At 40.2% G+C, this 72,089-nt stretch overlaps 3 protein-coding genes, 2 long non-coding RNA genes and 1 pseudogene across 8 annotated transcripts in view; 5 read left to right on the top strand and 1 right to left on the bottom strand.

Moving 5' to 3' along the window:
- Nucleotides 1–6,671, top strand: part of LOC146517491 (B-cell receptor CD22-like) — a gene marked incomplete at its 5' end in the record, with an annotated part of 7,991 nt that extends 1,320 nt beyond the window's left edge. The window contains 7 exons of the mRNA XM_085163842.1: nucleotides 1–49; nucleotides 152–379; nucleotides 513–773; nucleotides 4,103–4,363; nucleotides 5,006–5,096; nucleotides 5,213–5,270; nucleotides 5,396–6,671. The exon at nucleotides 1–49 is cut by the window's left edge and continues 302 nt beyond it. Coding sequence (XP_085019968.1) covers nucleotides 1–49; nucleotides 152–379; nucleotides 513–773; nucleotides 4,103–4,363; nucleotides 5,006–5,096; nucleotides 5,213–5,270; nucleotides 5,396–5,422 — 975 coding nt within the window. The remainder of the gene's footprint in view (nucleotides 50–151; nucleotides 380–512; nucleotides 774–4,102; nucleotides 4,364–5,005; nucleotides 5,097–5,212; nucleotides 5,271–5,395) is intronic.
- Nucleotides 6,672–17,802: 11,131 nt separating this feature from the next.
- Nucleotides 17,803–20,297, top strand: LOC146517492 (uncharacterized). Its single transcript, XR_014874780.1, has 2 exons — nucleotides 17,803–18,542; nucleotides 19,600–20,297. It is a non-coding gene; the product is annotated as an uncharacterized LOC146517492 (long non-coding RNA).
- Nucleotides 20,298–23,360: 3,063 nt separating this feature from the next.
- Nucleotides 23,361–26,921, top strand: LOC146517493 (uncharacterized). Of its 4 annotated transcripts, XM_085164380.1 has the most exons (6): nucleotides 23,361–23,902; nucleotides 24,403–24,457; nucleotides 25,225–26,191; nucleotides 26,282–26,308; nucleotides 26,400–26,566; nucleotides 26,789–26,921. In XM_085164380.1, exons 1-3 carry the CDS (start codon nucleotides 23,900–23,902, stop codon nucleotides 26,061–26,063), a joined length of 897 nt encoding a protein of 298 aa, XP_085020506.1. In that variant the 5' UTR covers nucleotides 23,361–23,899; the 3' UTR covers nucleotides 26,064–26,191; nucleotides 26,282–26,308; nucleotides 26,400–26,566; nucleotides 26,789–26,921. The 4 variants fall into 4 exon arrangements, with proteins under 4 accessions (XP_085020506.1, XP_085020504.1, XP_085020508.1 ...); XM_085164378.1 differs by having other exon boundaries at nucleotides 25,225–26,308; nucleotides 26,789–26,917; XM_085164382.1 differs by having other exon boundaries at nucleotides 23,361–23,681; nucleotides 25,225–26,308; nucleotides 26,789–26,917.
- Nucleotides 26,922–28,425: 1,504 nt separating this feature from the next.
- On the top strand, nucleotides 28,426–29,113 carry LOC146517494 (uncharacterized; annotated as a pseudogene).
- Nucleotides 29,114–39,255: 10,142 nt separating this feature from the next.
- Nucleotides 39,256–48,074, bottom strand: LOC146517495 (uncharacterized). The gene is made up of 3 exons (XR_014874784.1): nucleotides 47,838–48,074; nucleotides 43,235–43,270; nucleotides 39,256–40,481 (listed from the first exon to the last, which is right to left on the bottom strand). It is a non-coding gene; the product is annotated as an uncharacterized LOC146517495 (long non-coding RNA).
- Nucleotides 48,075–71,374: 23,300 nt separating this feature from the next.
- The window catches only part of LOC146517496 (B-cell receptor CD22-like), a 1,202-nt gene continuing 487 nt past the window's right edge, over nucleotides 71,375–72,089 (top strand). Inside the window, exons 1-2 of the mRNA XM_085163843.1 lie at nucleotides 71,375–71,378; nucleotides 71,916–72,047. Of these exons, the coding sequence (XP_085019969.1) occupies nucleotides 71,375–71,378; nucleotides 71,916–72,047 (136 nt within the window). The remainder of the gene's footprint in view (nucleotides 71,379–71,915; nucleotides 72,048–72,089) is intronic.

Consider the following 72,089-nt stretch of genomic DNA (forward strand, 5'->3'; position numbering starts at 1 on the left):
CCAGGAGGGAAATATACTGGATCACCTGGAGTCACTTTGACTGTCACAGGTAAAATAATTTTCACTGGAATCACTTTACACATTTATAAGCTTTGCAGCTGTCTGTATGTTGAGAGTTTGTTTTAATATAATATCTGTTGTTTGCTCCCAGATCCACAGCTCCAGGTACATGTGAGGAGATCAACAGTAAACTCTTATTCTAACTGGACAGAGCTGACATGTCACAACAACTGTCAGCTACCTGATCAATCTTCCTCCATCAGGAATGGACACAAAGTTTCATCAGAAAAACAATATTTACACCTGAATACATTTGATACTGCAGACAGTTTTTACTGTGCTGTGAAAGGATATGAGACATTTCCTTCTCCAACAGTGTGTGAGTTCACTTCTCTTACTCCTTTACTCCTCAAACAGAAGGTTATGATGTTTTTATTTTAGAAAACAAACTGTTAATCATGTAAAAATTAGTTGTTATGACCATGTTGTCATTCTCCTTATTTCTCCTCCAGATGCTCCAAAGCTTCCCTCTGTGTCAGTGAGTCCCTCTGCTGAGATAGTGGAGGGCAGTTCAGTCACTCTGACCTGTAGCAGTGATGCTAACCCAGCAGCTAGTTACACCTGGTACAAGGAGGATGTCATCAATCCTCTCAGTTACCAAAACCAACATGTTTTCAGCTCCATCCTGCCCTCTGACTCTGGAAAGTATTACTGTACAGCTGATAATAAGCTGGGACAAAAGAGATCTGAAAGCAGAACTATTGATGTGAAATGTGAGTAAAATACATTTATAAGCTGTAAAGACTTTTTCAAAAGTTGTGAGACTGCTGCAGGAAAAACTTGAGATACATATCATGAAGACCATGTTTGCAGTTGCTAGAAATGCTGTTATTCTTTTTATTTTCAATGGTTGTTTTATTTTCAATGGCTGAGTGTTTGAGCTGAACTATTTTATGCATTCAAATAGAAAAAAAAAAACAGAATTACATGATTAGAAAATGTCATAAACAAATTTTATATGTTTTCTATTCATAATAGAACATAGAAAACATATCAGCTGAGAAAATGTACAATTTAAAGAAAATAAATATTTGTTCATTCTGAGTTTGATGACAGTAACACAAGTCCAAAAATTTGGATGGTGCCAACAAAAGGCTGGAAAACTAAGAGTTACTAAAAACATCTGGAGGAACATGTTGCATCAAGTTAACTGGCAACAGTCTCGCAACATGTTTGGGTATAAAAATAAAATCTGAGAGTTTCTCAGAAGTAAAGACGAGCAAAGGTTCTTCAATCTGTAAAAACCTGTGACTACAAATTATGGAAATTTTACAAAATTATCATCCACGATGTAAAATTAAAGATTTTATGTTTTAAGACTGTGGATATCTGACCAGCTACATTACATGATGTCATCAAATATTAAGAGAATCTAGAGAAATCTGTGTGCATAAGGTGCATTGACTGAGATGAATACTGGATGCCTGTGATATTCAGACCCTCAAAAAGGTAAAAATGTCTCTGCTCCAAATTTTTTGAAAATGTGCTGCTGTCACTGAATTCAGAATATGCTTATTAGTTTGCAGAGTTTGGCTAATCTTAGCAGCACAGACAGAAGTAGCCTTGGTTTCTTCCAAGCTAGCATCCACTCCTTGCTGCCGAATGAGACTGCCTTTGCCAGTGGGCTGTCATTTGCTTCCTTTCCTGGTTCCTTCCCTCACTCCTTTACATCCTTCCTTCTTTTTGGATGCTCAGTCATCTGTCAAGGGTGCAGCCCAGGTTACTGGCCAGTGGGCTCTTCATCTTTGAACAAGTAACTGCCATTATATATTAATACAGTAAGAAGACCACAGACTAGTTTAAGGTGACTAGCAAGGGAAGAAATATTTCTAGTTGGTCATATCACTAATAAAAAAAGTGTGTAGGGTATGATTGCTGGATTTTCCATCCAGCCTAATGCAGAAATTAGTCAGCTTTATGCTTTTGAAATTTGGAGGAGAAATGGCAGGATGTGTTTTATAATCTAAGATACAGGGGCTTGCAAAAGTATTCAGCCCCCTTGAACTTTCCCACATTTTGTCACATTAGAGCCACAAACATGAATCAATTTCATTGGAATTCCACGTGAAAGACCAACACAAAGTGGTGAACACGTGAGAAGTGGAACGAAAATCAAACATGATTCCAAACATTTTTTACAAATAAATAACTGAAAGGTGGGGTGTGCGTAATTATTCAGCCCCTGAGTCAATACTTTGTAGAACCACCTTTTGCTGCAATTACAGCTGCCAGTCTTTTAGGGTTTGTCTCTACCAGCTTTGCACATCTAGAGACTGAAATCTTTGCCCATTCTTCTTTGCAAAACAGCTCCAGCTCAGTCAGATTAGATGGACAGCGTTTGTGAACAGCAGTTTTCAGATCTTGCCACAGATTCTCGATTGGATTTAGATCTGGACTTTGACTGGGCCATTCTAACACGTGGATATGTTTTGTTTTAAACCACTCCATTGTTGCCCTGGCTTTATGTTCAGGGTCGTTGTCCTGCTGGAAGGTGAACCTCCGCCCCAGTCTCAAGTCTTTTGCAGACGCAAAGAGGTTTTCTTCCAGGATTGCCCTGTATTTGGCTCCATCCATCTTCCCATCAACTCTGACCAGCTTCCCTGTCCCTGCTGAAGAGAAGCACCCCCAGAGCATGATGCTGCCACCACCATATTTGACAGTGGGGATGGTGTGTTCAGACTGATGTGCAGAGTTAGTTTTCCACCACACATAGCGTTTTGCATTTTGACCAAAAAGTTTCATTTTGGTCTCATCTGACCAGAGCAGCTTCTTCCACATGTTTGCTGTGTCCCCCACATGGCTTGTGGCAAACTGCAAACGGGACTTCTTATGGTTTTCTGTTAACAATGGCTTTCTTCTTGCCACTCTTCCATAAAGGTCAACTTTGTGCAGTGCACGACTAATAGTTGTCCTATGGACAGATTCCCCCACCTGAGCTGTAGATCTCTGCAGCTCGTCCAGAGTCACCATGGGCCTCTTGGCTGCATTTCTGATCAGCACTCTCCTTGTTCGGCCTGTGAGTTTAGGTGGACGGCCTTGTCTTGGTAAGTTTACAGTTGTGCCATACTCCTTCCATTTCTGAATGATGGCTTGAACAGTGCTCCGTGGGATGTTCAAGGCTTGGGAAATCTTTTTGTAGCCTAAGCCTGCTTTAAATTTCGCAATAACTTTATCCCTTCATGGTGTTGTTGCTCCCAATATTCTCTTAGACAACCTCCGAGGCCGTCACAGAGCAGCTGTATTTGTACTGACATTAGATCACACACAGGTGCTCTCTATTCAGTCATTAGCACTCATCAGGAAATGTCTATGGGCAACTGACTGCACTCAGACCAAAGGGGGCTGAATAATTACGCACACCCCACTTTGCAGTTATTTATTTGTAAAAAATGTTTGGAATCATGTATGATTTCCGTTCCACTTCTCACGTTTACACCACTTTGTGTTGGTCTTTCATGTGGAATTCCAATAAAATTGATTCATGTTTGTGGCTGTAATGTGACAAAATGTGGGAAAGTTCAAGGGGGCCGAATACTTTTGCAAGCCACTGTATATGAACACATGTAAGAAACATTACAAATGTCTACATCAAAATCTCAGTAAATAGTGATATAAAGTTTGATCCGATCATTTCCACTTTCAAAAGTGTGTTCATACAAATATTTGTGACATTTCTTTAAATAACAGACGACTTTATCCAACTGAGAACATCAACTGCAGCTTCTCATTATACACAAAGCAATTCTTCAAAGCAAAGCAGTTTCATTGAGTTTCCTCTAATATTGAAATCAAACAAGTTTTTAGCTGAAGAAAAACCTGCAGACAGTTTTCACTGTGCTGTGAAAGGATAAGAGCTTTTCCATTCTAACAGTGTGTGAGTTCACTTCTCTTACTCCTTTACTCCTCAATAAAGCTGATTTGTTTCTTATTGGGAAGTTTACAGTGTTTTCCTTTCAGAATATAAGCTATTAATATTTGAAAATTTGGTTCTAACTATATATTGTATATATTGTAATTATATGTTGTATGTTTCCTCCTCCAGATGCTCCAAAGCTTCCCTCTGTGTCAGTGAGTCCCTCTGCTGAGATAGTGGAGGGCAGTTCAGTCACTCTGACCTGTAGCAGTGATGCTAACCCAGCAGCTAGTTACACCTGGTACAAGGAGGATGAAGACTCACCTAAAACATCAGGACACAACTTCACCATCAGCAACATCAGACCTGAGCACAGTGGGAGTTATTACTGTGTGGCCCACAACAACAGAGGGACTCATAACTCCACCTTACAGCTGACTGTTGTCACAAGTAAATTTTACACTCCTTAAAATAACAAATGTAAAGTAAATACAGTACACACATTTATACAGTAATTAGTGTGGATGCTGATTAAGCATCGAAGAAAGAAAACAACAGTGTTTGATCTACAGCCATTGTTTTTACCTCAAAACAAAACCATCGTTGTTTTCTTTCAGACAGCGTGTCTTCCAAAGCTCAGAGATGCAGAATATGAACTTTTAATATTTATTCAGATGTTTTCTGACTCTAAATTTTCTTTTGTCATTACTCAGGTTTTTCTAATACACATTTTAAACATGTTCGGCTATTTTTCAACTTCTGTGTGAACTTCAGTTTTCAACCGTTCTGCACTTTTGTTTTCAAGTGAAAAATTCTTTATTTTTCTCTTAACATTCAGCAATTATTTCATTTCAGCTCAAAATATCAGTTATCAGCATTCACACTGCTGTTTCTTCAGAAAATGCATCTTCTGGTATATTAATATAATTGTTTTACTGTATACAATATTTAAAATACTTCTTTATTCATTCATTTTAAAGGAAAAACGTTTGTATGAGTGGATTATGACAATAAATAACTAATAGCATCACCTGGCAAACAATCTAATCTTACTGCTGAGAAATCTCTGCCATGTATTTGTCTCTGTTTTAGGGAAATCCGAAATAATAATCATGAATATCATCAGGCTGACTCTGGTGGTCCTGATCCTGATTCCTCTGCTTGTCTTGAGTCTGTTGACGAGGTAAAACAATACAAACACTTTACCCCTCTTTTATTTTCCCATTAGACCCTTAGTTTGAAAGTTGAAAGTTCATAACATTTATACTAAAGTTGTTGTTGTTTTTTTATTATATCCAGGAGGAAGAAGCGCATCATCTTAAAAACTGAACCAAATGAACCTGTAGAGATGACTGAGGTTTGTTTATTTGCATTATTGGAGTTGGAGCAAGTGACACTCAGCAAATGACTTATTATGAAATACATGCACATGTTTTATGAGTGAAGCTGTTTCAGTCTGAGCGTTTCATCTCTCTTCATTAGGTATACTCTCATCCTGATGAATCCTGATGAATCCTCAAAGGCTCTGACTGCAGCACAGACAGATGACAAGGAGGAGCAGGAACAGCTGGTGTAAAGTGCAGTCAGGTTACAGCAGGTGTTCAGTTCAAGTGTCACAAACAGCCCTTTTGTGTGTTAGACCATTAAAACTAAAAATGTTTGCTTCAAACTGTTATACAACTTATTCATCAATGCTATTTATTTTCTTGGTTAAGGATTTGATTATTTTTATGGGGGTAAGGGATAGGATAAGTATAAGCCATAAGGCTTCAGCCTATTCCTTTTTTGGTTACTGTTTGAGTACTTTTATGTAAAATTATAATCTGCTGTTGTTGACTGAAATAAAAATTTCAATTCAAAAAAATAAAAAAATAAAAAAAATAAAAAAATTCATTCAATAAATCAAAGACTGCCACAATTGTAAATTTCTTCTTCATGTATGAAACCTGCGCTGAGCAGCCTGTGGTGTTTTTCCACATTCAGCCAATCTAATGTCATTACAAAGAAATCTACTGAGCTTATACTCTAAATAAATATAAAAAATAAAATACAGAGACAGTACTGGGAGTTCTTTTTCTGTGCTTTGCTCCATAATCAAAATGATCAACAATTTCTATTAATTTACAGAAATGTTTTTGTGCCCACTATGAAAGACACAGAGATGCTTTTGTTTAATGGTGTCATTTATACAAAAAATAATGTCAATCTTCTGTTATTTATTTCAGCAGTTCATCCTTTAATGCTTTATCTGTTTCTTACTTCGGTGCAGTGTGGCAGACAGTGGGTAGAGTGAGCGACATGTTTGACACACCTGAGACTCAGGCTAAAGATATTTAGCCTGAAAGTTCCCACATCATCATATTTAGTCAAAACAAGTTAACATGTATTTGTTTTGTTATCAAAAGTGTTTTTATTCAAGATACATTTTAGAAAAAAATGATGATGGAAGGATCTGTAATTCTTGTACATAACTACTGTGAAATCCCTTAAAGTCATTCTCACTCTCAGCCTGATGAACCAAAAAGACATTTGTTTTTCTACCTTCTTTGTTATTTTGATCATTAAGTGGTGCTTAATGCTGGGAACCACTGTAAATTACGCCTTTGCATTTTTATGATGTCCTTGGTGAGGATTTAAAATTAAATGTAAAAATGTTGCTTTGTATGTAAGAATTTGCATGTAAGGCTGTAAACATAAATACAGAATTGGAAAGACTTCAGGTTTTATTCTCACACTGAAACATCTCTGGCTTATTTTGTTAAAAAGAGTTTGACAATGTTGTGGGTCTTCTCCTGTATGTGGTACGGGTCATATCACTGTCAGCTATTTTCACTGACTGAGTATTTTTAAAAAATTTTTACTTTCCTCTTTTGGACACAACTTTCTGACATTGTGGTTCAGGTCAGACACTTTAAGACTCACGTTAACTCACATCAATAACAGGGACTTTTAATAGTAAACATAGAATTTATATGGAAATGACAGAAAAAGCGAGGCAGTGCCTCAAAGGAATGAATGGCCACACCTGCCATTCACAGCGACTAGCTGCACAAGTTTATGTCGATCATGTTTGTTTGGAAAAAGCATGCAAATGTCAGGGAAAGATTCCCCTCTCTCTGCCATCTGTTACGATCATCTTCCACCCTCACTTATAATTGTGCAAAATATCATTTTGCACAATGTGCACGGGCACAGTGTGGTATGTGCCTGACATTATATCTGATATAATTGCTGAATATTTAAACTTAAACTCTCAAAGACGGAACCTTATACCATTTTAAAATGAAGATGAATATCCTCCCTCGTCTTTTATATATTTTTGAACACTGTCGGTAGAAGTAAGTGATAATGAGTTTAGAGAGTGGGACAAATAGATTTCCTAATTCATCTGGCAGGTTATGAAACCTAGAATCATTTCAGTGCTCTGCAGCAAGGATAAGAAAGAGGAGGGATGGCTCTACCATGCTTAAGAAACTACTACCATGCAGGACAATAAAGACTACAAGGATAATGGAAAAAATCTGTAAAAGCTGTTGGTCATGATGTCGGTTTGGTTATCTGGTGAGAGGGAAACATGAAGATGAAACCAGGAGATGTCCTTACTGAATCATCAGAGCTGAACAGGTGATGGAGAAACAGGTTTACCTTTTAGGTGACATGGATGAGTTGAAGGGAAGTTATGAACTGTTTCTGAGAAATAACACCAGGATCCTTTTCTAAGTAGCTGACAGCTGGTAACTGTGCAGGGGCGGGTCTAGCAAAGTTTTGCCTGGGGGGCAGGTAGGGCATTAACAGGGAAAGGGGGGCACAAAGAAATACTTTCTTATTCTCATTTAAAATTTCTCACTTTTAACAAATAATTATCTGAATCTTACAACAAACATTTTCATCTGATGTAAAATGTATAAAAATCCATTATTGTACATAGTAAATTTTTTTAGGGTCCCATCATAATTTCTTCAGTTCTAGCTAAGTACTGTATATGATGCCAGTATTTTTCCCACATTTTCCAGATTCTGTACCAGTACTGTGTGTAAAATGCCATCAAAAAGTCAATTAAGTTTTATTCTTTCTCACCTGTCTTTCTGTCTCCTTTCACTTTTTAAAGGTTGCCATGTTAGAAAAAATATTTTGCCCTGCCATGCTGTTTATTGATGTGGCAAATGAATGGTTTATGAAAATATGTCTAAATCTGTCATCAGTAATCAGTAATGATCACGTCTCACCTCTAGTCTTCTCTGTCTTAATTTCAGGTTTTCACCATGTGTTGTAGATAGTTCAGGAGGTTAACTCGACCAAGCAGTCTACTCTCGGGTACTGTTTAGAATACCAGAATAGGGAGGATGGTGTAGGTTTAAGTTTATTAGATTGATACATATGTACCAGCAAGACAGTGTCCATCACTGTGACAACAGCGTTTGTTTTCATTCAAAGGATTTATGGTTTTTCCTATAATACCATGGTGGGCCGGTCACCTGTCAAAATGCCCGGGCCGATTTTTTTGTCCCAGTCCAGCCCTGCGTTTATCATTACTGGGATTTAGATAGGGTCATTATTCGTTACTTTGTGTGTTGCGTTCGAAATCGGAACACGGACCTGGGAATGATGTCTCACTCGAGTAAACAGCGTTCTGGTTAGCCTCGTCAGAGAAGTCGGGATTCCAATATGGCAACGCCCTCAAAAACGGTTGTTTTGCTAGCCCTCTACAAAAACAAATTACTACTAAACACATATGCAGCTCATCTGCAGACTGGAGTTACCTACATCTTCCTACTCGGAAGGCAGAATGTCCGAGTTCCGAGTACAACCGAAAGCACCACGACTGCAGTTTCCATGTTGGGCGTAAAAAGCGCACGTGACGCTGTGACGTAGGCTAGAATCCACTGAAGCACTTAATCTACCATCATATTTTATTCATCTACTTGGCCTGACTGGATGAATTATTATTTTGGTTAAATCTAGACTATTTATGAGGCTGAAAATACTTATTATTTATTTTATGTTTCTTTGTGAGGCTCAAAATACTTTAAAGTTTGCCCATCATTACTGAACATGAGGTCTGCAGTTGGTGCAGTTCAGCTTACAGTTTACACAGAATGGACAAACCTCACTGTGTTCATGTTGAACCATTTTTGCACTATTTTGATACCTACAGCTCCTAAATGGTCTGAGGCACAGTTTAATGTTGGCACTGCTAAAAGTAAACTTTCTACCAATTTCAATGGCAAAAATTAATATACTTTTCAAAAGTTTTAACACACTGTATGTGGTGTTTTGTGATCCACTGCTTCTTCCTAGTGATATTACGTACAATGATTAGATTTATAACACTGCTGCATCAACTCCAAAATGATGTGTTTGCATTTATAGAGGTTTGAAACAATAGAAATAGATTAAAACAGACAGATTAAAAAGTGACACATTAAAAAAACATTGTTAATTTCAAATTTAGTTTCATTCATTTCATCATTAAATTGCACTCACACTACTACACTGGCATTTTAGGTTCAGGCCATTAGGTGGCACAGTGCACTTGTGGCAGGATAGTGCTAACATGTAAGCAAGCTAGAAGACTGGCATCCTTGCTGGTATCCAGTTAGGGAAGCAACACAATTATAGAAGAATTCTGAGTAAAACCAAAGTTACTTTCCCTGGTAACTAGTTACTTTGAAAGTCATGAGTAACTTGAAAAAAACAAAACAAAACAGAGCGTATGACAAAATACTCTTGAGTCTGCTGGGAAGTGAAAATACAGGGTGTGAGCTGTGATTGAAATTCAAATTTCCAAAAACTTTATTTATTTAATACAATTTCGTTATACCTACTGAACTTAAGGGGGAGAGAAACAAAGTACCCACCCCCAAGGGCCTATATGTACATCTCTAATTTTGAGTGCCATGCTATTTGAGATAACAGTGTTGTTATTATATTTGAGGCTTTTGCTTTGCACTGAAGTAACAGTACCTTTATGGACATCTGAGTTCAGAGACGATTCACATTAGCAGTCACTGCATTGTTGCTCTTGCCCTTCATGCATTCATTAGATTGCAGGATGTTGTGTGTTTTCAGGTGGTTTAATACGTTTACTGTGTCCGAACAAACTCGATCGTGATCTGCTTCTAGAGACAAATTGTTTACCGTCTGCTGTGCCAGACATTTGAATTTTGCTTCGATGGTCTGTTATCTGTACAATACAATACAATACAATTTTATTTATATAGCACATTTAAAAAACCACAGGTATGCCAAAGTGCTTCACAGAACGAGTAGTTTATCACTGCAGTCAAGCACATTTGGGAAATTTCAAGTTGTGCAGTGCAGGAAGCAGCTGTGACTAACACAGGCAAGCACGTCATCAGGTAGTGACATAGGGAGCACTTCATGTTTGCTTTGTGTTCTGTTGACAGACCCTGCATTTTCAGTATCGATCAATCCATAGTTTTCACGTGATGTGACAGCTACTGGGACATGCCCGCCCGTCCTTTCACTGTGCAGCCATTCTTTTAATCTTTTTCAGTTTAACTTGGCCTAAATGCTATCAAATGCATAAATCAATGTTAGAGCTGCTAGAACAGCGTAGAGTATGGCACCAACACGTAAGCACATCTCGCCTAACCCCACTTTACAGGTTCTGTGATTGAAATTCTCAATATGACTCAATATTGTCATGTTGACTGTTGGGATGCTGCAGCCTGGTCAGCTTGAGCGTTCCTCCATAAGCTGGGAGTTTCTCGTAAACACAAAGGTGAACATATTTGCCTCCTCCCACATAGACCTGCAAGGAAGTACAAGGAAACTTACAGGAGATGCTTAATGTGCACATAGAACTACTCCTGATCATTTTATCACAGCTGCGGTAATGTAAGCCACAGCTGTGGCCAAACAACATGCTAACATGTGAAAAAGAGAATCTACGTCTTCATATATAGAGTGCACGATGTTTCTAGTGTTCACAAACACAACATTTGTTGAGCTCTGTTCATGGCTGAGACAGTTTATCAAGTAAATATCTGCTTATGCTTCTTTATTTAACCCATTGGGGGTGTTGTGTATTACAAGTCAACATCTGCAAGTACTGGAACTGCTTGTTTTGTGCATTAACACCAGGAGTGTGACGCGCACATGCATTCATTTAAGCAAAATTTGTGTGGAAACAATGATTGAAAGCATCAGAAGTGATGCTAGAAAACCTAAAACAGTTTAGGTTTTGTATGACACGCCATATAAATGACCACATAAACGCAGAGAGTAGAGGTACTATAAATGACACTATTCTTTATGAGATTGTGAGAAAATTTCTAATCCTTGGCATATGACTCTGTATGACACAGATTTTATTGTTTTTAATTCTAATTATCATTTCATACATTTTTATTTTGCGCTATTTGTTCTCATTTTATTATTATTTATTCTTATTTATTTATTTTGGGTAAATCTTTTTTTTTTTTTACTTATTCATGTATCATTTTTGGCATGCCAAGTGTACAGCACTTTGTGTTCAGCTGTGTTTTTCTGAACGTGCTATATAAATAAATTGCTTGCTTGCATGCTTAATACTTTGATTTAATTTTGGATGAATTGTTTTCCCAAACGCTGCCAAAAGCCAGGTTTTACTGATAAATCTTTGCTTGATGGGGGGACTTTAAATGTTTTCTTCTCTCTGCTCCTTTTCTTTTTATACTGACCTTATTTATTTTATCTGGCAGTCAAGTCAGGTGTGCATGCTGTTTGTGAGGCAAAGCAGAGGGAAAGGAGGGATTATAAATGCACAAGGGGCTGATTAGACCATGAGACACAGGAGGGCGCAAAAGTAAAGATGAAAGCCAAACTAAACCAAACCAAACTTTGTCCACCACTTGGTGAGTAGTTGGCATCCTACATGCAAACTGCAGGTGACCATGGCAATCTGATTGCAACCAAAGTAATCACAATCAGTGTTGGTCCAGTTACTTGGAAAAAGGAATCAGTAACTAATTACTGATTACTTATTTCCCCCCAAAAGTAATCCTGTTACTTTACTGATTACTTATTTTCAAAAGTAATTCGTTTTTTAGTTACTTTTAAAAAACATGATTTACAACCTGAATAGGTAATAAAGCAATAGATCTTTCAGCCCAATTCTACTTTTTCTGCATAATCCACCATATGAAATGTAATCAAATGAAAAAGTCTCTTTTTAAAACTAGTTTTATTAGTTTTAATCTTTTAACTTTATGCATCAAGCAAAAATTAAATCATATGCAACATTGTCTGACTGGAAGAAATTTGTTTAACATTTAAACCTGTTTTCTGCACATTCCAGCACATAAAATTAAATAGTTTTTTGTGTTTACACTCACTCTTTCAAATAGATGCAAGTAAAACACAGCAGAAAAAAAATCAAATCAAATCAAAGACTCAGTGGTCCTGTTGCTCTATTTTCCCCTGCTTAGCAGGAGTTAGGCAGGCAGAGGTTTGCCCTGGTGCAGGTGTGCCACATGTCAGTGGAAGAATCTTGGAGTTTCTCTGTGAATTTCGCATTCCCGTGGCAGCGTACTCGGTGCTTGCTCGGTAGTTTAGGGGGTTTTTCGCTGTAAAAAGAAGTTTTCTTCCCATGCAGTTGTAGCCAAGTACAGGATAGGGTAGGGAAAGTTAAAGTAAGATGGAGAGATTGGGCCAATAGCTAGATTCGTAGGAGGGAATAAGTGAGTTGCGTGGAGAAGAATGACTGGAGCCACAGGTAAAGTTGCTATGAATTGTATTAAACTATTTAGCAACAATTTAACAGCATTTCATGAACAGATGCACTGTATGGACTATAGTTAGAAATGAGAATTAATGTTTTGTGCTTGTTTTGTTATAGCACTTGCATTATTTACACTCAATGTACAGAATAAAATTACCAAAAGAATATACAAAAACCCACAGGCTGTAGTTTTACAGTATGTGGTAACGTATCAGCACAGTAAGAATACACACGGACATCTATCCAGTGCCGCTCGAGCATCAAATGTAACAAAAATAAAGTAGATTCATGACCTTTAAGATCAAAATTAACTTATTCCATCATCTTATTTTAGTGCATTTAATATTCAACAAGTAATACTAGAATATCATCAGCACACAAGCTGAGTGCTCAGAATGGCTGAACTCCGTGGGAAACCCTGTGTGTTCTCCCACAGTGAAAACGTGGTCAGCTACAGCTACAGCTATAAGCACCAGGCTAGTTAGCTTTTCAATTAGCCTGATTCGCCCAGTCCCAGTTTAACTCACCAGCACACTTCTAATGTTCAACTCTCAGAGAGGATCTTGTCCACTTCATCCGCTCCCGTGCAGATCTACAACATTGAAATTGGGCCATTATATTCCCCGTTAACTTCTTGTTAGCTTTTTAGCTTCAAGGTTAGCTTAACAGCTTCTGACTCACCGCGATGGTTTCAAGGTCCAAAATGTTCACAACAAATCAGGTCCGTTTCTCCAAGGTCCATGCAGATCTCCAGTATGGATATTTGCTCAATTTATCAAGTTAATAGTTATTTTCCAGCAAAAAGCTTGGCGGTGAAAATCAGCGATGGTCTCATGCACCTCCGTCTCTCTCTGTGTCTGAGCACGTGACGGTACAGAGCAGGGGAAGGCGGGGCTTGTTCCTTCCTAACCAGTAGGGGTGTTAAATATATTCTTTGGGTTTTATTCTTATATTTATAGTATTTATCTTTTATTATTGATTTACTTTTGATCAACTCAGTGATTAACAGAGTAATGATGAATCACAATTAACAATAACAATGTTGTAGTGCATTACTGAGTTGTGTAAACTCACTGGGTTACACAGTGTACAGCGGACACTAATGTTTTTGTCACTTTTTATGGAATCAAACTCGAAGTAAGGTCAGTACTTCCACGCTTTAAACGCTGCACAGTCGTTCTCTCTCCCGCACTCGTTATATTATCCATTTTTGATCTGCACACAGCTGTTGCCACGAACTACGCTTACATCATTGTCACGAGACACTCTCGCAAACGAAATCACGGTTTAGTAACGTAGTAACGCAGTAACACAGCGTGCTAACGGGAAAGTAACAGTAATCTAATTACCTTTTTTGCAATAGTAATCCCTTATTTTACTCGTTACTTGAAAAAAGTAATCGGATTATGCGTTATTGCCCATCTCTGGTCCACATACAGAAAGTGTTTAAAGATGTGAAAGATTTAAGGTATCATGCCACATTTGACCTCTGACCTCTTGTTCATTATTTTATTATTATTAAATTAAGCGTCAAAGTGAAAGACAAATTTGAAACTTTGTTACTTACTACTGTTGTTTGGAATAGATAGGAATATAGAGAATTATATATTTTTATTTAAAGACAGCGTTGTCAAGAGAAAGAGAATGACCTGCCTAGTTAATAGGAAATATACTTTACTATGATATATAATAAGCTCAAGTTATTCATGTACTTTATTATTAAACATTTAAACAATGACATGAATGTTACACATGTAGTATATCTGCATATCTGTGTAAATCAAAAAGAATTATGTCAAGTATAGTAAAGTGGGTTTCATCAGGACAAAATAAAAGCCCTTGCACTTGTTTTTATTTCAATACAAATTTCTTAAAGAAGGACAAAAAAAAGGAAATAAATAAATACAAAATATCACACTATTGCCCTTTAATTAGTTTTAAAAACCTGACATCTTTGCAGACCACAACTAGAAAGATAAGCACATCGGATTCAGATTTGATTTAAACTCACATCAGTCAGTCTCTAGAAGTCTAAAAAGTCTCTTTCTACCATTAAACATCCAATATACTCAACTTCCCAGAAAGTTTTGACTTCACGTGTGAAAATAGGAACGATTTTTGTTTGTTTTGTACCACGAGATCAGCTCAGATATCAACCTGCATAGCATTCAGCCCATGTTTAAACAAAATGTGGCATTTTCTGCTATTTCCTGTCAGGACAAATGGAAATGAAAATGTAATTTGCTTTAATATGATGGAAGTAAAAAAGCTTGATTTTCATCACTGACTGAGAATTTTGGATCTGTCTCCCAGCCTGGCTGTCCTGATTACGATGATGTATAAACCTTCAGCTGAGGAATAGATGCCAAAAGCCAAGAAGACCATAGAATTGTGCTCATTTAGCTGTCAGTAGACGACATGAAGAGAGCTGATACTGAGATGTCTTTATTTCCTTGATGCCTTGCTGGCATGTTGAGTTATTGCCTTCCCCGTGTAATGTTTGCAAGTTTTAATTTTGACTTTGTGAAATTACCTCATCTCTGTGGTGAGAAATAACTTTGCTATTGCAGAGCTAAATTATTCAACAAGTTAATACCTTCACAGCGAGGTCACCTGAGACGCGAGAAATCCATTTTCATGTTATTTAATGTACCTCGGTACAATGACAGTCCTGTAATGAAGTGCCTAATTTAAAATGTAACATCACCTATTGGTGAAACGAGCTTAGATTATAGGACTCACATGTTTTCATTTGTAGTCTTTAAAACCTGTCTCTACCCATCTAGTATTAATTCTTTCTGGGATACAAGTTAAGTATGTATATTATGCACACACACAAACACACATGCAGCTATTACACATTTCTTGTTTTTATACCTAAGATGAATTATTGTTGAATGAAGACATTTTTCAAACACATGTAAAATGTGGCCAATTGTATTTATTGGGTAAAGGAAAATGTAGAAGGGGGAAAAGAGGTAAAAAAAAAAAAAAGGGGGGGGGATAGAAAACCCCAACAATCCCCTCTGAGCAAGCACCAGGCGACAGTGGATAGGAAAAACTCCTTTAAAGTGAAAGAAACCTAAAGGAGAAACCTATGGCAGAACCAGGCTCAGGAGGGGGCAGTCAACTGCCGGGACTGGTCGGGGGGTGAGGGTGAAAAAAGAAAAGGATGGAGGGGAAGGGGAAGGGGGAAAATTGAGTTGGAATAAAGGTGGAGGAAGACAAGGTTACATCAGGTGAGAAGCAGCAGTGTCCCTCCTCCAGAACCAGAAGAAGCGTTTTTTCTTCTTTTTAAGATATTCTTCGACGAGCACCTTTTTCTCAATGATGAGGGTTTTCAGCTCATCCATTGTTTCTGTGTTTTCTTTCTCAAGTTTGTTGCATCTTTTCACCATGTCTTCTAATTGTTCTTGTTTTTCTTCAAGCTTGTCTTTCAGTTCTTTAACTGTTGCCTCCTCTATTCGCTTTGCCTTGTGCACATCTGTATTTCTCTGTTCTACTTTCTTGTGCATGTCTTCCAACTGCTGGTTTCTCTTCTGGATTTCCTGAAGTCTACACTGCAGGTCTTTATGTGTTTTCTGTTGTTCCTGCTTTTGCACCTGGATTTCAGTGTTTTTGCACTTCAAGTTCTTTGAAAGTTCCTCAAGTTCGGTGTTTTTTCTCAGCATTTCATTGATGCTACTCTGCATCGCTGAGCATTGTTTTTCCATTTCTTTCTTTTCTCCGTCCAGTACAGTTGTTTTGTACCTCGTTTCATTATACAATTCTTGGAGTTCTTGAATTTTCCTCTGGAGAATAAGTTTTTCTTCTTCCTGTTGCATTTTCTGTTGGTCTTTTTCTTGAAGCAACTCTTTATTTCCATGCACTTTTTTATCAAGCCTGATTTGGAGCCCTCTGTGTTTTTCCTCCATCTCTTCAAGCTTGGAGTCCATTTCTTTCTGTTTCGTTTCCAGTTGCTTCTTGTCTTGAAGCAACTGTTGATTTTTGTGCAGAGTTTTGTCATGCTTCACCTGCAGCGCTTTGTATTTTTCCTCCACGCCTTGGAGTTTGCTCTGCATGTCTCTCTGCTCTGTGGGCTGTTGTTTCTGGTCTTGGAGGATCTCTTTATTTCTCTCCAGAGCTTCATCAAGAATTATTTGCAAGCCTTCGTTGTGTTTCTCAATGTTCCTCAGCTTGCAATCCATTTCTTCCTGTTGTATTTTCTGTTGGTCTTTCTCGTGAAGCAACTCTTTATTTTTGAGCAGTGTTTCCTCAAGAGTTATTTGGAGCATTTTCAATTTTTCCTCCAAGACTTCAACCTTGGAGTCCGTTCCTTTCTCGAGCATTTCCCGTTGCTCTCTCAGTTGCTTCTTGTCTTGAAGCAACTGTTGATTTTTGTGCAGAGTTTTATCATACTTCACCTGCAGCGCTTTGTATTTTTCCTCCATGCCTTGGAGTTTGCTCTGCAGGTCTCTCTGCTCTGTTGGCTGTTGTTTCTTGTCTTGGTGGATTTCCTTAAGTTTTCCTAGAGCTTCGTCAAGCTTTTCTTGGAGCTCTTGATTCTTCTTGAGCATTGTATCCCCTTTAATGCTCTCTTTTTTCTCCTTTTGGAGCAGAACTTTAATTTTTTCCAAAGCTTCATCAAGCTTTTCTTGGAGCTCCTGATTCTTCTTATCTTGGAGAGCCCATTGTTTCTCCTCAATAATACCCTCTTTTTCTTGAAGCTGGTAGGATAATTTTTCTAATTCAGCGCTCTTTCTCTCATTTTCTTCCGTCAGGATCTTAATCTTCTCTCTGTTCATGAGATTTTCATTTTGCATTTCTTCCAATCGCTGTTCCTCTAATTCTACCTGTTCGTCCCAAGGAAGAGAGCTGATATAAGGGTCTAGGGACTCATACCACGGAATAGAGCTGGGGTCAACTTCTTGTCTTTCTTGATCTTTCTGAGACATGTTGAAGTCTGTATACCGTGACTACAAAAAGGATCCAAATGTTTCAAAATGTTTTACTGGCGAACGTTTGAATGCTGCTAACATAAGTGCTGCAAATAACGGACTAAAAGTTGTACATCCTCACCCCTATTTAAGGATTCATGAGGATCAAAGCTTCAAAGGATCAAAGCTTTAGAGGATTGTGACATCAGAATTCCATAAGTCACATGACATTTTTGTATGAGGTCATATTTTTGTTTGAATCTTTTTAAATAACATCAACATTCCGTAAGCCAATGAGGTTCTGAATGAGGATAATGTTTTTGCCTGGAAAATTACCAATGAAGTTTCAATCCCTGTTACTTTTGTAAAAAAAAAATTAAAAAATAAAAAAATAAAAAAAAGTGTTATTGCAATAACATACAAAGTGAGTAAAGAAAGTAAGTAAAAGGTAAAAGTACAGTTTTATTTATATAGTACGGTGGCCCTGAGAGGCCAAACGGACTGCAACTTCAGAAAACACTTGCAAAAAGAAAAATGCTGCAAAAAGAAAAACACCTGCAAAAAGAAAAACACTTGCAAAAAGAAAAATGCTGCAAAAAGAAAAATGCTGCAAAAAGAAAAACACTTGCAAAAAGAAAAATGCTGCAAAAAGAAAAATGCTGCAAAAAGAAAACCACTTGCAAAAATAAAAATGCTGCAAAAAGAAAAACACTTGCAAAAAGAAAAATGCTGCAAAAAGAAAAATGCTGCAAAAAGAAAAAACACTTGCAAAAAGAAAAAACGCTGCAAAAAGAAAAATGCTGCAAAAAGAAAATCGCTGCAAAAGCACACACAACACAACGGAAATAGGAAAAAACACAACGGAAATGTTTCTGGGGAGACAATAACCGGACGGACCAGTTGACCAAAACATGCTAACAAGTGCACTGGGACTGGGAGACACTTCAACGAAGTGGAAGCAGAGCGGCCAAAGAGTAAACTTTCAAAAGTAAGTTCTGAATATTATGTCACTTATTTATGTGCAAATGTTTAATAACGAGGAACATTAAAACATTACTGTTGGCCACATGCCGGCAAAGTTATGTGACATTAGCGATGTTTGTACTTTCAGCGTTTACTTTGTTTTAAAGTCTTTACTTTATACGCCGTTCGATAGTCGACCTTAATCTTACAGAGAATGTGATGATTTTGTGGATAATTAAAGTCAGTCATATATCCACAAACACAACAAGCTGAAAGTCAGTGATGCTGCTCGGTTTGCAGTCCTGAATATCACGGCACAAGCAGGATTCACTGCACTGTTAATGTTAGCTAAGTTATATTGCTGCCTCTGTTCGGTGGTGTTGAGCCAAACGGACTTTAACGTGTGTTTGAACGAGCTGACGGATCACTCATTGTAGCGACTTCCACAGTCGCTAGAGGCCGGGGATGGAGCCCGCCTATTTGCCTGACGCGCTGTCAACTTTAGCAATAATGCGAGAGAGGAGAGTCTGCAAGTCAGTTGTTTGCTTGTTTATTAAAGTGTTTACAGAGTAATGTCATCTCGAGATTTGGACTCTTACAACGTCACAGGCTCTAATGTAACAAGACGAAACATGTTGTGCAGCAGTCAACAAAAACTACGGCTACCCAGCCCTCCTCTCTGTCAAAATCAAAACCAGTGAATGACAGACTGACAACGCCCTCTTAATGTCACCGCTAGCACCCACGTGACTCCCATTACACATCACCATAGCAACCAAACAAATGAAAACCCAGTGATCATCAAAAAATTCAATACATTTAATTATGGTTCCTACACTCATTAAGCTGAAAGAAAGATGCTTTAATCACAGCAGTCACACATGTGTCCACTGTACCAGCTGGGAACTCTTCTTGTTTAGCACTCGTAATAACACTAAATCCTTCTGTTTGTAGCAGTGTATACACCTGAGACTGTCACCTGTCTGTCTGTCCTGCACTCTCTCTCTTTTTCTTTCTCTCTGATTGTGGAATAAAAGTATGAACATGTATTTATAAGTTACACTTGTGTTTGAATCCTGCAGCTTATCACACATTTGATTTCCATGTGTGACGACTGCAAGTGTCCAGAGTGAGGACAGACTGAGGGACCCACTGCTGCACATCATCTGTGAGGCTTTGCACCCCCAATGATCCACCAGGACAAACTCAGCAGTGTGTGAGGAAGAGGAGGAGGAAGAGCCAGCAGCAGCTGACAGATGGAGAGAATAGACAGACTGTTCCCTGTTTGTGAAGGACTGCTAGAAAAGTTTAACATAACTAATTGTCTGTCCTGAATCACTCTTATTAGGTAATGTTCAAATAATGTTATCATCCCAGTGTTTTCAGTGTGGGAGAAAGTACTCAGGGCCTTCAAGTTACACACTATGAAAGGCAGCAACAAGTTTAATGTTCAGAAACCTAAAGTATGTATCAGCAGCAGAATGGAGCTAAAAATAAATGTTTGTTTCAGTTCTATGAAGCTTTGAGTATTTTGGATTAGTAGCACTGCTGTGTTTGTTGCATCATATTGCTGTAATTGTTTATATGCTTTATATATTCTGAGGTAAGTTGATCTATAGTGTTACATCATATTCTATAAGGATGTTATGTGTTTGTAGACTTTCTGCTCAGTTTGACCCATTTAGCAGAAGTCAGCCTGTTTAAGGCTCTGATATCTTTTCTGTATGACTTAAAGCAGTTATGACATGGTCTGATTTTCTCACCCAATAAAGGAATATTTAATATATCAGTCTACTCTTCATTCTATCAGACACAGTTATCACAGCTCGTACATTTGCTTTTTACACACATATATGTAAGCATTGAGCCAAATTTAGTAATAATGCCAACATATTAAAAGAACAATATTCGTCTCTTATATATAATACATCTATATATACACTGTCAAAGATACTTGAGTGTCTTTAAGGGAAGATTTAAGGTGATAGGAAATATAAATAAATGCAACTTGAATCTTTACTGAAGCTCAGTATTTGACACAGAGTTCACTCACATGTGCTGTACCAGTGTACCTGCACATGTGATGTGACAATAGAAGTGATTTGATTTGAGAGTTCAAACTCACTGCTGTAATAACTTATAATGATTAATATAATAACTATAATATTGGCCATCTCATATTTACACTGACTTTAGTCTCATGAACAACATTAACTATTTGTTATTCACTAGCTAATCTTATATGACTGTTCAGTACAGATATGAAGCCCAACAATCATGTTTTACAGTCCTGTGGTCTCAGCCTCAGATACTTATTAAATCACACAAAGCTCATGTAGAAACAAACAAACGAACAAAACATGTTCTCCTTCATTTCTGTCAACCACGGGATACAGCCTAACTAACCTGGCATCTGGCATCTGGTTCCTAGTTCCCGCCTTGTTCTCCACACCCACTCATCACTCACCTGCTGCTCATCATCTATGATTGTTCCTGCCAGTACTTAAGGCGTTGGTGGAGTGCTGTTCTTTGCTGGATTGTTGTATTTACCCCCATTAATGTAGTCCCAGCTCTCTCTTGTGAATCTGTTTGTCTGCCATCGTGTTTATTGGTTTTCCATTTTCTTCTCTCTGCACAGACCTTCCTGGACTCCCGCCTGTTTCCCGTGGATCCTGTTTGGATGAGCATGAGTGGGAGTGAGTTTCAGCGTGGGACTAGAGTTAGTGTTTTTGAGTCAGTGTGAAGAGGAGTGTGAAATAGTTACCCCTGCCCTGGCCCTTTCCTTTGAATTTCTAGAGCCCCTGTCCCTTCATCACTGTACATATGTATACATTTCACCTGGTGTTGTAAATAAACCTCCCTTTAGTTGCACAGTTCTGAGTCCTGCATTTGAATCATGCCTGATCTGATGTGACAGAGATGGAGATGTGCCGGGAGGGAGCGCCATACTAGAAAGAGATAGTACAAACTAGTTCTTTCCTCTACTTCAATTAGAAGAGATCATCAGGAGGAACATTATTTATTGATATGCAGAATTCATAGTTATGAGGAGACTGAAGAGGCTCTGAAGGACCGTTTTTACACAACAATGTGAGAAGTGCTTTGTGATAAAGTGGGGAGGACATTTATGGCGTGATGGATTGCAAAACAGGCTGAATTAATGTATGTTCAGATAATGCTGGACCCACCAGGACTGTACTGTGTTTCACAAATACTAAACCGTGGCTCAGTCCTGACATCAAGGCTGCACTTAGGTGAAAAAGGAGAGTCTGCAAGTCAGGAAACAAAGAGGAACTGAAGAGCTGCAGAAAACAGAGATTAACACTGTCTGTCAACAGAGGTGGCAAAATACAGACATTTTTTAAATTAAGAAAAAGTACACATATACTTCTACTTAAGAAGTATAAAAAATACTTCAGTAAATATTTAAAGTACTGTGAAGTCAAAGTTATAGTCAAATGTATTTATATAGCAGATTTAAAACAACAACCGTTGACAAAGCTGCTGTTCAATTAAGATAAAAGAAATAAATACATCGGGAGACACGATAAGAGTTAAGAAAAAGAATCATAAAATTAGAAGATTTGAGTGAGAAATAAGATAAATAAAAGTGATACAAGCTCATTCTGATTTAAAAGCCAAGGAATAAAAGTGGGTTTTCAGACGGGTTTTAAAAGTGTCCAATGTTGGGGAAGTCCTGACGTGAAGGGAGCTTAGGAGCAGTTACAGCAAAGGCAGCATTAATCTGTTCATCAAACATTAGATTAGAGTCAAAAAACACTCCTAGGTTCCTTGCAAAGGTTTTTTTTTTTTGTTATTATTATTATGAATTCCTAAAGGGCCAAAGTCACAGCGGTCACAGGGACCAAACACAATCACCTCTGTTTTCTGTTCATTTAGGTTAAGGAAGTTTAAAGCCATCCATGCCATCCTTAACATCCTCCAAACAATCTAGCGAACCCTTCAGAGGACTCACAGATTTACGTTTCAGTGGAAGGTAAATCTGTGAGTCGTCTGCATAGCAATGGAATGAGATCCCATGTTTTTTAAAAGTTGAACTCATAGGGAGCATATAAATAGAAAAGAGAACTGGACCAAGATTGGACTCTTTGAGGACCCCACAAGAAAGTGAGGCTTTTGAGGACAATGTATCCCCCAATCTAACAGAAAAACTTTGGTTGGACAGGTAAGATTTAAACCACTCCAAAGCAGCCTTTGATTCTGACACAGTGCTCAAGCCGAGAGATAAGAATCCCACGATCTACGGTATCAAATGCAGCACTGAGGTCTAACAGTATTTAAATTTGCAAAATCTCCCAAGTCAGTAAAAGTTAAAAGGTAATTAAAAACTTTTACAAGAGCAGTTTCAGTGTTGTGGTGCGTTTTAAAACCAGACTGAAATACTTCACTAATGCCATTTTTATCTAGAAAGGTCTGGAGCTGAAGAAGGACAACTTTCTTTAGGAATGTCTGGACTGACAACCAAACATACCAAGCTTCTGTGTTTGAGCCAGAGACTGCACTTGTGGGTGAACAATACAAACATTTTATATTTCTTATATCAGTAATGTAACTTTCAACAAAACGTTCTGGGAAGCTTAAACTTAGTTTCAGAATAATTAAATCTGAGACTTTGTTTTATTGAAAAGGTTAATAAAGTTTTAAATTGTATCACAAATAAAATAAATTATTAAATAACACCAGCTACAATATTGGTAACATATGTGTGTTGCTCAGCAGAACTTTTGTCCAGGCTTTTGTTTAAATGCTCAGTTGAAAATCACTTTAACATAATTTTCAGCATAATTACTATTTTTGTGACTATTCAGTACTTGAGTATAATTTATTGAATTATTTAGTAACAAATGTGAAGTAAAAAGTTTTGATCACAAATGTGATTTTTCCAAAACGAATCTTGCTTAATAGTTCTGAACTGTTACTGTAAAGTTTATAATAAAGTCATAATAACCTGATATTTAGAATCTCCATATATCATTTCCTTTATGCTTATATGTTGTCAAACAATGGCAGTAAGAAACATAGTGTTAAAATAGCTCTATATAGCATTATCTCTTTAACCTTAAGATTCATCTTGAGAAGAGGTCAAAGGTCAGTTATCGTTATGGGGTCTTGCTATATGTTATGACACAAACATAGCACAGTTGTAAGTATCATAGTTTCTAGGCTCTAAGGCTTTTTGTCAGTTTAATAGTGAGCTTTACAAGATTGATTTTCGTGCCAAAGGCTGGCACAGAACTAAGTTCGCTTATGACCACTAGAGCTGGAAACAACCTCAAGCAATCCTAAGGCTAATCAGCACGGCTAGCATTTTAAAAACATTTGTTAAATGTTGTCATTGCTAACATATACCTGTTTAACAGCATGGTGAGTAGCGAGAACGCTAAGTTATTGTTAGCTTTGAAAAGAAAAATGTCAAAATGTAACATTAGCATGATCTACATGCTAATGTTATTCACTCAAGCAAACATCTCAGTATGATTGAGATTGATTTGATTTGCTGCTTTCTAATATCTGTGTTTATTTCTGGATATACCTATACCTACCTGGTTACACTGACAGAGGCAGTAAGTGTAAAAGACCATAAATTAACTGTAAATTACGTTGTGAGCTCCATTTATATAGTTATATCACGTGCACGTGCACACGCATGTTGGCAACCGTAACCATGGCCTGCGGAGGGTATATAAATGCTGCACAATGTTCCATTGTCCCTTTACACTTGCTATTGGACTTGTTTTGACCTGCTCCAACCTCAGCCTGTGGAAAGTTAAGTTTTCGGAAAATATTTTACTGAAAGCGGATTTTACTTGCTAGCGACAACAAGTACTTCATCTTTGGATTGTTTGTACTTGTTTTTCATACAGCAAAGCCTGAAGATGGCTCGTCGTGGACTCGACAGTCCCCTGGACTTCGCTGCAGGTACTTTTAACATTTCTTCAGTTATTTTAAGAGCCACTAAATGACTGTAATAATTTAATAAGTTCCAGTGTGAATATCAAGTTTTAATGTTATCAAAATATGCTTATTCCAAGATTTTTCCCCGTAAACTGTTTGTATGCTTTAAATTTTCCGGGAGAGGTGTAGAAATTATTAACGACTGGTGTATGAATTTGAAACAAAAGGTGTTACTTTGATTTGAAGGCTTCAAATTTGACACTTTTTTAATGATTTGGTTAAAAATAGCTTAATGGACTACAATTTGTAAAATGCCCCAAAACCAGTCTCTGTGGTAACAGCATCTTCAGCATGTCATGACGTCAGAACACACAGGTGTAAACACACCAGATCCCGGTCCCCTCCTAACATCCTGTTCTTCTCGGATCAAAGACTTTATTGAAATAAACTATAACTTTTTCCCTGCTACAAAACATGATAATAAAAAATAACAAAAATAAAATAATATAATAAAGAATATGAAAACAGTAATCATAGTACAGTAGTAATAATGGTATCCTTATGTTATGCTAATACTATATCTTATTATATAGCAGTTAATGATGTGAACTTAGTTGACTTAGCTGTTTTTTGCTTGCATGAACAAGTAGAAGTGTCATTCAGTCTGACATAAATGTATCCTAAAATGCTTTTCTCTCATCATCTGCTCAAACTAACAGATGTAGCTCTGTTCCTTTAGCACTTGATGTTTATTACATTCTTAATGTTATTTTGAACTTATTTCCTCACAGGTCGTCTCGACTACGTGGTTGAGCGTCCCGCAGAAGAAGGCCTTCCTGAGGTCATCAGGATCCTGGATGACTCTGACAGCCAGCATGTCAGTGAAGGTGAGTATGGTGAGTATATCCTTCTCTCATCCTCCCCCTCTTCTCATGAAGCACAGGATCCTGATGACAGTGAAGAGGAAGGTGAGTACCCTCCCTACCTACCTGAGGATGTTGATGAGGTGAGTGAAGACACTGACAATTCCTCTGACTGGAACAACTCAGAAGAGTGGGCCGATTGGCCTAGTGACGACTCGGGGTATGACACCATGGATGAGAGAGATGATTCCCCTCTCATCCAGGAGCTCCCTCCAGAGCCGTTTTGGCACGATTGGCGACATCCTATTGCTCCAGGTGCTGCCCCGTTCGCCATGCCGCCTTTCGGCCAGGCCAACGCCCCACTCTTCCCAGTTGGTGATCCGTCAGCTTCTCTTCCTTCCTCTGCTCCTCCCTCAGCTGCTTCCTCTCCTGCTCCCTTAGCTGCTTCGTCTCCTGCTCCCTTAGCTGCTTCCTCTCCTGCTCCCTCAGCTGCTTCCTCTCCTGCTCCCTCAGCTCTTTCCTCTCCTGCTCCCTCAGCTCCTTCCTCTCCTGCTCTCTCAGCTCCTTCCTCTCCTTCAACCTCAGCTCTCACCTCCTCAGCAAAGAGAAGCAGAGAAGACATCTGCACTGAAGAGGTAAGTGCAAAGAGGTGCAAGGTAAGTGATGACACGTTCTGTTGCCCTTCAACATCCTCAGGTTCTTTTGGAGTCAGACGCTTCTGGGAAAGGCCTTTTAACCTTTCACTTGATGACAGTGACTCTGACTAGGTAATGTTAGAACTTGTTTTTAAACTTTAAATGTTTAGGTTTGCTTTGCGTCTTGCAGTGTTTGTAAGACACTATTTAAATGACTAACATATTTTTTCTCAAGCTCTAGCTCACCATGCAGGACAAAGGTAAGTCCGTACTTAATGTCAACACAAATAAGTAGAAAATGTTTAAAAATGATGTCGTGAACTGACTGTAGTCTCTTGTTTTTACATAAGGTATAGCCTGTGGCTAAGGGATCAGAGGTAAGGTAAAAACACATAACAGAAGAAAAGTAAACTGAACAACTCGGTGATCTGTGAATTCATGCTTTTCTCTTTGTCTTTTTGTCTTCAGGTGCTTTACACTTGTCCTCTCCCAGCATTCAGCACTTCAGACACTCAACGTCCAAGACGGAGCTAACACAGAGAGATACTCCACCCAGAAGACAGCCTTACCCCAACCCGATGAGAAGGATGGATGACCAAATGACAAACTGGAGAGTGGTGCTGTGTTCCAGCTATGTAAGTTATCACCTCACATTGGCTACAAACTGTCTTGAAGACTAAATCCTTCCAATAGCTGGTGTAAATCATCGTCCTACAGTACTGTAGGTTTAAGTTTATTTATAGTTATTGTGTATATGTTGAGTTTAAAATTGCATTTTAACAACATGCTGCAGCTGCCAACAATGGAAATGCTGTATTGTGTTAAAATGACGTCTTTCTCGTGTTATTGCTTTGCAGAGCAGCTGAGAGTGGACAGAGCTGCACAGAGGACCAAAGATCCACTCTCAGCACTTCATACCTGACTGGCCACAGCACCACCCCTCTTCACCCAGGGTGAGGAGGGTCCTGACCCCGCCTGCACAGAGGGAGTTGTGAACATGCACTTCTGTGTTGGTGGGTTTAGGAGCCTCCTCACACTCACACGGATGAAGACTGTCACTGGAAGATGTCTCCATTGCATCAGCAGGAAGCATTTGTATAATATTACAGTTTGTGATGTTTTATACATGTTTTTATTGCTTCACTTCAAACTAGGAGATATAAAATAAACCAGTTTTCATAATATTTTCTGTGTATTTAGTTGTTTTCTTAATAAGTTATTTGGAACATCATTGCAACCTGTCAGCTTTTTATTGAGGATTTAGAAAGTTGCTGGTGGCCCGAGTGTGTACAGTGGGGTGTTGTTTTTGTCACATGGTGAAAGTGACCTCATGGGGAGCAAAAAGAACAACTGAACAATTTGGGGATTCACAGACTTTGGTAATCATTAAAAGATGAAGAAAAATAGTTTTGTGTGATCAGTTTTAAGTACTGTAGAAAGTGAGCAGCAATTTAATCGAGTCCTGGGATGAAATGGGACAAAAGGGTAATGTGACAGCCACATTAGTTCCCTTCCCTCGTTTAACAATGTGTAAGCTGCTTTAACCTGTAATTTACTGCATGTTATTAGGCTGCATGGTACAACCACAGTCTGCTAACCACCCGTGGTGAGCGAAGGTTTTGAGGCATTGTTCGAACTACTGATGAAGCTTCATCAATGCTTGTTAAGTTTCCCAACCACATTTCATCCCGATGGTCCAAGGCTTACATCTTTATGCTCACAAACGTGCTTCTGTAATTAATCAGTAACCAATTTATTACTTTAAGTTACAGTGTGAGGGGCATTGATGAACATGAATTAGATTTAACTGGATTATGTGTTTAGGTCAAGAGACACAGACCTTCATCTTTAAGAGGCTCTTCTTAAATGTGTAATCACGATGTTTGTGTTTGTCTGCAGCATCACTGCAGCAGAGAGGGTATAACACAAGGCCACAGTCATGTGGTATTCTGTCCTGCTATTAAGTGAATAAAATACTGAAAATTCAATCTAGACACTAAATACAGTCAGCGGCCACTTCATTAGTTACACCTGCCTTAATTCTTTGTGGCACAGATTCAACAAAGACCTGGAAACATTCCTCACAGATTTAGTTTCATATTGACATGATAGCATCACACAGTTGCTTCAGATTTGTCGGCTGTGCATCCATGTTGCAAATCTCCTGATCCACCACATGCCAAAGATAATCTGCTGGATTGACATCCGTTATAAGATGAGTATACTGTGGTCATAAAACCATGGACATGGTCAGCAGCACAGCTCAGGGAGGTTGTACCTCTGGAGAGGCCTCTTCCTACACCTGAAGTTTTTACCAGTGAAAAGAACAGGTTTCCTCACACAGTGTTTCCTAGTGTTTCATCAACAAAGGAGAATTTATTCCTCAGACTGTGCAAAATTGCATTCATGGTTATCCTGCTGCGAGGGCGAGCTCTAAGATGGGCCCAAGCCATGCTTGCTCCTCAGCAGCCTTTATTTAACCTGATATGTGGAAGACTGCTCGACTCTGGAGAAGGAGTTATGCTTTCTGTTTTTTAAAATGAGCAGTAATGATACTTGTAATAAATGTAGTCTTTATGCAGCTCTGGAGGCCTGGATCACTGAACTGAACTCTCGGCATCCCACCATTGAAAAACTCGTAGCTGGTCAGGCCTCTGTAGCTGGAGCAGTGGAAGGTGGCGTAGACCCTGCTAACTGTCTCCCAGCAGGTTATCCTGAGCAGACGTGAAAACATGATGGCTGGGTGACGGTGAGGAGGAATCATAGACTTAAACAGAAGCCCTGGTACACCACAACCCTGTTCCTGTGTCAAACTGTTTTTCCCCACTCGGTGACACAAACTCTGCTAATTAGTGATTCTGTTCTGAGACATGTGAAGACACCAGCAACCACAGTCAGTTGTCTTCCAGGGGCCAGAGCAGGCGGCACTGAGGGAAATTTAAAAACTGCTGGCTGAGGGTAAACCTGAATTCAGTAAAAGTATAATTCACATCAGCAATAATGACACCCGGTTACGTCAATCAGAGGTCATTAAAATCAATATTGAATCAGTGTGTAACTTTGCAAACACAATGTCAGACTGTAGTCCCCTCCCCAATCACACCAGGAGTGTCATGTTCTCCTTAAATTGCTGGCTGTCTGACTGGTGTCCAAGAAACGATGTGGGCTTTATAGATAATTAGGAAACTTTCTGGAGGAAGTCTGGTCTGGTTAGGAGACATGGCATCCATCCCACTTTGGATGAAGCAGCTGTTATTTCTAGAAATCTGGCAAATTTATGAAATCCCCTGAAACATGACTATCCAGTGTTGGGACCAGGAAGCAGAGTTTTATTAAAACTCTATTTTATATTAAACAAATATGGAGCACTGCTTTCTTCCATTTGCACAATATCAATAAAATTAGAAATAGCCTGTCTCAGAGTGATGCTGAAGAACTAGTTCATGCATATGTTACTTCTAGGCTGGACTACTGTAATTCATTATTATCAGGATGTCCTAAAAACACCTTGAAAAGACTTCAGTTAATCCAAAATGTTGCAGCAAGAGTACTGACAGGGACTAGAAAGAGAGAGGTGATGGCGATGGCGTTCATTTCACTCTCCTTGAAGCTCGGTGTGAAATTCTGCAGTAGACTGGAGCGAGGCAAAGAGTATGTAAAGGGACAATAAGAGGAAATGAAGGGAGAGAAAAAACATGGCTGAGAAACACAAAGAAAGAAGAAAAATAAAAAATGGTGGAAAAAGGATCAGAGCCTAAATTCTGAAGCTGCAGCTTTGCATACCTGCAGCTCCAAGATCTCACTGACATGTAATCATAGACTGTATATAAACATAGGCCAGTGTGATGTCATTGATTTGTAGACTTTAATTTTGAACAAAGGGCAACCTCTGGGTACACTTCATCATACTATTTATTCATCTCTGGCTCTCACAGCAGGTCTTTTGTTCTGTCGTCCTTCTCTCAACTGCTCCCAGCAGATGGCCCCGCCCCTCCCTGAGCCTGGTTCTGCTGGAGGTTTCTTTCTGTTAAAAGGGAGTTTTTCCTTCCCACTGTTGCCAAAGTGTTGCTCATAAGGGGTCATATGACTGTTGGGTTTTTCTCTGTATGTATTGTGTAGGGTCTACTTTACAATATAAAGCACCTTGAGGTGATTGTTGTTGTGATTTGGTGCTGTATAAATAAAACTGAATTGAATTGTGTCAAGTCCATGTTTCTGTTCCCACGTTCAGTTATTTCCTGTTTTATTCTGGTAGCCTGTGTCTCCTGTGTCTAGTGTTTAACTACACCTCAGCATTTTTTGTTATCAGATTTAGTTCAGCTGTGTGTTTTTCCTCAGCTGTCTCCACTCTGCCTACATGTATTTAACCCCTCATTGCTGTTTTGTCCCTGTTCTCCTGGAGTCCTGCTTCAGTCTGTTTTGTTTCTGTCCTGCTCTGATGTTGTTTTGTTTACTGATGGCCAAATAAAGCTTTCTGAAGCTTGTACTGAAAAGGTTTCATTACTTGAAACTTTTCACCACAGTTGTCTTTGGTGACATCTGGTGGCCTGAAATATGAAGAGCAGGTTGAATCCCAACTTCAAATAAACGGCTTCATTATGATCGCTCACTCTACAGAGCCCTGATGCCAGTTTCTGTTTAATATCCTGTGACGGTGCTGTGTGATATCGTTCTACCACTGTGGTGCTTTGAACATGTCTATTTGATCAATAAGTAGCTTTGATGAATAAACATTCCTTGTTTAAACATGTGTCATGGTGTGGTCTCTCTTTGCTTGTGACTTCTTGACGTTTGTAAACATTTGGTGAACTTTATGAGTTTATTTCTGCCTTCTGTAGAGACTCCTTGTTGTACCTCTCTCCTCTACATACTGAGGATGATTTCAACCAAATCTTTGTCATTTGGATTCATCCACAAAACCTGTTGCAACAGATTTTCAATCCACTTCTCATGTAATTTGGCATAGATAACCCCTTTTTAACTTGATTAGTTTTCCTCAAGTTTTTTTAATGACACGTGACATACCAGGCTGTGATATGCTACATTTTCAAATAACAGCTCTTTGTAAATCACCTTGTTGGTTCCAAAGTTCATCCTTTGAGTTAGGGGCATTTTTATTGATTGAATGATAAAGATCATATTCATATGTGAGTGTCTTGATGACACAAATACTTTAAGAAAGGTCAGGTACAAGGACTGAGTGGACATTATTGACTGTAGAAAACATGGACGACGTGACCCCGCCTCCTACCATTGTGCAAAAATGAAGCCAAAATACCTGTCACTACCGATCCGTACCGGAAACCCGATCGGTACCCCGCATGCGCAAATCTTACGTCACTTCCTCTCTTTGCAAACATTGCGACACTCAATATATTTGAATGATACGGTAAGCGCCCAGTTAGCTCCTAGCATTTCTCAACAGCTCTGCCTCCTTTTCGACTACCTGGACATTTAAACAATGGATAATCCGTATACAAACAAATTCATGCTTTTCTCCTCAACAGAGAGCGTTCCCCGATTTAACAACAGCGCCGTAAAATAAGAAGAATGGCGCCTAATTACAGACTTAATAATATTGACTTAGCAATGTGTCACGTGAAGATTCAGCAGCCAAGTGTTTACTGACAACTGACAGTGATAGCGGACATCATCACTCTTCCAACAATCCTCTCCACACAGACAAGCATAAACACACTCGATTATCACTAAATCAAATTAAACACACGTTTGTAATGACGCTAATTCAGTTTACAATAGGGTTCATTCGCTCAGTCAGCAGGTGGCAGTATCCTCGTACACTGGGGAGTAAACTGCTATTAAATGAACAGAAGAAGAAGAAAACCCCTGCACATGCGCGGTACGGATCGGGTAGACCCGATTTGTACGGTCCGACTTTGCACATGCGCAGTAAGGATCGGGGAGTCCCGATCCGTAACTATCTTTTTATTTTTCGTTTTTGTCTACATTGTACTGAAATGCTTCATTATTGCAAACATTTTAAGATATACTTATTATTCTTAACATCTTAACAGATACTCTGACCCATAACTATCGTAAAACGCTACGACCGGAAGTAGACATCTTTCGCGCATGCGGGGTACCGATCGGGTTTCCGGTACGGATCGGGTAGTGACAATACCTGTCACAATACCCCGCTTGTGGAGGCTGCCATCTTGCAAATTTAGAGCCAGAGTCTGCGCAGTAGTGACTTGAGGTGGAGCGACTGTGTAACGCTCCCGCCCACACACCCGCTGGACGTAACCGCAAACACGCCCCCCCCACACTTTTTACGTAGCCCGGCTGCTCAAGTTTTTTTTTCTGGTTTACCGCGACTGACTACTCGTTTAATTAAGGTAAATACAACCATGTCACTGTTATAAAAAAGACACACAGTTTATCATCTTATAGTTCTAAAATCACTCTGTTGTTAATTCGTTAGTTAGCTTAGCCGCTAGCATACGCATTGTGTTGAAGGCTTGTTGCTAGCTAGTTAGCGATGCTACACACCTGCTACTCTAATATACGGTGGCCCCTAGAGACAAAGCACGTACAAACTCCAAAACACTTGCAAACTCCAAAACACATGCAAACTCCAAAACACATGCAAACTCCAAATCACTTGCAAACTCCAAAACACTTGCAAACTCCAAAACACTTGCAAACTCCAAAACACTTGCAAACTCCAAAACACATGCAAACTCCAAAACACTTGCAAACTCCAAAGCACATGCAAACTCCAAAACACATGCAAACTCCAAAACACTTGCAAACTCCAAAGCACATGCAAACTCCAAAACACTTGCAAACTCCAAAACACATGCAAACTCCAAAAAAAAACTTGCAAACTCCAAAACACTTGCAAACTCCAAAACACATGCAAACTCCAAAACACATGCAAACTCCAAAACACTTGCAAACTCCAAAACACATGCAAACTCCAAAACACATGCAAACTCCAAAACACTTGCAAACTCCAAAGCACATGCAAATTCCAAAACACAACGGAAGTGCTCCAGGACGCTAGGGGCAGTGTTGAGCTTTTGTTACCTATTAACTACACAAGCCAGGCTGTACCAATGACCGGATTTGGGGTCTGCAGCCTTAAAGGCCTCATTTTAAGGCCGATTACGTCACAGCGACACGACGAAGGCTGTCCCAATTCAAAGGCTGCTCGAAATGCGGCCCTCAAATGCGTCCTTAATTTCCCTGAATTTTAAGGATGGGTCGCTGTAGCCTTCATGGCCCAACATATCCCAGACTTCATAGTGCGGCTGTGGTGTGGATAATTTTGCCGAAAAAAACGGCGGAAGCGGAGCCGCCGAAGAGTAAACTTTCAGAAGTAAGTACTGAATATTATGTCACTTATTTATGCGCAAATGTTTTTATAATGAAGAACATTAAAACATTACTGTTGGCCACATGTCGGGAAAGTTATGTGACATTAGCGATGTTTGTACTAACTTGGTTTTAAAGCCTTTACTCCAAAATATACGCCGTTCATTAGTTGACTTTAATCTTACAGAGAATGTGATGATTTTATGGATAATTAAAGTCAGTCATATATCCACAAACACAACAGGCTGAAAGTCAGCGATGCTGCTCGGTTTGCAGTCCTGAATATCACGGAACAAGCAGGTTTCACTGCACTGTTAATGTTAGCTATGTTATATTGCTGCCTCTGTTTGGTGGTGTCGAGCCAAATGGAGTTTAACGTGTGTTTGAACGAGCTGACGGTTCACTCGTTAAGCTGAAAGAAAGATGCTTTAATCACAGGAGTCACACATGTGTCCACTGTACCATCTGGGAACTCTTCTTGTTTCGTAATAACACAGTCCTCCTTCTTTTGTGCTGTTTTGTAGCAGTGTATACACCTGAGACTGTCACCTGTCTGTCTGTCCTGCACTCTCTCTCTTTTTCTTTCTCTCTGATTGTGTAATAAAAGTATGAACATGTATTTATAAGTTACACTTGTGTTTGAATCCTGCAGCTTATCACACATTTGATTTCCATGTGTGACAACTGCAAGTGTCCAGAGTGAGGACAGACTGAGGGACCCACTGCTGCACATCATCTGTGAGGCTTTGCACCCCTGATGATCCACCAGGACTCAGCAGTGTGTGAGGAAGAGGAGGAGGAAGAGCCAGCAGCAGCTGACAGATGGAGAGAATAGACAGACTGTTCCCTGTTCGTGAAGGACTGCTAGGAAAGTTTAACATAACTAATTGTCTGTCCTGAATCAGTCTTATTAGGTAATGTTCAAATAGTTTTTATCATTCCAGTGTTTGCAGTGTGGGAAAGTACTCAGGGCCTTCAAGTTACACACTATGAAAGGCAGCAACAAGTTTAATATTCAGAAACCTAAAGTATGTATCAGCAGCAGAATGGACCTAAAAATAAATGTTTGTTTCAGTTCTATGAAGCTTTGAGTATTTTGGATTAGTAGCAGTGCTGTGTTTGTTGCATCATATTGCTGTAATTGTTTATATGCTTTATATATTCTGAGGTAAGTTGATCTATAGTGTTACATCATATTCTATAATGATGCTATGTGTTTGTAGACTTTCTGCCCAGTTTGACCCATTTAGCAGAAGTCAGCCTGTTTAAGGCTCTGATATCTATTCTGTATGACTTAAAGCAGTTATGACATGGTCTGATTTTCTCACCCAATAAAGGAATATTCAATATATCAGTCTACTCTTCATTTTATCAGAAACAGTTATCACAGCTCATATAATTTCTTTTTACACACGTATGTAAGCAATGAGCCAAATTTAGTAATGCCAACATACTGAAGGAACAACATTTCTCTCTTATATATGATACACCTATATATGCACTGTCAAAGATACTTGTCTTTGAGTGAAGATTTAAGGTGATAAGACCTATAAATAACTGCAACTTGAATCTGTACTGAGGCTCAGTATTTGACACAGAGTTCATGTTTACTGCTGTAATAGCTAATAATGATTAATATAATAACTATAATATTGGCCATATTATATTTACATTACCAAAGTGATATGACTTTAGTCTCATGAACAACATTAGCTAATTGTTATTTACTAACTAATCTTAAATGACTGTTCAGTACAGAAATGAAGCCCAAAAATCATGTTTTACTGTCCTGTGGTCTCAGCCTCAGATACTTATCAAATCACACAAAGCTCTTGTAGAAACAAACAAACAAATGAACAAAATATGTTTTCCTTCATTTCTGTCAAACAAAGTTGTATGACACGTTTCCAGCGGTTAGTATCATGGTTGCTAGGCAACCTGGGAAGCGCGACAGAGACTAGACCGTCCCATACAGACAATCTTGCCGTTTATTTTGCAAATCGAGCTCAACACTGCCCCTAGCGCCCTGGAGCACTTCCGTTGTGTTTTGGAATTTGCATGTGCTTTGGGGTTTGCATGTGTTTTGGAGTTTGCAAGTGTTTTGGAGTTTGCATGCGTTTTGGAGTTTGCAAGTGTTTTGGAGTTTGCAAGTGTTTTGGAGTTTACAAGTCTTTTGGAGTTTGCATGCGTTTTGGAGTTTGCAAGTGTTTTGGAGTTTGCAAGTGTTTTGGAGTTTGCATGTGTTTTGGAGTTTGCAAGTGTTTTGGAGTTTGCAAGTGTTTTGGAGTTTGTACGTGCTTTGTCTCTAGGGGCCACCGTACCTAAGGACCCCAAAGCACTTTACACATCCAGACATCCACCCATTCACACACTGGTGATGCCAAGCTACATTGTAGCCACCCTGGGGCTGTTACCACTTGTAACAGGTGTAACACTTGTACCACAGCTGTTCATTTTGCTGGTGTTTTGATTCAAACTTGAACTTTATTTAAAGTGAAAACAGAGTTTCTGATGAATTGTGTTGTAACAACTGTTGTTGTGCAAGATGCTGCAGAAACACTGAAAAGCACCACAATAAACCAACTCTGCCAACCACAAGTGTAATATGTGTAGTATGTAACACACACAGAGCAACCCTCTGATGTCTTTTCTGAAGCTGCCGGTCGCAGCAGATGGCCCCGCCCCTCCCTGAGCCTGGTTCTGCTGGAGGTTTCTTCCTGTTAAAAGGGAGTTTTTCCTTCCCACTGTCGCCAAAGTGCTTGCTCATAGGGGGTCATATGATTGTTGGGTTTTTCTCTGTATCTATGAAGCGCCTTGAGGCGACTTTTGTTGTGATTTGGCGCTATATAAATAAAATTGAATTGAATTGAATTGAATTAACCAGTTTGCATTTTCAACATCGTTATCTCGTTTATTGGCCATGTATATGCACAGACACAATCCACGCACACACATACATGTACACATGCATACAAAAACATACACAAAGCTGTGTAAACCAACCATAAATAACCTAATAAATAATCTTAGTGGGGGTAGTGTCAACTGTTTAGGGGGGAGATGGCGAGAGGAAAGAAACTGTTCCTATGTCGGGAGGGCCTGGTCTCATAGACAGAACAGAAACAGCTTTAGTGAAGGTTACAAATGATCTTCTTATGGCCTCTGACAGTGGACTCGTCTCTGTGCTTGTCCTGCTAGACCTCAGTGCAGCGTTCGATACTGTCGACCATAAGATCCTATTAGAACGATTAGAGCAGGCTGTAGGTATTACAGGTACTGTGCTGCAGTGGTTTGTATCTTCTCTATCTCAAAGCCTTCAATCTGTTCATGTAACATGAGAGTCCTCTTCACACAGATTCTTACTCTGGATGGCGTTACCTTGGCCTCCAGTAACACTGTGAGGAACCTCGGAGTCATTTTTGACCAGGATATGTCCTTTAATGCACATATTAAACAAATATGGAGCACTGCTTTCTTCCATTTGCACAATATCTCCAAAATTATAAATATCCTGTCTCAGACTGATGCTGAAAATCTAGTTCCTGCATTTATTACTTCTAGGCTGGACTACTGTAATTCATTTTTATCAGGATGTCCTAAAAACTCCTTGAAAAGACTTCAGTTAATCCAAAATGTTGCAGTAAGAGTACTGACAGGGACTAGAAAGAGAGAGGTGATGGCGATGGCGTTCATTTCACTCTCCTTGAAGCTCGGTGTGAAATTCTGCAGTAGACTGGAGCGAGGCAAAGAGTAAGTAAAGGGACAATAAGAGGAAATGAAGGGAGAGAAAAAACATGGCTGAGAAACACAAAGAAAGTAGAAAAACAAAAAATGGTGGAAAAAAAGGATCCGAGCCTAAATTCTAAAGCTGCAGCTTTGCATACCTGCAGCTCCAAGATCTCACTGACATGTAATCATAGACTGTATATAAACATAGGCCAGTGTGATGTCATCGATTTGTAGACTTTAATTTTGAACAAAGGGCAACCTCTGGGTACACTTCATCATACTATTTATTCATCTCTGGCTCTCACAGCAGGTCTTTTGTTCTGTCTTCCTTCTCTCAACTGGTCCCAGCAGATGGCCCCGCCCCTCCCAGAGCCTGGTTCTGCTGGAGGTTTCTTTCTGTTAAAAGGGAGTATTTCCTTCCCGCTGTCGCCAAAGTGTTGCTCATAGGGGGTCATATGACTGTTGGGTTTTTCTCTGTATGTATTGTGTAGGGTCTACTTTACAATATAAAGCACCTTGAAGCGATTGTTGTTGTGATTTGGTGCTGTATACATAAAATTGTGTCCACTCCATGTTTCTGTTCCCACATTCAGTTATTTCCTGTTTTATTCTGGTAGCCTGTGTCTCCTGTGTCTAGTGTTTAATTACACCTCAGCATTTTTTGTTATCATATTTAGTTCAGCGGTGTGTTTTTCCTCCTTTAACCCCTCATTGCTGTTTTATCTGTGCGGGAGAGAGTATGGCCGTGCAGTGTTTAAAGCGTGGAAGTGCTGACCTTACTTTTAGTTTGAATCCATAAAAAGTGACAAAAACATTAGCGTCCGCTGTTCACTCACTGTGTGGGAAGAAAACTTCTTTTTACAGCAAAAAAACCCTGAACTTCCGAGCAAGCACAGAGTACGCTGCCACAGGAATGTGAAATTCACAGATAAACTCCAGGATCCTTCCACTGACATGGCCCCTGCGCCACACCTGCAGAGTACAAATAGAGCAACAGGACCACTGAGTTTTGATTTTATTTATTTTCTGCTGTGTTTTACTTGCATCTATTTGAAAGAGTGAATGTAAACACAAAAACGTTTTTATTTTATTTGCCTGAATGTGCAGAAAATAGGTTTAATGTTAAACAAATTTCTTCCAGTCACAGAAGGTTTCGTTACTTGAAACTTTTCACCACAGTTGTCTTTGGTGACATCTGGTGGCCTGAAATATGAAGAGCAGGTTGAATCCCAACTTCAAATAAACGGCTTCATTATGATCGCTCACTCTACAGAGCCCTGTTGCCAGTTTCTGTTTAATATCCTGTGACGGTGCTGTGTGATATCGTTCTACCACTGTGGTGCTTTGAACATGTCTATTTGATCAATAAGTAGCTTTGATGAATAAACATTCCTTGTTTAAACATGTGTCATGGTGTGGTCTCTCTTTGCTTGTGACTTCTTGACGTTTGTAAACATTTGGTGAACTTTATGAGTTTATTTCTGCCTTCTGTGTCCTGCATCTGGGTCCACACTCTACCTGCCACACAGCTGACCACGACGGCTGTAACTAGAGAACGGTCGAGGAATCTGGCTGTTTATTTGAAGCAGCTACTGCAGTTCATGGAAACTGGTACAGTTAGCAAAGTGTGATCCATGGTCTGATTTAGATGAAATCATTGAACAAAGTGAGGAAGCTGATCCACTTTGACATGTCTGTTGTGAAAAGACTTTATTGGATTCCTACATCCAGGTAGGTCTGGATAGCTGCTTGTCCCTTAAAAAACTATTCTTCTGCGTTTTGTATACACTCAGATCTTGGTCTATTATTAAAGGTGTGATATTTAACAGCAACAAATATACAAAACAAAGAGGAAAATAATTTACACACCAGTGTATCAGTGATAAAATCTATTTATGTTAAAGAACAACAACAAAGAAGGATTTGTAAGTCCAACATTAAGCGTAAAACCAAAATGTTGGTTATTTGTACAACACTGATGTGACTTTTTTCTGTTGTTGGCTCTGTCTTCAGATTAAACAGATTCCTTGGACATCCTCTTTTTTCTGGTTGGGAGAATTGATGATTAAAAAAATTATTATTATAAACCTAAAATATCAAAGTTTATCTCACAAATAATAATGTAACAGATGACTTCAACGATGTGCTTTTGGTCAGGCTTGGTGTCTGCTTCCCCCACAAAGAAATAAAAACAGAAAAAGAAGATATTACATGTTCAACTGTTATTAAGACAAACTCTTTAAAAAATGACCAGCTTTTCTACTTTGCTCTTATTTTCTTTAAGTACTTGGATTGTGCATAAAGCACGCTCACACAATAAGAGGTCTTAGCAGAACATGTACTACACAGTAAAGAAGGTACATTTAACCCCGTGTGCACACTAGCATTACATAATCCATCTGTGGTCCAGATGTTGACTGCTTTTTATTTTTGCATTCCCCGTCAACATGAACTGACACTCCTTCAATAATGGTGAGGTCCAAACTCTGGAGGCCAATCCATGACTGATAGTCCTTTTCCACTAGTACCTGAGCTCAGCTCGACTCAGCTTATTCTTTCATTAGGTAGTAGTACCTTGTACTAGGTACCTTTTTAGTACCTCCTTGGCTGGGCTTCTAAACAACCTTAGTCGACCCAAAAATGTGATGTCAACAAGCTACATGCAGATGACTGACCCAGTCACAGGACTCTTGGTCGCCTCGTTATAACGACCCCATGCACATTAGGTTGTGCTCAGTTGTAATGGAAACAGACTCGAGTACGTACTAGTGGAAAAAGAAGCTGGAGTGCTCCATTGTGTCTTTTACTATCAAGGTATGCTTTACTGCTTTAGCAGCGTGTTTGGGATGTCATACTGAAAGATAAAGCTGCTGTCAGTCAGACACTGCCCAGATGTGTCAAGGCTACTGGACGGACTCACGCGCAGACAGTTCTTTCTTAGAGAACAAAAGGAGATTTATTTACAACAGGGATCACCTCAGTGCTATATATATGTACAGTGAGTTGGGAGGGGGGTCCAGGGCTCCAGGTAGAGAAGGGGGGGGGGGGGAATGATCCACAAACACGCTTCCACACAGTCACCGCCACAGCTCCTCCGCACATACACACTCCTCTTCAGCCGCACCCGGGCAGGTCCCGTGATTTGGTCCAGAAGAGGGATATCTACACACAAAAGTTAATGTTAGTTCCACAGCAAAATACATACAGAGGATTCTTTTGATAATGCCGAGAGCACGAACTCAGGAGGTTCAACGTTCCAGCGGTGAGCTGCTCTGTGCCACTGCCTTAAATAGTAGCTGGAGAAATCAGCCAGTTCAACAGCAGGTGGACACAATCACACAGGTGCGTGGGCCAAGAGCGAAATAACACAACTAAAAAAACTATATAAACAAATAAAAAACTATATACATAGAGCCGCTCCAGGGTAGTCTCCCTAGTCATGTGGTGTGGGGAGTCAGGCCGGGGAACCAGGTCTCTGAGTCACTGTAACGAGAGGAGACAGGGTTCAGATTCAGCTTACTCGCTTGAGACTTAAGAACACATCACTGTACAAAAGGTTACAAGGGCTCAGACTGAAGGGTGGACATGGTATAATTTATTTTCCATTCTGTTTGTTTTCTGTATCCAAGCTTGAGCAGTAGGTGCATGTTTGTCATTGTTTTCCTCTATTCTGTTTCCTTCTCTTCCCCAGACATCTCCTCTCCCAGTGGGTCTGAGCAGGAGGTCTTGTCAACTGTGAAGCTTTGTCTGCCCTTTTCTAATCTTCTTTCTTCTACACAAGCCTCTGCACTTTTCACTATTTCCCCTTCAGCCGCTATTAGATGATATTAGTGAGACTAATATGATGTGAGAATATAATTAAACTGTTGAGAGGGAAAGTGTGATTTTTAGCTGACACAATGTTAGCTTATCACCAGCTGTTGTTTGGCAGTAGGCTACATGTCTAATCTGCTGACAGTATTTATGATTCTACTGAGAATAAATAAGAATGCTATTACAAATGTTCTTGTTAGAGTCCTGACTACAGTTTGGGAGAAGTGGCTTGAGCTGAAGAGGAAGAGAATAAAGTGAAAATGGAGCCGTGGTGGAGGAAGAGAAAGACATACTGAAAAAAAGATGATGAACATACACATGTACAAATGTTAAATGGTCATACAGTTTGAACCAGTGGCCTACATTACATACCATTTGATATTTTCTTAACGTGGTATACACCAGTGACGATTTATATGACCAAGAATGTATCAGGTTTTAATTAATCACAGGTCCTGTAATGAATCCCCGTTGCTGTGTGCATCTGTTTTCTGAGTGTGTGTAAGCGACTTTGAACACATGCATACATACATAGATGCATACATACATGCTGTATATGCAGCTATGCAGAGGCGCAGAGCTCTGGCTTCAGCCAGGGACTGAATGAGTCATATCTGGTCACAGATAGCGGAGGTGGCTGACATTCAGAAATCCTACCAGTGGCTGGACAAAGCTGAACTGAAGACAGCACAGAGCCACTAATCATGGCAGCACAGGAACAAGATCCACAGAGGCCACCACACCAGGCAAGACCCCACGTTTTGTAAAGAGGAATGGTCCAAAATACCTTCAACCACAATCCAGACTCTCATTGGAACCTACAGGAAGCGTTTAGAGGCTGTAATTTCTGCAAAAGGCGGATCTACTAAATATTGATTTCATTTCTTTTTATGTGGTGCCCAAATTTATGCACCTGCCTGATTTTGTTTAAACAATTATTGCACACTTTCTGTAAATCCAATAAACTTCACACACTGACGTGGGATGATTCTATATTTTCTGCCTCCCACAGATTTACCTTTCCGTCTCTTCATCCTGATTGGATGCTGCTGCTCTCCTTCATACACGCCCATGTAACCATCACTGTGACACTCGCCCTGCTCTTTGTTCCCAAGGTATTCCACATTTTTATGTCATAGTGCCAAAGTAGACTAATTATACAGTAAGAATTAGTGCTGTCAGCGTCAACGCATTAGTGCGATAACTCGCTAGCGGAGATTTGCTGCATTAATGCGGTTATGGCGTTAACGTCATTTTAACAAGATTAACGCTGACAGCTCTGGTAAGAATAGAAAAAAGTCACGAAAAATGGATTAGCGCTTTTCTACTCTGAGCAGCAAAATTCTTTTTACTACAAGCCTCATTCAATACCCAATCACACACATTAATATATTGTCTAACAGTCACATACACACTCACATGGATGCATCAGGAACAACCCTGTGTTCAGTATCTTGCCCATGGATATTTCAACATGCAGAGTTGAGTAGCTGGGAATCAAACCTCTTACCTGGGTAGCTGTGGCTCAGGGGGTAGAGCAGATCAGCTGCTGATTGGAAGGTTGGTGGTTCGATCCTTGGCTTCCCCAGTCTGCATGTCAAATATTCTTGGGCAAGATACTAACACCAAGATGCATTCATCTGTGTGTGAATGTTTATTAGTTTGTGCTTGGGTGAATGAGGCATGTTGTATACAGCGCTTTGAGAACTCCAGGAGAGTAGAAAAGTGAATCAGTCCATTTAAATACATCAGAAAAAGCATAGAATCACCTCTTCTAAGTCTGCAATAATAAAGGTCACGTTTGTGTAGTTCTGCAAGTTTTTCAGGCCCCACAGTTTGGATGTGGTAACCAGCAACGCCTCCAGTGTGGACATCAACTCTTTCAACAACCCCTCAGATCCTTTTGTCACTAACATCAAAAAGATGCTGAAATTTGACCTTTTCAGCACCATCGTCCTCACTATCGGTAAAGTATTCATACATAAAGCTACTTTCGGCTGCTCCCGTTATTCCACAAGTGTTGACCTTAGCTTATAGCTCTGCATGTTTGATTAGGCAGATTCTTTCCTGGTGCAGGCTAAAAGATTTGCGTCTCCTCCTGGGATCAAACTGGGCACCACTACAACATGTCTTTCAGTGCAGCTGCTGTCCATCTTCTTCCATTAATAAATGTCTTCGTGTCTTTCCCTTCATGATTCCCATATTGGAAAAAATTGAGTTTTCCCTTTTCCCTACATCTGTGACAGACTTCTTTTACGCTGCACAATAGAAGATCAAGATTGATCGAGAGACCAGCAAGCAAAAGGTACAGCTTTGAGTTTGTGTTTGTACCAATAACCTGACTTCAGTCACTTTGTATCTTTTACATGTCAAGATACAGGTATGGAAAAAAAGTACACTTCTAATGGTTCAACTAGACTCACCCAGCAGGAGAGGGGGGGCTTTATTTTGTTGGAGATCTTTGAGGGAGACAGGAGCACAAATACAGTTTGTTAGCAAGACAATTAAGTAAAACCTTTGATGGTCAAATAAGCCTTTGAATTTTAAATAGAATAGAATAGAATTAGAATTCAACTTTATTGTCATTGCACATGCACAGGTACAGGGCAACGAAATGCAGTTTGCATCCATCCAGAAGTGCTTTAGTGATATAGATATATTACAATATATATTAGCAATAATATAGATATGTAAGTATGTTACAGAAATGGGTCTATTATGGTATGTTATAATGTACACGGTATGAAGTATGTTATGAATATTCTATAACTATAAGTATGTACAGGCTGTAGTGAGTACAAGCTATGTACAGGCTATGAACAGGATATAAATATGAAATAAAAAACTATACAGAAATATGAGATATACGTTTATACAGAAATGTGAACTATGCAAGTTATAAACAGTTGTAGGATTAAAAATTATCGTATGATTATTTACACAGAACTATACAGTAGTGCAGTTAAGATAAGTGAGATATGTGGATAATTTCTACAGAGGTATATAAAGTGCTAGTGGTTGTGAGTGGTGGTTCAGTCCATGTTATTATTGTGTGTTTGAGGGTACGGTTGTCCATTGTGTGTGTGTGTAGGTGGTTGTGGGTGTGTGTATGTCCAGTCCATGAGTTTAACGTGAGTCAGATGTCAGGAGGCAGAGTTCAGGAGTCTGACAGCTGTGGGGAAGAAGCTGTTCCGGTACCTGGTGGTCTTAGTCCGGAGGCTCCTGTAGCGCCTCCCAGAGGGCAGGAGGGTGAAGAGTCTATGTGATGGGTGACTGGGGTCTTTGATGATTTTCACCGCCCTTTTCAGACACCGCTTCCTGTATATGTCTTTTATGGCAGGAAGTGGTGCTCCGGCGATGCGCTGGGCAGTTTTCACGACCCTCTGCAACGCCTTCCGGTCCGAGGCAGAGCAGTTCCCGTACCAGACTGTTATACAGTTGGTCAGGATGCTCTCGATGGTACAGCGATAGAAGTTCACCAGGATGTCCGAGGACAGGTGGTTCTTCCTCAGAGTCCTCAAGAAGAAGAGGCGCTGGTGAGCCTTCTTGCTTGGAGCCAGCTTGGAGCAGTTGGTCGTCCAGATGAGATCCTCGGAGATGTGAACTCCCAGGAACTTGAAGCTGCTCACACGCTCCACAGCCGTCCCCTTAATGTGGATGGGTGGATGTGGGTCAGCATTCCTCCTGTAGTCCACGATGAGCTCCTTGGTCTTCTCTGTGTTAAGCAGCAGGTTGTTTGTGTCACACCACTCAGCCAGACGATCCACCTCCTCCCTGTAGGCGGCCTCATCGTTGTCACTGATGAGGCCAATCACCGTGGTGTCATCTGCAAACTTAATGATGGTGTTGGAACCATCGGCAGGTCTGCAGTCATGGGTGAAGAGGGAGTAGAGGAAAGGGCTCATCACACAGCCTTGTGGTACACCGGTGTTCATTGTGATTGTAGATGAGCAGTGGTTATCCAGCCGGACATGTTGGGGGCGGTTGGTCAGGAAGTCCAGTAACCATTTGCAGATGAGGGAACTGATGCCCAGGTCTGTCAGTTTTCTGATGAGTTGTGAGGGGTGGATTGTATTGAATGCTGAACTGAAGTCTATAAACAGCATTCTGGCGTATGTGTTGTTGTTGTCCAGGTGTGAGAGGACAGAGTGCAGTGCGATGGAGACTGCATCCTCTGTGCTCCTGTTCTGGCGGTATGCGAATTGGTGGGGGTCCAGGGTGGGGGGGAGACAGGATTTGAAGTGTGTTAGGACCAGCTGCTCTAAGCACTTAGTGATGATGGGGGTGAGTGCTACTGGGCGGTAGTCGTTCAGGCAAGATGGGTTGGAGTTTTTGGGTATCGGGACGATGGAGGTGGATTTGAAGCAGGCCGGTACCACAGCGTGGGCCAAGGACAGGTTGAATATGTCTGTGAGCACTCCTGCAAGCTCCCCAGAACACGCTCTGAGAACACGCCCGGGGATGCCATCAGGACCTGCAGCCTTGTGGACATTGATCCTGCTCAGCACCGCTCCTACATCGGTGGGGGAGAGAGTCAGAGGTTGGTGGTCTGGCGTCATGTCTGTTTTGGTTGTGGTTGTTGGATTCCCTCGCTCAAAACGAGCATAAAAGTTGTTGAGCTCGTTGAGGAAGGAGACATCAGAGGATGCGGGGGAGGGTTTGGTGGTCCTGTAGTCTGTAATGGTCTGGAGTCCTTGCCACATGCGTCGGGGGTTGGAGTTGGAGAAGTGTTCTTCTACCTTCTTTTTGTAGTGGTGTTTGGCTTTTTTGATGCCCTTCTTTAGATTAGCCCTGGCTGTACTGTAGGCGTGTGCATCTCCTGACCTAAAGGCGGTGTTGCGGGCCTTCAGGAGGAGACGAACATCCCGGTTCATCCAAGGCTTCTGGTTGGGGTACATGGTGATCCGTTTCTGGGTGGTGACACTGTCTGTGGTTTCGGAGATGTAATCCAGTACAGATGAGGCATACTGGTCCAGGTCTGTGTGGGTGAACATATTCCAGTCTGTGTTTTTAAATCTGTCCTGGAGCACTGCGTCTGTCCCCTCTGGCCACACTTTAATTGTCCTCACAGCAGGTTTCACACGTTGGATGAGTGGTGAATACCGAGGTGTGAGGAACAGGGAGAGATGGTCCGATTGTCCAATGTGGGGGAGGGGTGTTGCTTTGTAGGCTCCAGCCAGGTTGGAATACACATGGTCTAAAGTCTTGTCTCCTCTGGTGTGGCAGGAGACATGTTGGTGGAATCTGGGGAGGACTGTCTTTAAGTTGGTGTGGTTGAAGTCGCCAGCAACAATAAAAGCAGCCTCGGGGTGTTTATTCTGGTGTTTGTTAATGGCTGCAGAAAGTTCTTTCATGGCCAACCTAGCATTAGCGTCGGGGGGTATATACACTGCAGTGAGTATGATCGAAGTGAGTTCTCTGGGGAGATAATAAGGTCTGCATTTGACCATTAAAAACTCCGCATTAGGTGAGCAGTGACTCTCAGTAGTAGTGGAGTTCATGCACCAAGCATTGTTAATATAAATGCACAAACCTCCACCTCTGGTCTTGCCGGAGTCATCTGCTAGCCTGTCGGCTCGGTGTGTGTGGCGTCCTGCTAACTCGATAGCATTGTCCGGGCAGCTGTTGTTCAACCATGTTTCGGTGAAAAACATGACATTTGAGTCCATAATCCGTCTGTTGTTAGTGATGGAGAGCCGTTTCTCATCCATTTTGTTTGCCAGAGAACGGACATTGGCGAGGAAGATACTGGGTAAAGGCAGCCGGTGTGGTGTTAGCTTTAGCTTAGCCCGTAGCCCTCCGCGCCTACCTCGCCTTTGTTTACGATCTCGGCGCCGTCTGCGTGCACTTCCGCCCGGCTGGGGAGAGTGGGCAGCCTCCGGTGTTCTGGAGATCTCTGGGATGAGTCGGAGATAGGCGATAAAACTGTTGGAGTTATGAGTCCAGATGTCCAGAAGCTCTTGTCTGCTGTAGGTCAGCAACGCACAGCAATTCTGGATGAATAATCCGGTCAAAAGTAGATAAAAACCGCTAAATAGCAGATTCTGGAGAGACACTGAGCCTCGCGTTGTTCACGCGCCGCCATCTTGCTGAAGAGTGAGAGTCTGTCTGCAACAGTGTTGGGCAAGTTACTTTGAAAAAGTAATTAATTATAGTTACTAGTTACTTCTTCAAAAAAGTAACTGAGTTAGTAACTGAGTTACAATATTCTAAAAGTAATTAATTACTTGAAAAGTAACTATTGCGTTACTTTTAAAAAAACATTTAACCCTCTGGGGTCCAGGGTATAATTGGCCATTTTTAACTACTTTTGATTTTCACTCCACATTTCACCTTTAAAAACGATTTACTTTGCTTTGTTTGGTATCATCGTTTTCAGCACAGCCTCACGTGTCTGAATTTACAGTTATGTTTTCATTTTGACGACAAATTTTGACAAATTATTTGTGACACTCCAAAAAAATAATTTCTGTCCTCTATAAAGGAGAACATCACAGCCTGATACCTGCAGGTCTGACAGCAGCAGGTGTATCGCTCCTGTTTCTACCTGGAGACAGCAGTCGCCTCATTGTTCTGACACACAACACAAAACGATCCACAACACTACACACTAACTACACAAGACAACACATTAACTACACACTCCAAACACGCTAAACGTCACAAATCTCTCACATCTCAAAACTCGCTCTCTCTCTCCGTCACTCCTAAAACTTCCCCTGTTTTTTGTTTTTGCTCATAAGCAGAGAGTGCTCGCTGCGCTGTCCTTAGACAGTAAACGTGACGAAACCATTGAGGAAAAAACACCATGAGCAAGCGCTTTCACAACATAACACCTAAACCACCTAAACATGATGCACCACGCTCTGACTGAGAGATTTCTGAAAAAATTACTATCACTTCCAACATAAATGAAGACAGAAAACTAAACAGCAGTGACTTTTGTATAACTGCATTAGAACAGCAATGCAATGCAAAACACCATTAAACTGAAAATCTGGGTGCTACTACTGCATAGGTACTTACTTTGGAGCGGTTTTCTTGTCTTGGTTTTCCTAAACAAACAAACAAAACAGCAGGTTAAGAAATAAATACTCCAATTCGGACACTTTGGAAGGTTTTCTGTCTCACCATGAATTAAAAAAACAAATGAATCCATGAATCTTAAAAGCACTGGACAAGTTTTCTTTTGTAATGTTTGCATCTTTTAACTGTTGCATTACAATATGGTTAGGCAAGTAAAATAAATAGCATTGTTTAACCCGGTCACAATACTGTCAATAGTATAGACATTTAATTTAGGAAATGAGTCTCAATCGTTTCAAATAATTGCTAAAAGAAATTTAATTTGTAGTTCTAAATAAATTCTAAATGCATTTAGGACGTTTTTTGCTCACTTTATGTCTCGTCCACGATGTTATTTCTCTCTCCAGCAGCGTAGGTTACAATTACATTAGCATTAGTGATGTGCGATACCACTGATTTGCTTTCCGATCCAATACCAAGTAATATTCAGGGTGGTATCGACGATACTGATCCGATACCGATACTTTGTACAAAAACATATTTTATTTATTGTATCTCAAATTATAGCGTCATAATAATTACAGGACATCAGATTACTTGTTCTTATCACTTAATAACGCAGAGTTCATCATATAGAAATAAAAAAACTGAAGTTGTGCCTATTTGAACACGTTGCCTGCCTGCAGCACTAAAAGACTCCATGAGAGACGTCTGTCTCGCCCTAGCAGCACCTGTCCCTCTCCTCCTCTTCAGTTCGTCTCAAAATACGCTCGTCATATTCTTTGATATGATTTACTCTGAGGTGTTTGACAAGGTTAGTTTTGTTGCCACAACCATACATGCCAACCCTCCTGAATCCAATCCCGTATTTCAGTGCCCCTCCCGAATTTCTCCCAATTTTCCTCCCGGACAACAAAATTGAAAGACCATATCTCAGAATTTATAGCGCGGCCCAGCCAATTCCAGTTTCCAACAATGGCGGCAGCTGCTTCGTTTTAATATTACTCTTATTTCTCTTTCTGGGTCGCAAAAAAACTTTTAACATATTTTCAGGTGAGAATGTAGCTGTGTAAACTTCAAATATCTGAGCCGACCGACACATCGTCTTCAAACCCCCGCGGTCTTTCGCTACTTGGGTTAAACATGATATATAAGTCACTTTGATAACTTAAAAATGTTATTGTTGGGCTTTTTCAGTGTTTTATTTGTTCGTGAGTAAATCGGTTTGGCTGAGATTAAAGTTATTAGATTAGATTAAATTAAACTTTATTAATCTCTCGGGAGGGGTCCTCCGGGGTTTTCACACAGCTGAATAAACGTCAAACAGAAAACTGATTAAACAGAAGTGTGAGACAGTCGAGAGTTTACATCAGTGCCCTGTTATATTTTAGATAGCAAGGAGCAGACGGCAGTTTCACTCCACCGAGGGAGCCTGTGACGTACTACCCGGCTTTCTTTAGACCGCGAAGGCCGGGTCCTCAGGTGGAAGCAGCTTCTGAATTTGGACACCCCCGCTGTTTCCAGGCCGGCCAATAATAACGGTGACATTTAATGTATTTTATCTGATAAATAAACACTGTAAAATGTACTTTGAATGTCTCCCTAATTCTGAGGTCTCAAGGTTGGCAGGTATGGCCACAACACCGCACTTTTTTGCCACATGTATGGCAAATCACGTCTCAGCTGTTTGTGGAGGTAAAATACGTCTGCACATGACTCCAATTACGCTCAACCATTGTTGTGAGTGCGCACGCCAGCGGCTGCAAGACGTAGTTTCTTTCCACTGTGTTCCTGTTAATGAAAAACTACAAATTTACCCTAAATTACTAAAATATCAATATTTTAATGTGAGAATTGATTCTAGAACATAAATGATTGGTATCGGAGGAATCGATATTTCAGGATCGATCCGCACATCACTAATTAACTAACCTAACTAACACAAATCAGGTGATGACGTCATTTAGCAACTTCTAGGGACTTTTAGGACAACCAATAGCGATTTTCCTTACTGAGGAGTTGGCAACACTGTACTTATACAGTAGCTCGCAGTATGATCCATAGAATTTAATGCAAACTTTCCCACAGTAAACCACCAAAATATACATTTTACATCAAACAAATATTACGTTTGACCACAAATAGTGCATAAAGGATAAAAGTGCTTGGTTACATCATTGTCAAAGTTTGGTGAAACCACATTCTAACACAAACGGCATTTTCATTGCTTTTAAACACAAAAAAACACTCGTGAATTTTCGTTAGCAAAATGCTAATTTTAGCAAGAGACTAGCATACCTCTTTAGCAAGCACATGGTCTCAACTCACCAAGATGAGCTACCAGCCAAACAAAGCAAGGTGCTTTCGGACAGTGCAAACACTTGTTTATAACACTTTTTTTTGCATTCAAACTCACCAAATCCATCGATAATTCCGCACCACCATCTGCAAACTGTCTCATTTGTTTTCAAAGTGAAAGACCTAGCTAATGCGATGGTGGTCCGATGCCTGGAAGGCGGGACTAATATTGCTTCTAAACAAATGAAATTATTAACACCAAATGTGATCCTCTCTCTAACTTTAGAGAGAGGATCACATTTTGCTTTTCAAAATAAATATTTTTTTTAAAATAAAACAGTGAAAATGCATTTATACAAATAAAAGGATTTGTACAAATCATTTATACAAATAAAAAGAATAAAAAGAGCCGTTTGACGATAATGTTCAAGTCCTCACTCAAAGAAAACTGAGCAAGGGCCTTGGAAATCTGGACCAGGGTGCCTAGGGGCCTGAGGCTGTAGGGTATATACTATTAATTAAAACTTTCCAATCACCAGCTTCTCACTGTTTCTAGATGCTGACGGATTCCTACAGCAAACTGTACAACACCAAAATCAAGACGTTTTTGATGGATGATGTACTCAGTGTTGAAGGGGGCTATGTGAATGGGAGGGTTACTGCCAAACCACCTGTACAAAGCTCATCCAAGGTCAACCTAAGAAATGACATGGGGCTGCCTCGCCTTGGAGTTGACTTTGGACTTCTGAAATCCAAGAAGTCCAACAAATCTTGATATTAATCTTCCAAATGCAAAATTGTATATGAAACAACCCCAGATGATGGGACATATATTTTCTCGTCCCTGTCGTTGGTCCAGGGTTGTGAGGACGGGGGGGACAGCGCTCCAGGCTGACACTGGCACATATGATGCATCTTCAATCCAGTTTTCAAACCAGGAGGAATCGTGGATGAATCTCGGGAGTCAGAAGATCGCCCAGAGTCAGGGTTCAAAATTCGGGTTTACACGAAGGATATCAGCGCACAGGATTGAGGGCTTGTGTGTTGTGTAGGGCGTAATAAAGCGCCGTTACACAGACGTCACATTCACACCGCCCTTTTCTTCGATGTTGAATAGTGACCACTGTGAAAAGTTCTAATGTACATAAAGTTTGTCTTTTGCTCAATCTAATTGTTTCTTTTTTCATAAAAACACGATTATTGAACAATGAACAAAATGAGATTAAATATTTTATTTGAGCAAGCAGACAGGCACCATCAGAGCCGTGTGAATAATCACCATATAATGCAAGATATGCAGCTTTAAAAATGTTGCCTGTTGTCCTTTGTGCCACTTTTCAAGGTATCTTTATATCCACATCAAGTTTCATGTTTTTTTTATGTTTATCTTTAGTTTCCCCAGTTTAGGTTATTGTTTAGCTTCACCTTTGCCTTTTGTTTTTTAATCTTTTACCATCCTCAATAAATGGCTCGCTTTCTGTTAACATTTACGTTTTTTTTCCATGTTCCTTGGTGTCTGCATTTTGGGTCCACTCCTCAAAATCACACAGTGTGCTGCTGCTACTGTGACAGCTCAGGGCAGGGCGGGCATCTGCCGGCACCAGTTGAGATGACAGAAGGACGACAGAACAAAAGACCTGCCGTGAGAGCCAGAGATGAATAAATAGTATGATGAAGTGTACCCAGAGGTTGCCCTTTGTTCAAAATTAAAGTCTACAAATCAATGACATCACACTGGCCTATGTTTATATACAGTCTATGATTACATGTCAGTGAGATCTTGGAGCTGCAGGTATGCAAAGCTGCAGCTTTAGAATTTAGGCTCTGATCCTTTTTTTCCACCATTTTTTGTTTTTCTACTTTCTTTGTGTTTCTCAGCCATGTTTTTTCTCTCCCTTCATTTCCTCTTATTGTCCCTTTACTTACTCTTTGCCTCGCTCCAGTCTACTGCAGAATTTCACACCGAGCTTCAAGGAGAGTGAAATGAACGCCATCGCCATCACCTCTCTCTTTCTAGTCCCTGTCAGTACTCTTGCTGCAACATTTTGGATTAACTGAAGTCTTTTCAAGGTGTTTTTAGGACATCATGATAATAATGAATTACAGTAGTCCAGCCTGGAAGTAACATATGCATGAACTAGTTCTTCAGCATCACTCTGAAACAGGCTATTTCTAATTTTATTGATATTGTGCAAATGGAAGAAAGCAGTGCTCCATATTTGTTTAATATAAAATAGAGTTTTAATAAAACTCTGCTTCCTGGTCCCAACACTGGATAGTCATGTTTCAGGGGATTTCATAAATCCCCTGAAACAGATTTCTAGAAATAACAGCTGCTTCATCCAAAGTGGGATGGATGCCATGTCTCCTAACCAGACCAGAGTTCCTCCAGAAAGTTTCCCAATTATCTATTACGCCCACATTGTTTCTTGGACACCACTCAGACAGCCAGCAATTTAAGGAGAACATGACACTCCTGGTGTGATTGGGGAGGGGACTACAGTCTGACATTGTGTTTGCAAAGTTACACACTGATTCAATATTGATTTTAATGACCTCTGATTGACGTAACCGGGTGTCATTATTGCTGATGTGAATGATACTTTTACTGAATTCAGGTTTACCCTCAGCCAGCAGTTTTTAAATTTCCCTCAGTGCCGCCTGCTCTGGCCCCTGGAAGACAACTGACTATGGTTGCTGGTGTCTTCACATGTCTCAGAACAGAATCACTAATTAGCAGAGTTTGTGAGCTTTGTGTGATTTGATAAGTATCTGAGGCTGAGACCACAGGACTGTAAAACATGATTGTTGGGCTTCATATCTGTACTGAACAGTCATATAAGATTAGCTAGTAAATAACAAATAGTTAATGCTGTTCATCAGACTAAAGTCAGTGTAAATATGAGATGGCCAATATTATAGTTATTATATTAATCATTATTAGTTATTACAGCAGTGAGCTTGAACTCTCAAATCAAATCACTTCTATTGTCACATCACATGTGCAGGTACACTGGTACAGCACATGTGAGTGAACTCTGTGTCAAATACTGAGCTTCAGTAAAGATTCAAGTTGCATTTATTTATATTTCCTATCACCTTAAATCTTCACTTAAAGACACTCAAGTATCTGTGACAGTGTATCTATAGATGTATTATACATAAGAGACAAATGTTGTTCTTTTAATATGTTGGCATTACTAAATTTGGCTCAATGCTTACATATATGTGTGGAAGAAGCAAATGTACGAGCTGTGATAACTGTGTCTGATAGAATGAAGAGTAGACTGATACATGAAATATTCCTTTATTGGGTGAGAAAATCAGACCATGTCATAACTGCTTTAAGTCATACAGAATAGATATCAGAGCCTTAAACAGGCTGACTTCTGTTAAATGGGTCAAACTGGGCAGAAAGTAAACAAACACATAACATCCTTATAGAATATGATGTAACACTATAGATCAACTTACCTCAGAATATATAAAGCATATAAACAATTACAGCGATATGATGCAACAAATACAGCAGTGCTACTAATCCAAAATACTCAAAGCTTCATAGAACTGAAACAAACATTTATTTTTAGCTCCATTCTGCTGCTGATACATACTTTAGGTTTCTGAACATTAAACTTGTTGCTGCCTTTCATAGTGTGTAACTTGAAGGCCCTGAGTACTTTCTCCCACACTGAAAACACTGGGATGATAACATTATTTGAACATTACCTAATAAGACTGATTCAGGACAGACAATTAGTTATTTTAAACTTTTCTAGCAGTCCTTCACAAACAGGGAACAGTCTGTCTATTCTCTCCATCTGTCAGCTGCTGCTGGCTCTTCCTCCTCCTCTTCCTCACACACTGCTGAGTTTGTCCTGGTGGATCATTGGGGGTGCAAAGCCTCACAGATGATGTGCAGCAGTGGGTCCCTCAGTCTGTCCTCACTCTGGACACTTGCAGTCGTCACACATGGAAATCAAATGTGTGATAAGCTGCAGGATTCAAACACAAGTGTAACTTATAAATACATGTTCATACTTTTATTCCACAATCAGAGAGAAAGAAACAGAGACAGAGTGCAGGACAGACAGACAGGTGACAGTCTCAGGTGTATACACTGCTACAAACAGAAGGATTTAGTGTTATTACGAGTGCTAAACAAGAAGAGTTCCCAGCTGGTACAGTGGACACATGTGTGACTGCTGTGATTAAAGCATCTTTCTTTCAGCTTAATGAGTGTAGGAGCCATAATTAAATGTATTGAATTTTTTGATGATCACTGGGTTTTCATTTGTTTGGTTGCTATGGTGATGTGTAATGGGAGTCACGTGGGTGCTAGCGGTGACATTAAGAGGGCGTTGTCAGTCTGTCATTCACTGGTTTTGATTTTGACAGAGAGGAGGGCTGGGTAGCCGTAGTTTTTGTTGACCGCTGCACAACATGTTTCGTCTTGTTACATTAGAGCCTGTGACGTTGTAAGAGTCCAAATCTCGAGATGACATTACTCTGTAAACACTTTAATAAACAAGCAAACAATTCCACCTCTCGCATTATTGCTAAAGTTGACAGCGCGTCAGGCAAATAGGCGGGCTCCATCCCCGGCCTCTAGCGACTGTGGAAGTCGCTACAATGAGTGAAGCGTCAGCTCGTTCAAACACACGTTAAAGTCCGTTTGGCTCAACACCACCGAACAGAGGCAGCAATATAACTTAGCTAACATTAACAGTGCAGTGAATCCTGCTTGTGCCGTGATATTCAGGACTGCAAACCGAGCAGCATCACTGACTTTCAGCCTGTTGTGTTTGTGGATATATGACTGACTTTAATTATCCACAAAATCATCACATTCTCTGTAAGATTAAGGTCGACTATCTAACGGCGTATAAAGTAAAGACTTTAAAACAAAGTAAACGCTGAAAGTACAAACATCGCTAATGTCACATAACTTTGCCGGCATGTGGCCAACAGTAATGTTTTAATGTTCCTCGTTATTAAACATTTGCACATAAATAAGTGACATAATATTCAGAACTTACTTTTGAAAGTTTACTCTTTGGCCGCTCTGCTTCCACTTCGTTGAAGTGTCTCCCAGTCCCAGTGCACTTGTTAGCATGTGTCACTACCCGATCCGTACCGGAAACCCGATCGGTACACCGCATGCGCAAATCTTACGTCACTTCCTCTCTTTGCCAACATTGCGACATTCAATATATTTGAATGATACGGTTAGCGCCCAGTTAGCTCCTAGAATTTCTCAACAGCTCTGCCTCCTTTTCGACTGCCCGGGACATTTAAACAATGGATAATCCGTTTACAAACAAATTCATGCTTTTCTCCTCAACAGAGAGCGTTCCCCGATTGAACAACAGCGCCGTAAAATAAGAAGAATGGCGCCTTATTACAGACTTAATAATATTGATTTAGCAATGTGTCACGTGAAGATTCATCAGCCAGATTAAGTGTTTACTGACAATTGACAGTGATAGTGGACATCATCATCACTATTCCAGTCAATCCTCTCCTCACAGACAAGCATAAACACACTCGACTATCACTAAATCAAATTTAACACGCGTTTGTAATGACGCCAATTCAGTTTACAATAGGGTTCATTCGCTCAGTCAGAAGGTGGCAGTATCCTCATACACTGGGGAGTAAACTGCCATTAAACGAACAGAAGAAGAAGAAAACATCTGCACATGCGCGGTACGGATCGGGTAGACCCGATTTGTACGGTCCGACTTTGCACATGCGCAGTAAGGATCGGGGAGTCCCGATCCGTAACTATCTTTTTATTTTTCGTTTTTGTCTACATTGTACTGAAATGCTTCATTATTGCAAACATTTTAAGATATACTTATTATTCTTAACATCTTAACTGATACTCTGACCCATAACTATCGTAAAACGCTACGACCGGAAGTAGACACCTTTCGCGCATGCGGGGTACCGATCGGGTTTCCGGTACGGATCGGGTAGCGACAGCATGTTTTGGTCAACTGGTCCGTCCGGTTATTGTCTCCCCAGAAACATTTCCGTTGTGTTTTTTCCTATTTCCGTTGTGTTGTGTGTGCTTTTGCAGCGCTTTTCTTTTTGCAGCGCTTTTCTTTTTGCAGCATTTTTCTTTTTGCAAGTGTTTTTCTTTTTGCAGCATTTTTCTTTTTGCAGCATTTTTCTTTTTGCAAGTGTTTTTCTTTTTGCAGCATTTTTCTTTTTGCAAGTGTTTTTCTTTTTGCAGGTGTTTTTCTTTTTGCAGCATTTTTCTTTTTGCAGCATTTTTCTTTTTGCAGCATTTTTCTTTTTGCAAGTGTTTTTCTTTTTGTAGCAGTTTTCTTTTTGCAAGTGTTTTTCTTTTTGCAGCATTTTTCTTTTTGCAGCATTTTTCTTTTTGCAAATGTTTTTCTTTTTGCAGGTGTTTTTCTTTTTGCAGCATTTTTCTTTTTGCAGCATTTTTCTTTTTGCAAGTGTTTTTCTTTTTGCAGCATTTTTCTTTTTGCAGCATTTTTCTTTTTGCAAATGTTTTTCTTTTTGCAGGTGTTTTTCTTTTTGCAGCATTTTTCTTTTTGCAGCATTTTTCTTTTTGCAAGTGTTTTCTGAAGTTGCAGTCCGTTTGGCCTCTCAGGGCCACCGTACTATATAAATAAAACTGTACTTTTACCTTTTACTTACTTTCTTTACTCACTTTGTATGTTATTGCAATAACACTTTTTTTTATTTTTTATTTTTTATTTTTTTTTTACAAAAGTAACAGGGATTGAAACTTCATTGGTAATTTTCCAGGCAAAAACATTATCCTCATTCAGAACCTCATTGGCTTACGGAATGTTGATGTTATTTAAAAAGATTCAAACAAAAATATGACCTCGTTCAAAAATGTCATGTGACTTATGGAATTCTGATGTCACAATCCTCTAAAGCTTTGATCCTTTGAAGCTTTGATCGTCATGAATCCTTAAATAGGGGTGAGGATGTACAACTTTTAGTCCGTTATTTGCAGCACTTATGTTAGCAGCATTCAAACGTTCGCCAGTAAAACATTTTGAAACATTTGGATCCTTTTTGTAGTCACGGTATACAGACTCCAACATGTCTCAGAAAGATCAAGAAAGACAAGAAGTTGACCCCAGCTCTATTCCGTGGTATGAGTCCCTAGACCCTTATATCAGTTCTCTTCCTTGGGACGAACAGGTAGAATTAGAGGAACAGCGATTGGAAGAAATGCAAAATGAAAATCTCATGAACAGAGAGAAGATTAAGATCCTGACGGAAGAAAATGAGAGAAAGAGCACTGAATTAGAAAAATTATCCTACCAGCTTCAAGAAAAAGAGGGTATTATTGAGGAGAAACAATGGGCTCTCCAAGATAAGAAGAATCAGGAGCTCCAAGAAAAGCTTGATGAAGCTTTGGAAAAAATTAAAGATCTGCTCCAAAAGGAGAAAAAAGAGAGCATTAAAGGGGATACAATGCTCAAGAAGAATCAAGAGCTCCAAGAAAAGCTTGACGAAGCTCTAGGAAAACTTAAGGAAATCCACCAAGACAAGAAACAACAGCCCACAGAGCAGAGAGACATGCAGAGGAAACTCCAAGGCATGGAGGAAAAATACAAAGCGCTGCAGGTGAAGTATGACAAAACTCTGCACAAAAATCAACAGTTGCTTCAAGACAAGAAGCAACTGAGAGAGCAACGGGAAATGCTCGAGAAAGGAACGGACTCCAAGGTTGAAGTCTTGGAGGAAAAACTGAAAATGCTCCAAATAACTCTTGAGGAAACACTGCTCAAAAATAAAGAGTTGCTTGACGAGAAAGACCAACAGAAAATACAACAGGAAGAAATGGATTGCAAGCTGAGGAACATCGAGAAACACAACGAAGGCTTGCAAGTAATTCTTGATGAAGCTCTGGAGAGAAATAAAGAGATCCTCCAAGACAAGAAACAACAGCCCACAGAGCAGAGAGACGTGCAGAGCAAACTCCAAGGCGTGGAGGAAAAATACAAAGCGCTGCAGGTGAAGTATGACAAAACTCTGCACAAAAATCAACAGTTGCTTCAAGACAAGAAGCAACTGGAAACGAAACAGAAAGAAATGGACTCCAAGCTTGAAGAGATGGAGGAAAAACACAGAGGGCTCCAAATCAGGCTTGATAAAAAAGTGCATGGAAATAAAGAGTTGCATTCAAGAGAAAGAGCAACAGAAAATGCAACAGGAAGAAGAAAAACTTATTCTCCAGAGGAAAATTCAAGAACTCCAAGAATTGTATAATGAAACCAGGTACAAAACAACTGTACTGGACGGAGAAAAGAAAGAAATGGAAAAACAATGCTCAGCGATGCAGAGTAGCATCAATGAAATGCTGAGAAAAAATACCTGAACTTGAGGAACTTTCAAAGAACTTGAAGTGCAAAAACACTGAAATCCAGGTGCAAAAGCAAGAACAACAGAAAACACATAAAGACCTGCAGTGTAGACTTCAGGAAATCCAGAAGAGAAACCAGCAGTTGGAAGACATGCACAAGAAAGTAGAACAGAGAAATACAGATGTGCACAAGGCAAAGCGAATAGAGGAGGCAACAGTTAAAGAACTGAAAGACAAGCTTGAAGAAAAACAAGAACAATTAGAAGACATGGTGAAAAGATGCAACAAACTTGAGAAAGAAAACACAGAAACAATGGATGAGCTGAAAACCCTCATCATTGAGAAAAAGGTGCTCGTCGAAGAATATCTTAAAAAGAAGAAAAAACACTTCTTCTGGTTCTGGAGGAGGGACACTGCTGCTTCTCACCTGATGTAACCTTGTCTTCCTCCACCTTTATTCCAACTTAATTTTCCCCCTTCCCCTTCCCCTTCCCCTCCCTCCTTTTCTTTTTTCACCCTCACCCCCCGACCAGTCCCGGCAGTTGACTGCCCCCTCCTGAGCCTGGTTCTGCCATAGGTTTCTCCTTTAGATTTCTTTCACTTTAAAGGAGTTTTTCCTATCCACTGTCGCCTGGTGCTTGCTCAGAGGGGATTGTTGGGGTTTTCTATCCCCCCCCCCCTTTTTTTTTTTTTACCTCTTTTCCCCCTTCTACATTTTCCTTTACCCAATAAATACAATTGGCCACATTTTACATGTGTTTGAAAAATGTCTTCATTCAACAATAATTCATCTTAGGTATAAAAACAAGAAATGTGTAATAGCTGCATGTGTGTTTGTGTGTGTGCATAATATACATACTTAACTTGTATCCCAGAAAGAATTAATACTAGATGGGTAGAGACAGGTTTTAAAGACTACAAATGAAAACATGTGAGTCCTATAATCTAAGCTCGTTTCACCAATAGGTGATGTTACATTTTAAATTAGGCACTTCATTACAGGACTGTCATTGTACCGAGGTACATTAAATAACATGAAAATGGATTTCTCGTGTCTCAGGTGACCTCGCTGTGAAGGTATTAACTTGTTGAATAATTTAGCTCTGCAATAGCAAAGTTATTTCTCACCACAGAGATGAGGGAATTTCACAAAGTCAAAATTAAAACTTGCAAACATTACACGGGGAAGGCAATAACTCAACATGCCAACAAGGCATCAAGGAAATAAAGACATCTCAGTATCAGCTCTCTTCATGTCGTCTACTGACAGCTAAATGAGCACAATTCTATGGTCTTCTTGGCTTTTGGCATCTATTCCTCAGCTGAAGGTTTATACATCATCGTAATCAGGACAGCCAGGCTGGGAGACAGATCCAAAATTCTCAGTCAGTGATGAAAATTAAGTTTTTTTAGTTCCATCATATTAAAGCAAATTACATTTTCATTTCCATTTGTCCTGACAGGAAATAGCAGAAAATGCCACATTTTGTTTAAACATGGGCTGAATGCTATGCAGGTTAATATCTGAGCTGATCTCGTGGTACAAAACAAACAAAAATCGTTCCTATTTTCACACGTGAAGTCAAAACTTTCTGGGAAGTTGAGTATATTGGATGTTTAATGGTAGAAACAGACTTTTTAGACTTCTAGAGACTGACTGATGTGAGTTTAAATCAAATCTGAATCCGATGTGCTTATCTTTCTAGTTGTGGTCTGCAAAGATGTCAGGTTTTTAAAACTAATTAAAGGGCAATAGTGTGATATTTTGTATTTATTTATTTCCTTTTTTTTTGTCCTTCTTTAAGAAATTTGTATTGAAATAAAAACAAGTGCAAGGGCTTTTATTTTGTCCTGATGAAACCCACTTTACTATACTTGACATAATTCTTTTTGATTTACACAGATATGCAGATATACTACATGTGTAACATTCATGTCATTGTTTAAATGTTTAATAATAAAGTACATGAATAACTTGAGCTTATTATATATCATAGTAAAGTATATTTCCTATTAACTAGGCAGGTCATTCTCTTTCTCTTGACAACGCTGTCTTTAAATAAAAATATATAATTCTCTATATTCCTATCTATTCCAAACAACGGTAGTAAGTAACAAAGTTTCAAATTTGTCTTTCACTTTGACTCTTAATTTAATAATAATAAAATAATGAACAAGAGGTCAGAGGTCAAATGTGGCATGATACCTTAAATCTTTCTATGACACTTTCTGTATGTGGACCAGAGATGGGCAATAACGCATAATCCGATTACTTTTTTCAAGTAACGAGTAAAATAAGGGATTACTATTGCAAAAAAGGTAATTAGATTACTGTTACTTTCCCGTTAGCACGCTGTGTTACTGCGTTACTACGTTACTAAACCGTGATTTCGTTTGCGAGAGTGTCTCGTGACAATGATGTAAGCGTTGTTCGTGGCAACAGCTGTGTGCAGATCAAAAATGGATAATATAACGAGTGCGGGAGAGAGAACGACTGTGCAGCGTTTAACTCACGTTCAGTATTCCAGTGCCATTGTTCTGCCATTTGAGTACTGGCTAGCGTACTCCGAATCTGGGAACATATCCTTCATGGACGTGTTGAAAACATCCACAAACGTGAATGGGATGTTGCTTGTAGCTAACAGCATAGCCATCTTTGTCTCGGCATAAATAACACCCTTGGGTCTCACTTTGCCAACATGGCCTAAAATACTGGGCCGTGATCGGTGCTGCACGCATATTTCCTTCTCTTGCTGGTCGTTGCCATTTCTCTTCTGCCTCGTCTTCCTTTGTTCGGATTCCCGCGCTTGACTTCGAGGTGTCACCGTTATTATTGTCCGGCTGGCAACGGAAGCCCAGTTAAGGATGCTTTAGCAATTTTTTTGTTTTGTTTTTTAAAGTCTTTGCACAAATTTACAAACTCTCAATGGGAGATAATATTGGTGCAATTACATCTGAACAAAAAGCATAGGAAAAAACAAAACAACAAAAACAAAAAATTAACATTTACAATATAAATGGGCCATATTCTTATGACATTTTACATTTTCTTTTCCGGCAACACTAACATACGTGAGGCTTACCTGGTACAAAAAATTAAACACATTTATTAATAGTGTTTCATAATTATTCATTATTAGTTTCAGGAATCTGATTTGACTGTAAAGAGGGCAGCTTTATTTGTCCTTTAGAGTAACATAAATGATTTTGTATCAAACTCAACAGAAGTAAAGGGATCACGTTACAAACTTTGTTATATACTCTAGGGGAACACTAAACTGCCCCTTCTCCTCAAGTAAATCTGTTATAAAGATGTTTTTTTCATTCCACTCTTTAATGAATGACTTCCTATTAATTGTAATGGTCCTTTTATTCCACAAGGTGGAGCCATGGGGCGTGAGGTCATGGGGAAAAACCATCTTCCAATAAGATAAGACTTGCTTGTGATATTCTGACAGTTTGACAAGCAACTTCCATATATCAAAATCACATTTCAGGAGAAAATCCAACCCTCCCACATTTTTGAAAATATTTTTGGGGCTATGGAACGATATGATGGGAGAGGTGTGAGTTTCTCAAAATGGGCTCAATGAGTGCAGCACGGATAAGATCTTAGAGAGGCTACGGCTGCTGTGAATACTCAGAATAAGATCTCTGACTGCAGGCTGGATACATCTCGGAAGGGCTAGCTCGGAATAACATCTCTGGGCGCAAATTGGATGACATCTCGGGGAGGCACACTGTCGTGAGTTCTCAGAAATCGCCTCCTTGAGCACAAGAAATGACAACATCACAGAACGCAAGTATGGCGAAGCTCGCGGCTCTCCAACGGGAGATTGAGAGACCAGTGTTGGACTGTAGAACTGCTTTGAAATTCATATGAGCTGTTCGCACTAAAGTAAAAACCACCATCACTTATGCGGATACCCCTTTGGCGCCAGCTGCGGTCTCAAGGCTGAAGCTGAACAACAACACCCTGATAACAACTGTGTTTAGTCTGTTCCTTCCCATTCCAGGCAAGGCCACCTGGAAGACTGTTTACTTAGCCTAGCAGGGCGAAGGACACTGTCTCAGCTGAACTCTGGACACGCACACACATACATATACACTGATATGCACACACTCATCCTCCCTCCTTTTCCAAACGTCTTCGACGCTTATTCCCTTCCGATGCTGACTGTGGATCAAGGAGACATATATATATATATATATATATATATATATATATATATATATTAGGGCTGGGTATCGTCACTGATTTCTAGAATCGATTCAATTCCGATTCCCAAGGTCCCGAATCGATTCAATCCACGATTCGATTTAATTCGATTCGATTCACTTCGATTTGAATCTGGGAAATTTTGAGTCAGAAATATTATAATTCAGATTAGTACATTTACATATTTTTGTATCTATAAAAAGGAAGCTGACACACGCAAGACTTTATCAAAGGTGTGAGCATCACAGCAGAGGCCTTTGTGTCAAAGTAGCTGAAGATAAAACACAGAAAAACATGAAGGGGATTTTATAAAAATATTCTGCAGTAGATCAAAAACGAAAGAAAACCATTAATCAACACATGAACGTTACCTCTGACGTTACAGCGGTTTTATTAGAGACACGGCTGAGCGTTTTGCATTTTGCATAATTTTAAATTAAGTTTAAGTTTCAATTTGTTCAGTATTGAACGGCAGAAATTAAGGTTTTCTGTTTGGAAGTAAATAAAACGAAAAAAAAAAACGTCGGCTGACAGCGCTGTAAACAACGGTAGACTTGTGCGTAACAAGCAAGCGAATAATGCAGAAAACAGTACAGAGAGAGAGGGGGGGAGAGAGAGGGAGAGAGAGAGAGAGAGAGAGAGAGAGAGCAAGCGAGCGCGAGAGAGAGCTGTGCATCGTGGTCAAAGCAAAACAGTAAAAGTCAGAGTGAATACATGACGATGTTTATGTGAAGCTTAGTTTGGATCTTCTTTTGCTGCTGGTTCGGTCAATATTGTTTGGAGAGAGATCAAACTAACAGCTTTAGAATCAGCACATAAAGGGAGTGAACACAAAGCGCGGACCCGCCGACAGATCAGAATCAGCCAGCTGTCGGCTTTCAGCCCCGACTGTGAGAAAGTCACATCTCACTGATTCTGATCCGCACGTCCCGCTGTGTGTTTACGTCTTTGTGCAGAATCCGTTTTCCTGCTCTCATTTACTGTCTTAGCTGTTTGGTGGTTGTTGAAATTTTGTGAGATTTCACCAGAGATTCTGGCATTTCGGGCAAAATAAATTTATATTAAAAAATCGATTCAGGATTTTAATGAATCGATTTTACGTTATCCAAGCCAGAATCGATTTTAATCGATTATAAAAACCCACCCCTAATGTATATATATATATATATATATATATATATATATATATATATATATATATATATAGAGAGAGAGAGAGAGAGAGAGAGAGAGAGGTACCGATGCTGCTCGGTTTACAGTCCTGTATATCACGACACAAGTAGGATTCACTGCACTGTTAATGTTAGCTATGTTAAATATATATATATATCTCATAATGATCTGACAATAACTATAATATTGGCTATATTATAATTACATTACCACAGTGAGATGACTTTAGTCTCATGAGCAACATTAGCTAATTGTTATTTACTAACTAATCTTGAAATAACTGTTCGGTACAGAAATGAAGCCCAACAATCATGTTTTACAGTCCTGTGGTCTCAGCCTCAGATACTCAACTAAGCAAAATGATGTCATGACAAAAATGAATGACCAACAAAAGTTTTTCTCCTTCATTTATGTCACACAAAGCTGTATGAAACGTTTCTCGTGGTTAGTATCATGGTTGCTAGGCAACCTGAACAGCGCGACGAAGGCTAGACCGTCCCATTTCACAAGCCTATCACTTCCGCACTTCTTGTACTTATAGTACGCACCGTACGTAGTACGCTTAGTGCGCGTACTTCAAGCGTGCAGACCCTGAATTGGGACACAGCCTTTGAATTGGGACAGCCTTTGGCGCCACTGTGACATAATCTGCCTTAAATTGCAGCCTTTAAGGCTGCAGACCCTGAATTGGGATACAGCCATTGTTTATCATGACTCTGGTTTTACTTGGCCTATCAGCACAATTTAAAAACTGCTATATATCACCTTGTTGCTTTGCCGTCTTGAAGTGGTCATGTGATTGGCTTACCATTTTATTCTTCCTCAGTCAAACAGCAGCACTCATGCCATTGTTTTGCCCCCCAGCTCTGTCGTGGTTTTAGGCAAGGATTCAAGCGACACCTTGTAGAGCACACAAACTCCGACCTTTATTATTCACTTCCTGTTTCCGAACCCCTTTCACAATAAAACAGGCTATACACAGATTACACCACATCCTCCTTTCGCTGAAAACATCAAACTTACAAGAACATTTACTGCATATATGAAAACTGTACTCTTTTTTTTCTTAGAACCTTTCATAGAAACTTTTCTTTCTCTTCGACCTTTTTTTCTTTACTTTTAAACCCATGTTTTTCTTTTTTTGTTTTGTTTATTTTCACAAGTCCAGTCTTTGTGGTTTTTTGACAATCCTGCCAGCCCTAGTTCTGACAGGACCTAGGTCTTCTGTCTTAGGAGTCAGAGTTGTAGCCGCCAATAGGTTTGAAGCAGGCAGGGCGTTCTCTGTTGGACTGACAGGCATAATTGGGGTTTGTAACTTTGGAGTGGCATCTGGCAATGGCTGGAGGTGATACCTATTTCTCCTGATGGCTCCTGAAGGGGTCTCTACAATGTATGAGCGGGGTGTGGAGTGAGAGGAGATGACAGTCCCTTCGCTCCTAGTGTCTGTAATCCACACAGGTTGTCCCGGTGAGAGTGGAGGAAGTTCTGTCACACGATGTCTCCTGTTGTACGCAACACTGTCCTTCATCACTCTCTCTCTCGCTTTTGTCAACACTGTAGCCTTGTTGGGCAGGCTGGGATTGAGCAAAGAAGGAAGCTGGGGAACTGACGTGCGCAGTCTTCGTCCCATTAGTAGTTGCGCAGGGCTATATCCATTAGCCAATGGGGTTGCTCTGTAAGCTAGAAGTGCAAGATATGGGTCTTTTGCTTTCTTTAGCAGACTTTTCACAGTTTGGACATGACGCTCAGCCTCACCATTGCTTTGTGCAAATCTTGGACTGCTTGTTACATGCCTGAACCCATAGGCTGCTGCAAAGTCTTTGAACTGTTGGCTTGAAAACTGAGGTCCATTGTCACTATAGAGAAACTCTGGAATCCCATGTCTGGAAAAGATTGATTTTAGATGCACTATAACATCCTCCGATCTTGTAGGAGTAAGTTTGGCTATTTCCACAAATTTAGAGTAGTAGTCCACCAGAAGCACGTAGTTGCCGTTGTTAAACGTAAAAAGGTCTGCTCCAACTTTTTGCCATGGTCTCTCAGGGAGTTGGCTTGGCATTAAAGGTTGCACTGGGTTGGTACGCTCTTTGATGCATATGGTGAAGTTTTTCACAAGTTCATTTATTTGCCCACTCAGGCCAGGCCACCATACTGTCTCCCTGGCTCTCTCTCTGCATCTAGACATTCCCTGATGTCCCTCGTGTAGGGCAATGAGGAGAGAGTGGCGCATAGCAGTAGGGATCACTAGTCTGGTGCCTTTCAGTAGCAGATTGTCGTGTACTGTTAAGGTGTCTCTGTGTGGCCAATATGCTTTAATTGGGCCTGTGAGATGGCTGTATTCTGGCCAGCTGCTCTAACAAAAAGCCATGACATTTGAGCATATGCTGTCGGTTTTAAGATGTTCCTTTAACTGTGTGATATATGTCAAGGTAGCAGGCATGCATTTGACTATTTCATCCACATATATATTTGTGTCATCCAGTAGTTCAGCTGTAGCCTTAGAATCAGGGTCTTGGTTAACGGGTGCACGTGACAGTGCATCTGCTGTGAGGAGTGCTTTGCCTGGAGTGTGTGAGATGGTGTAACTGTACCTCATGAGCCTTAGGCGGAACCGTTGGATTCTGGGTGGAAGCTCGGTTAGAGCTTGCTGTCCTAGCAGGCTGACGAGTGGCTTGTGGTCAGTCTCTAAGGAGAAGTGTCTCCCGATGAGAAAATCTTTGAATCTTTCACAACCCCATGTTAGTCCAAGCGCCTCCTTCTCCACCTGTGCATACCTCTGTTCTGTTTCCGTTAAAGAACGAGACGCATATGCAACAGGTCTCCATTGCTCACCCTCTTTTTGAAATAGGACTGCTCCCAGTCCATAGGAGGAAGCATCTGCAGACAGTTTTAACTCTTTGTTTGGGTCATAGAGTGCAAGAATGGGAGTTGACGTCAGATCGCCTTTCAGCTGATTGGATGCTTTTTGCTGTGCGCAGCTCCAAACCCACTGATTTTTCTTCGAGAGCAGATCTCTTAGAGGCTTGTCTTTTTCGGCCAGTCCTGGGATGAATTTGCCTAATTGGTTAACCATCCCGAGAAAGCTGCGCACTTCACTGACGTTTGATGGCTCTTTCATTGCTGTGATCGCTCTAATTTTGTCTGGGTCTGGCTGTACTCCCTCCGCAGACAAAACGTGTCCGAGGAACTTCACTTCCTGTTTGCTCAGGTCACATTTCTCCAGGTTTAGTGTGACACCGGCCTCTTGCAGTTTATTAAGCACTGTGTGCAGCCTGGCGTTGTGCTCCTGCTGATCCTGTCCCCAAATAAGGATGTCATCCATGTGACAAACCACACCTGGCAGCCCATTAAGGATCACTGACATTCTACGCTGAAAATGTTCTGGGGCTGACGCTATTCCAAAGGGAAGTCTGTTAAAGTGGAAGCGCCCAAAGGGTGTAATGAATGTTGTGTAGTGTGCTGACTCTGGTGACAATGGAACCTGCCAGAAGCCTCTGTTTGCGTCTAACTTACTGAAGACTTTTGCTCCCGCCAGGGATCCAAGTGTCTGTTCAACCGAAGGCAGGATGTACTTTTCTCTGCACACTGCTTCATTGAGGTGAGTGAGGTCAACACAAATACGCACAGAGTTGTTTTTTGTTGGCACTGGGACCATACCTGCACACCATTCTGTTGGTTCTTCAACTCTGCTGATTACTCCCATGGACTCCATTCTTTCCAGTTCCCGTTTCACCTTTCCTAGCAAAGGGATGGGGACCCGTCTTGGTGTGGCCAGGGAAAAAGGCACAGCATTGGGTTTCAACTTAATCGTATAAGGTTGTTGCATTAAACCTAATCCCTGACACAGCTTTGGGTAGTTCTCATTCAACACATTCATGTCAATACTGTCAGCTCTACACACAAGGTTCAGCTTGACACTAGCTGGCCTGCTTAACAGTGCTATGTGCAAATCTTTGATAATGTACACATTTTCCTGTATTTCCTGTTCACCTTTGCAAATTGTTTCTCTGCTCATACCCAACACATCAAGTGGAGTACCACCTGGACCAAACAGTGGTCTATCTGGTTTACTTAACTCTGTCTCATTTTGGTTTATGCAGTAATACATCTGGGCTGGGATAACAGAGACGTCAGCTCCTGTGTCTATCTTAAATCTAACTTTGTGGTTTCTGCGGGCTCTCTCATAGATAATGTTTTTCCTGGGAACAAAGTACGTATCCAGAGTGTCTCTTACTGCTTGGTACTGCTGCCTTTGTATGTCCGATAAAGCTTGCCCTCGGAGGATATCATCTGCTTCATCCCCCATGCAGTAGATGAGTGTGTTTACCTGGTTAGCCTCTGAGCTAAGGTGCAGGTTGCTTGCAAGTCGAAATCTTTCAAACCTCCTTATCCACTTTTCCCATTGCTGTGGCCTTGAGAAATCAAACAGCTCGGGAGGCTGGATGGTGAATGTGGCATTCGGGGGTAAGTTGGCGTTAGCATTATAGCCGCCGTTAGCTTGCTGGTGGGGCGGTGAATTGCGAGGCTGTGTAGCTGTTGCGCTAGCTCCCGCTTCTTCGTCCGACATCTTATCGCCTGGAGAAAAACTCTTTAACGCTCCCAAAGCCGCTTGCTGTCACTCCCCGATGACAAGGCTCTTACTGCGATCCCACTTCTGACACCATGTCGTGGTTTTAGGCAAGGATTCAAGCGACACCTTGTAGAGCACACAAACTCCGACCTTTATTATTCACTTCCTGTTTCCGAACCCCTTTCACAATAAAACAGGCTATACACAGATTACACCACAAGCTCCAGGTGTTGTGCCAAAAAGTGATAGTTGGCCAGATTGCCGTCTGCGGGAGCGCGCAGCTGCTTAAAGCTGTAGCACCCAGATTGACTATGTGCACGTTAGCATATGCTACTTCCGGTGCGGAAACTCCTGTGGGGAGCTTTGTTTCCGGTGTCCTATTCGCGCCTGGTTTACGGTCCAAAACAAGTTAAGCAAATGAATGAATCAAGCGGCGATTTACACTTCTATAGATGTCTCGGGCATTTACCCAATATATCTGTAAATAATGTTCATCAACTTGTCGATATTTTTCCCCGCGCCTCAGGGCAAAAGAGAAAATGGATTATATTGTTATATTTCTCAGCTGTCCCTCGTTTATCGCGGGTGTTATGTTCTAAAAATAACCAGTGATAGGTGAAATCAATTAGCCAATTTTATTTTTTGACGTGCAAAACGTGTCGTGGACATTGTGGACATACAGCACATACATACATACAGAGTCACACTGCTAGCGATCGATGCAGAGATTCTGTATTGTACAGGAGAGACGTCACGGAGGAGATTGTCTGCAGCGATCAGGACGCAGGACAATGTGATGTAAAAAAAAAAGCATGCAAACTTGCACGAAAAAATCTCACAGCCAGGTGAAAGGTGAACCGCGTTATTAGCGAGGGACCGCTGTAATTTTTAAGGTAAGTCACAACATACCCTTCGTAAATACTAATGTATAGAAACCGTTACCAGCAATCATTCATTTTTTGTGTGGCTTTTTTTCACGGTTTGTTAACATGCTGCGTAGGTGTGTACTTGACTAGCTGATATCGACATAACGGGGAAACATCTGGTTTGACTATTGTTCACCTGTAGTTTGAATGTTGAACATTTGCCTGTTTAAATCATAAGACCAGTCACTATACAGAGATGAGCTTCTGAATGTGGACGATGTGTCTTCTGCTGCAGTGATGCAGTTCTGCTTGTGTTGAGTGATGTAAACAACTGATCGATCTAAACTCTTTAAACGTCAAAATTGATCATTCGATTTTTTATGACACAACAGTGGTGAGTGTTCCTACCTTCTGCTCTTTGTGACTTAACGCGATCTTTCCGTTTTCGAGTTTTGGACATGATCTTGGAGTATATCTTTGCAGTAGCGATTGACCGCAAAGTAAAGCTACCGGAAATGTACAACCCCACATCCGGTCTCAAACCAGGAAGTTAGCATTTTCTCGTGCACAGGGTCAATTACTTAGGTAGACAGCTACTTCCGTGCAACTGGTATAAAATGCGGGAAGCTGAACAGTCACGCGACTGCACCGCGTTTTCTTGTTAGTAATGGTAACAGCGTTGTAACGATAGAAATAGTAATTAGTTAGATTACTCGTTACTGAAAAAATTAACAAGTTACAAGTAGTAAGTTACTTGTAACTCCGTTATTCCCATCAGTGACTGTGCCAGTTATGAAGCTCAACTTGGCAGTTAGGGTTAGAATTGCAGCTAATGTTAGCACTGCTGCTAAAAGAGAAACTTAAAATGAAAGGTTATTCTTTTTCCCCTCTCTTTTTTAAACTGGTTAACTTTAAAAGCACTTGTCATGTGAGTTTAAATGTCAAACACGCATTTTAACATCAAAAAATAAAACTGTGCAGCGCTGAGTTTTGTTTTTACTCACCCAAGGAGAGAGCTTAGTGGAATTGCCACAGTGCTGTCAACCAGTGTTGCCAACTCCTCAGTAAGGAAAATCGCTATTGGTTGTCCTAAAGTAGCTGAATGACATCATCGCCTAATTTGCATAATTGGTCATGCTAATGTAATTGTGAGAGGAAAAATACCATCGTGGAAGAGACGTAAAGTGAGTAAAAAACGTCCTAAATGCATTTAGAATTTATTTTGAACTAGAAATTAAATTTCTTTTAGCAATCATTGATTTTTTTTAACGTCACAATTCCAACCATACTCCTTTATCCGGACTTGGACCGGCAAATGTGACCCGAAATAGGCACTCTGGTTGAGTTACTTTGTGTGTGTGTGTTTATAAGTAGTTTTAAACCTTGTGATCCACAAAACATCATAACAGTAAAAGAAGAACTGACTACATTACAGTCAGTGCGGGAACAGCGGCTTCGCTCATGCGCGATTCATTTGCAGTTTGGACGCATACGTGTGCACATCTCCTGCCCTGATAGCAGCTGGGGGAGGACTATCCTCCGCCCGTGAGTGCTTTGGCACAGGCGAGGTGCCCACGGCAGCACCTGTTGAGAGTAAGAGCATACACGCTTTCACGTCAAAAAGTCGTCATAAATTAGTCTCCAATAACACCAGAAAAAGTTGCCAGATTTGTCGCTAGTCGCTTTTTGGAATAAAAGTTGCTAAGGGGGTTTGGCCAGACCGGGCAAAGTCTTTAAGCCAACTTTCTTCTAAGTGGCTAACCACTGCAAACAAAGGGTCTGAACAATAGGTGGGTGTGGCTTCTGTATTCACATGTATGAGATAACTGTAAGGGTTATCGCCTCTGTGACAGCATAACAACAGCAATAAAAGCTTGAGATAAGTGGATGACAAAAACAGCTGCTTGTCGACACCGTCATATGTTACTGACGTTTTCAGCCTCTAACATCACTAGCAGCTGTATTTGAAACAACACATGAAACAAAGAGGTTTCTGTTACCTGAGCCATCTTGGAGCTCAGCGCCACTTTGAGTCCTTGCACTCGGACTTTCATGGGTAACATGTAGTAGTAACTGGTGGGACCTCCGGGTCCATGAGACCCTCCACCTGAATGAAACACAGAACCAGTCAGACCATACTGGCCTCCAGCATGTGAATCCTTCCAGATCAACCCCACTTAAGGGTGATCATGTTTCTGGGAGTCACGACACAGAGACGAGCACACGCTGGACTATAAAACAGAGATGTTCATTGTCAGTTATATTTGGGAAAAAGGAGGGAAAACAGCAGACACGGAAAAAATGAAAACAGAAGTTTTACAATAAGATCAAAAAGAGGCACCTCCTCTCCATATGGGTGATCGGATGCTTCTATGCCGAGCTCGTCCACTTCCTTTCTGTTTCCAGGGTTTCCTGCCTCCACCGCTGACCTCTGACCTGACTGTGTGTGGGCGTGACTCTGAGATGTGAAGACAGCCATTAGTCTACTTATCATTTTCTTTATCAGCCACAATAAAGCTCAAACCTTTCTGCATTTGATCGTCTTCCTCTGTCATATATGCACTGTTACGTATTCCTAATGTGGTCATTTCAGACACAGAGCTCAGTGAAGGCTCACAGCTCGTCTTCAGCTCCATTCAGTCCTCTGACTCTGGACAGTGTTACTGTAGAGCTGAAAACAAGCTAGAGGTGAAGAGGTCTGAATCCAAACATATTGATGTAAAATGTGAGTAAAAAAGAATAAAAACTGAAACATTTCATCAGCTCT

Source organism: Neolamprologus multifasciatus, chromosome 6, assembly GCF_963576455.1.
Source record: "Neolamprologus multifasciatus chromosome 6, fNeoMul1.2, whole genome shotgun sequence".
Classification (NCBI taxonomy): domain Eukaryota; kingdom Metazoa; phylum Chordata; class Actinopteri; order Cichliformes; family Cichlidae; genus Neolamprologus; species Neolamprologus multifasciatus.

What these genes read in the sequence shown, in the direction of transcription:
- LOC146517493 (XM_085164380.1), top strand. An exon ending in TCCCCTGGACTTCGCTGCAG is followed by an intron (nt 24,458 to 25,224) that starts GTACTTTTAACA and finishes ATTTCCTCACAG; the next exon opens with GTCGTCTCGACTACGTGGTT.